Source organism: Ursus arctos, unplaced genomic scaffold (genome assembly GCF_023065955.2).
Source record: "Ursus arctos isolate Adak ecotype North America unplaced genomic scaffold, UrsArc2.0 scaffold_27, whole genome shotgun sequence".
Classification (NCBI taxonomy): Eukaryota; Metazoa; Chordata; class Mammalia; order Carnivora; family Ursidae; genus Ursus; species Ursus arctos.
In genome coordinates this window covers 11,157,161-11,219,230 of record NW_026622952.1, presented here as the reverse complement: position 1 = coordinate 11,219,230, position 62,070 = coordinate 11,157,161, and the positions used below count along the sequence as shown (strand labels likewise).

Below are 62,070 nucleotides of genomic sequence, written 5' to 3'. Positions count from 1 at the left end.
AGGTGGGGGCTAAAAAATATAAAAATTACTGGAGAGGCTGTGACTACCAATGAAGACGCCGCTGCTACATTTTTGGCAGAGTTGAAGAAGTTGATTAAAGAGAAAGGATACTTGGGGCGCATGGATGGCTCAGTCAGTTAAGCATCCAACTCTTGATTTTGGCTTAGGTCATGATCTCAGGATCATGAGATTGATCCACATCAGGCTCCACACTGGGTGTGGAACCTGCTTAAGATTCTCCCTCTCTTTCTCCGTCTGCCCCTCCCCCCCCCCAAAAAAAGAGAAAGGACGCGGCCCAAAGCAAGTCTTCAACTGCAATGAAATTAGGCTCTTCTGGAAGAAGACACCCAATAGAACATACCTTCGTAAAAGTGCAAGAGGGGTACCAGGGCATAAAACATAGAAGGAGAAGTCAACTCTGTACTATGTAGCAACACTTATGCAAGGCATATGATACACCCAGGCAGAGGGTACAGAGCAAAGAACCCATGCACTCTCAAAAACGAAAACAAAAATTATCTGCCCATGTTCTGGCAACATAATCAGAAAGCATGGGTGAGAGCCATCTTTTTTCTGGAATGGTTCCACCAGTGCTTCATCCTGAAAGAGAAAAAAAAGACTTGGAAGAGGAAGGGTTGGAATTTAAAGTCCTATTAATAACAGTGCCAGTACCTGGCCATCCTGAATCTGCTTGCTATGAAAATGAAAATGTTGAAGTTGCATTTTAACCTCCAAATACTGTGGCCAGGACATCACTTGCTTTGTGGAAGCCACATACACCCGCCTCGTATTTGATTGCATTCGACCATCAATTGGTGCAGACCCTAATCTGGACATAATGCAGGGCTGGAAATCGCTCATTACTGCTGATGCAGTAACTTTCATCAAAGCTGCAATGGATGAATTAAAACCAGAAACTGTATATGCCGTGTAAACTTATCAAGTGAAGCCGTGGATAATTTTAAAGGCTTCCCAGGGATTGATGGAGAAGTTAGGAGAATCATTCACACAGCAAGACACGCTGTTGGAGAGGAAGTGCCAACATTCTTGATGAAGTAGGAGAACATATTGTAGGCCACGGAGAAGTGTTAGCAAATGAGGACTTAGAAGAACTTCTGGAATCATGTATAGAAGAGGAAGATGAAAAAGAAACTTAAGCAGAACCATCAATGTAGACATTGCCAAAATTTGCTGGCATATATCGAATTGCACAAACATTGAAGGACAAAATTATGGAATACAATCCTCAGATGGAACGCAACATTAAAGTCACCCATATGATCACCAAAGGATTACAACTTCTACAGCAATACTTTGATGAGTTACAAAGACAACCATTTCTGATTATAATGTTCTTCTAAAAGATTTCAGCAAAAAAAACCCTTCAACTGTGGAGGATCCCCAACCATCAACATGGTCTGCTCCTGCCATCCAACCACTGACACTGTCATGGCTCAACGATTCAGGATCACCCAAATCAGATGATCCTCCTTCTGACATACTGTTGGAAAGCCAACAGTGGCTTAACACTACCGTCACAGTGCTTACGTCATTCGCCTCACTTCATCTCACCATGCAGGCATTTTATCATCTCACATCATCACAAGAAGAAACTTGAGTACAGTACAATATTTTGAGAGAGACCACATTCACATAACTTTTATTATAGTATATTGTTGTAATCGTTCTACGTCATTATGAGTGATTGTTGTTAATCTCTTACTGTGTCTAACTTACAAATTAAACATCATATGTAAGTGTGCATAAGAAAGAATATAGTATATATAGGGTTTGGTACTATCTGTGGTTTCAGGTATTCAGTGGAGGTATCCCCAGTGGACAAAGGGGAGACTACCACACAATGAATAAAATGAAAAATTCAATAGAGAACTTCAACAGCAGACTCAAATAAGGCAGAAGAAAAAAACATGAGAACCTGAAGACAGATCTCTTGATACCATCCAGAGGATAAGAAAAAATAGAGTAAAAAAAGAGAGAGGACAGCACAGACTCAGCCCAGTGGAGGGATGGTAGCAGAATCTATGGGCTGGGTGGCAGGCTCACCCACAGGGAGGAAGGTAGCAAGGACCATCACTGCTGGGGAGAGAAGATGCTTGGAGTTCATGGTTTAGGCAACCTACACCTCCTCCTGCAGTGAAGATGGCACTGCCCACGGGGGACTGGCCGTCTTAGGGACCCTGCACCCGGGTGGGTAGCCCAGAGCACAGTGCTCTGACACTTCTCAGACCACCATGAGCCAGATATTCTCCCTTCTAGGCCCCCGAGCTCAGGACAAGGGCCTGCTGGTCTGGGCTGCAGAGTGGTGTGTGCACTGTGCTGGGTGGGGACAAGGACAAGGTGCAGAAAGCTGACTCATTGGGGATTCTCTCCTTTGGGTCTCACTGTCCCACCCCCAGCTCCTTTGCTAGAGCTGAGCACCAAGGGCTTTGGAGGGCTGGGACCCTCTTCTCACCTTCAATCTCACTGTGTGCAGGTCGCCCTTCTCTTTGCAGTCCACACCCAGCAACCACTGGATACGCCTGCTCTGGGCCCACAGGACTGAAGGACTGGAACTTTTATGTTCTTACAGGCCCTAAGACTTGGAAAAGAGGACCCAGATTTGAATCCTAGCAAACAGTAGAATGTCTGGTTCAGCCACTGAATGTGGCTTCACAATTCAGCAAGTAGGATTCTTGACGCCTGTCTCACTAGGTTTAAGTGGTACACCTCACACACACCTTTTAAAAATATCATTCATAGGGGTACCTGGGTGGCTCAGGCAGTAAGTGGCTGACTCTTGATTTCAGCTCAGGTCATGATCCCAGGGTCCTTAGGATCAAGCCCTGAGTTGGGCTCCACACTCAGTGGGGAGTCTGCTTGAGATTCTCTCTCTCCCTCTGTTCCTCCCCCCACTCACACTCACTCTCTTAAATAAATAAATCCTTTAAAAGAACTGTCATTCATATAAATATATATATTTTAAAAAGAGTAAAGAAAGCTTACTTGAACTATGGGACATCAACTGAAACAACATTTGCTTTATGGGAGTCCCAGAAGGAGGGAAAAAAGAGAGAGATAGAAAATTTATTTAAAGAAATAATGGCTGAAAATTTCCCAAATCTGGGGAGATATGGTCATCCAGGTACATGAAACTCAAAGATCCCAAATAGATTCAACCCAAAGAAATCTTTACTGAGATACATAATAAAAAAATCTCAAAAATCAAAGAAAAAAAGAATTTTGAAAGCAGCAGAAGAAAAAAGTCTGATACCAGCAGATTTCTCAACAGAAACTTTGCAGGCCAGGAGAGTGCAGGATGATACATTCTAAATGCTCAAACAAAAAACTGTCAACTGTCAACCAAGAATAGTTTACTTAGCAAAGCTGTCCTTCAGAAATGAAGGAGAGCTAGACTTTCCGAGACAAAACAAAAACAAAAACAAAAACCACCGAGGGAATTTATCACCACTAGACCTGCCTTACAAGAAATGCTAAAGGAATGCTTAATTTTTGAGTTCAGTTGCTGTCAGCTTGCTTACACAAGATTGTTGTAACTATGAGATATACTTTGAAAGCTTCATGGTAATCACAAAGCCAAAGCCTATAATAGATACACAAATGATAAAAAGAAAGCATACCACTACAAAAAACCATCAACTCACAAAGACAGACAGAAAGGAAAAAAGGAACTACAAAACAATCAGAAAGCAATTAACAAAATGGAGATACTAAGTCCCTATCTACAAATAATTACTCTAAGGGTAAATGGTTTAAATTCTTTAATTAAAAGACACAGAGTGGCTAAATAGATACAAAAACAAAACCTAACTATATGCTGCCATTAAGAGACTCACTTAAGTTTTCAGGGCACTCATAAGATAAAAGTGAAGGGATAGAAAAAGATATTCCATACAAATGGAAAACAAAAGAGAACAGAAGTAGCTATACTTACGCTGGACAAAATAGACTTTAACTCAAAAGCTGTAACAAGAGACAAAGAAGGTTATTATATAACAATAATGAGGGCCAACTCATCAAAAGGATATAACAATTATTTATGTACCCAATGCTGAGCACCTAAGCATATTAATTATTAACAGATCCCCCAAAAAACAAAAATAGACAGCAAAATAATGGTAGAGGATTTCAATACCCCACTTTTAACAATGGACAGATCATCCAGACAGAAAATCAATAAGGAAATAAGAGACTTGTGTGATACTTTAGACAAAATGGACCTAACAGACATATACAGTATATTTCAACCAATAGCAGCAGAATACACGTTCTTCTCAAGCACACACAGAATACTCTCCAGGAGAGACCATATGTTAGGTCACAAAATAAGTCTCAAAAAATTCAAGACGACTGAAGTCACATCAACTATCTTTCTGACCACAATGGTATGAAACTACAAATCAATGACAGGAGGAAAGCTGGAAAAGTTCACAAATACGTGGAAATTAAACAAAACACTTCTGAGGAACCAATGGATCAAAGAAGAAATCAAGAGAACTCAAAAAATATCTTGATACAAACAGTACATACACAGTGGATTATTATTCAGCCATAAAGAAAAAGGAAATACTGTCATTTGCAATAGTGTGAATGAACCTGGAAAGCTAAGTGGAATAAGGCTGATGGACAAGAACAAATACGGCATGGTATCACTTATATGTACAATCTTTAAAAAAAAAAAAGGCTAATATCATAGAAATATAACAGAATGGTGGTCGCCAAGGGCTGGGGATGGAAGAGATGGGGTAATATAGGTCAAAGGATACAAATTTTCAGTCATAAGAAGAGTTAAGTTCTGAGGACATAATGTACAGCAGTACTGACTACGGTTAATAACATGGTATCTTATACTTGAAAGTTGCTGAGAGTGGACCTTAAGCGTTCTCTCTCTCTCTCTCTCTCTCTCTCACACACACACACACACACACACACACACACACACAAAGCTAACTATATGAAGTGATGTGATCTTGGTAATTGTTTCACAATGTACATCAAATCATCACATTTACACTTTAAATATATACACTTACATTTGTCAGTTACTTCTCAATAGTTTTTAAAAAATGAGAGTAAAACATCACCAAATAAAATATCTGACTGAGTCAAAAGGATATTGACAGCTTGTAATGCTGAAGGTCTTAAAAAGAAATACAACAGGAGTTTGTCAGTACTTGGGTTATTTTGCAAAAAGAAAAAAATCGGCCCAGAAATTAGAAGTCTGACTTAAGAACAAACAAACAAGAGGCAGTATTTCCTTGCCATCCTCAGACTTCCCCACTGCAATTTCAGCTGCTGATGAGCAACTGTAGAAGCTGGCAACAGATAATTACGGTTTTGCTGTGACATGAATTTGAATTCTAAGGTTAAGGTGGCTATGTGGGAAAAAAGCACCTAAAAAGCGTGCCAGTGGACCTCCCGGCACCCACATCTCAAGAGTGATTTGTTGTTCTCCCCTGCTCTGCCCTGGCCCCATAACTCAGTAAGGATTTGAAGGTAATTCTTTGACACTTGCAACCATACTTTATGTATATTATATGGTGCTTTTTAGGATTCACAAAAATCTCAGCATACATCCATTTCACCCCCAAAGTTTACTGCATAAATGTAAAACATTTCGATTTCCTTGTTTTGCTATAATCCGTATCAGTTTGTCTAAGGGCATCGCAATCCCTTGTGCCTTCTGTTATCCACTTGTTAGGTCTATATTCTTATTCTACAACTACCGCTCAAAGGCAAAATTCATTCTTTCTACAGCATTGTGGAGAGAATTCTCAGACCAAGAAAAATGTCTTCTTTTTTCCTAGGCACCAGGGTTAGAAGCCTCTATAAAATTTATTTAATTCATTAAAATAAAGTAGCATCACAACTGCTAATAGAAAGTAAAAGAAGCAAATTGTTCATGAAAAGCTATAGGGGGAAATTCAATTCAGAAAATATTTTCAGCTTCTAGGTAGGTAAGAGTTTTGCTTTTTCAACTCCATAAACCCACTTTTGTTTTTAGAATTAGTTAAGAATTAACTATTTAACACTTAGTGGTCACTCACTATGTAAAATCAACTTGTAATAAAAACATAAGATATGTTAAAAAGCATTATTTGACTTTATTAACCTTACTCATCATGTTGAATATAAATGCAAAATTAAGTGGTGACCCTTATTTTTAGTCTATTTCAAAGCATGGTCTCTTAGATTTAAGAATTAGGGCAGATAAATGTCACAAGAGGGAGGAGAATCAAAAAATGAAGTCCAAAAAACCCCACTGAAATGTTTATGTGTGAAAAAGCTTGAGCTACAGCCCTTATATTCCTCTAAATGGTATTTTCTTCTGACTTTCCATTAACCTCACCAGTAACTGAATTCTTAACAAGACCCTATAATCTACCACAAGTCTTCCAACTACAAACTGAAAAGAAACGTAGGCAGATATGTGTACCAGGTACTTTATGAAATTCACCATGCACAGCTGAACTTCACACATAGAATTCAAAAATCAAAAGGACTGTGTGATATTCTTAAAACCCAAAGGCTACATAAGGCCTTCCAATCTTTCCTGCACTGTAAGAAATGACTTGATCTAATGTTAATGTAGAAATACATTACACATTTTAACATCAATAAGATATGACATTCAAGGGGAGCGCCAATAAGCCCTTGCGTTTTAAAACCAAGAGGGACACATCTTGGACATCTTAAATTATAAAAGTCAATTCTAAGCAGGAACTGTTACTGTGTAACAAATACTGCTCATATCAAAAGTGCTGGTGACAAAAAATTCAATATGCCCTCCCCACACAATCTGTTCACACATATTTATATATAACTTTAACTGCAGTAAGATTGTAAATGTTTAAGGTGCTTAAATTTTGCACCACAGGACTAATTCAATAAGTATTCATCTGCTACCTCTTTGTAGCAACTCCAGTTAGAGTGAATGATCCATGGGCAAAGGGCAAAAATGCTGTTATTTTCTAGAATGTGGCATTTGTGGAGCTGGAGTGCCCTCTATTGGTAATGAAGAAGACACACTCATAAGCTGTCCTGCGTGCATTTTCTCATTAATTCGGAGTTCACATCCATCTTGAAGCATTCGAACTGCTATTCGGGCAATGTTCTTAGAGTCGTCAAGACCACTGTGAGGCCGCCCATCATAATCCATTCCTAGCTTTTCAAGCATTATTGTCAATTTGGTTTGGCTTCTAGGAACCTGGAAAATAAACAGCTTAGTAAATAATTCTTTAGTAGTCTGTAAGTCACTATGAAAAATAAGGAAAATTAACCATAATAACTAAAGTTAGGCAAAGGGCGAATACTCTTAGTCAAATGAAGCAAATAAATAACTCAAATCTTCAGAGCTTTAAAAAAATTATCTTAAGTTAAAAATGAAAATACATATAAACAGGTAGAATACTCAAGACATCCAAACAGTTTGCAGTTTTATAATTTGACAAATCATTTATGAAAGGAAATGTATTGTTCTGGACATCTAAGTTGAAGCTCTACCATTTTTTTTTAAGTAGGCTTCCCACCCAGCATGGAGCCTAACATGGGGCTTGAACTCACAACCCTGAGATCAAGACCTGAGCCGAGATCAAGAGTCGGACACGTAACTTAAGCCACCCAGGCACCCCAAAGCTCTACCATTTTAACCCAAACATTCTTTTCCACGGCATTTTACTATGATGTATTATTTTGACAGACTCCTTAGACAGATAGACCAAAAAAAAACTAGCCTTTCTATGACTAACGATAATGAAGATCCAGCATGAGAGAAATTATCATGAGGTATTTTTCAACCTATTTAAATACTTGCTCCAATTTGATAAGTGTAAAAATCTCACTGCCCAAATTCCAATATGCCCCTCCACTTTTGAGAACCACTATTCTATCTTCTGTATATGTCAAGTTTTATATTCTGTAGTTTGTATAGCTATGATATCTTGGGGCCTCAGTCTCTTCATCTGAAAAATAAGACTAATAGTTATACTCCTTACTCACTAGGTTATCGGGAAAAATCACAAAGCAAATGATATAAAAGCACCATGATAAACATCATTATCCTAAACTGTAATACCGCAATGCATTCTGTTCCTTTCATTTAATATCACCTAGAAAAATGTGCTTACAAAAGTAACTTTTCCAACATGTTGAACTTAGGTGAAATGAACTATTCCTAGACACACACAACCTACCAAGACTGAATCATGAAGAAAACGGAAAATCTGAACAGACCTACAATAAGTAAAGAGGAATGAATTATTAATCAAAACTCTCCCAACAAAGAGACCAGGACCTGAGGGCTTTGATGGTGAATTCTACAAAACATTTAAATAAGTCTTAACACCAATCCTTCTCAAACTCTTGGAAAACACTGAAGAGGAAAGAACACTTCATAAATTATTTGATGAGGTTAGCATTATCCTGATATCAAGCCCAAAGACACTAGAAGAAAACTAGAGCATTATCCCTCATAAATATCGATACAAAAATCCTCAACAAGCGTGCCTGGGTGGCTCGGTTGTTAAGCGTCTGCCTTCGGCTCAGGGTGTGATCCCAGAGTCCTGGGATCGAGCCCCACATCAGGCTCCTCTGCTGGGAGCCTGCATCTTCCTCTCCCACTCCCCCTGCTTGTGTTCCCTCTCTCGCTGGCTATCTCTCTGTCAAATAAATAAATAAAATATTTTAAAAAAAATCCTCAACAGTACTAGCAAACCAAATTTAGGATATTAAATGGATTATACACCATGACTAAGTGAGATTTATTCTTGGAAAGCAAGGATAGTTTAACATATGAAAGTAATCAATATAACAAACCACATTAACAAAATGAAGGGAAAAACCACATGATGACCTCAATTGATGCAGAAAAGGCATCTGACAAAATTAAATACCCTTTCATGAGAAAAATACTCAACAAACTAGGAACAGAAGAAAACTACCTCAAAATAATAAAGGCCATATATAAAAAATTTAGAGTGAACATCATATTCAATGGTGAGAAGGCTGAAAGCTTTTCCTCTAAGATCAGGAACAAGATAGGGATGCTCACTTTCACCAGTTCCATTCAAAATAACATCAGAAATTCCAACCAGAACAAGTAGGCATGAAAAAAAATAAAGGGGATCTGAATTGGAAAGGAAGAAGTAAAGCAATCTTTGTTTGTAGGTGTCATGATCTTATATGCAGAAAGTCCTAATGATTCCACTAAAAAACTGTCAGAATTAATAAGAAAAGACAGCAAAGTCACAGGATACGAAATCAACACACAAAAATCAGGTGCATTTCTATGCACAAACAATGAAGAATTCAAAAAGGAAATTAAGAAAACAATTTTATTTCACTAGCAAAAAAAAAAAAGAAATTTTTTTAACCAAAGAGGTGAAGCTTGTACATCAAAAACTACAAAATATTGCTGAAAGAAATTAAAGACAACATAAATAAATGGGAAGACATCTGTGTTCATAAATTGAAAAATTTAATATTATCCAGCTATCAATAATACCCAACATGATCTATAAATTCAAAGCAATCACTAATAAAACATTAACTCAAAATGGATCAAAGACCTAAACCTAAGACTCAAAACTATAAAATTCTTAGAAGAAAACCTAGAGGAGAAGTTTCATGACACTGGATTTGGCAATGGTTTCTTGGATACAACACCAAAAGCAGAGGCAACAAAAGAAAAACTAGATAAACTGAACTTCATAAAAGTTTAAAACTTTTGTATATCAACGGGTACACTATCAACAGAGAAAAGCAGCCCATGGAATGGAAGAAAATATTTGGAAATCATAGATCTGAAAAAGGATTAGTATCCAGAATATTTATAAAGAATTCCTGAGTGCCTGAATAGCTCAGTCGGTTAAGCATCTTCCTTTGGTTCAGGTCATGATCCTAGGTCCCTGGGATTGAGTCCTGCATTGGGCTCCCTGCTCAGCAGGGAGTCGGCTTCTCCCTCTCCCTCTACGCCTCCCTCCTGCTCTCTCTAATAAATAAAATCTTAAAAAAAAAAAAGAATTCCTAAAACTCAACAATAAAAAAAAAACTACTTGATTTCAAAATGGGCAAAGGACTTGAACAGACATATCTCCAAATACATACAGCTGACCAATAAGCACACAAAAAGCTGCTCAACATTACTAATCATTCTGGAAGTACAAATCAATACCACAATGAGATACCACTTCATACCCACTATTTTTAAAAAAGGCAAGAAAATGGAAAATAAGCTTTGGCAAGGATAGAGAACTGGAACCCTTGTGCATTACTGGTGAGAACGTAAAATGGTGCCACTGCTATAATGTGAAAATCCTCCAAAAATTAAACGCAGAATTACTGTATGATCCAATTCCACTTCTGGGTATATACCGAAAGAACTGAAAGCAGGGACTCAGTTATTTGTACATCCACATTCACTGGAGCATCATTCACAACAGCCAAAGGGTGGAAGCAACCCAAGTGTCTACCAACAGATGAATGGATAAACAAAATGTGATATAAATATAATGAAGTATTTTTTCACGTTCAAAAGTAAGGAACTTCTCAAACAATGGAATTATTTAGCTTTACAAAGGAAGGAAATTCTGACACATGCTATAACATGTATGAATCTTGAAGACATTATGCTAAGTGAAATATGCCAGTAACAAAAGGACAAATACTGTATGACTCCAGTTATATGAGATACCTAGAGTGGTACAATTCACAGAGACAGAAAGCAGAATGGTGGTTACTAGGGGCCGAAGAAAGGGGAAATAATAGAGAGCCACTCTTTAAAAGGTATAGTTTCAATTTTGGAAGATGAAAATGTTCTGGAACTGAATGGTGGCAATGGTTCCATGACAGTATGAATATTCTTGTTGACACTAAACTGTGCACTTAATGGTTAAAATGGTAAATTTTGTTATGCATGTTTTACTATATGAGAGAGAGAGATAATATGAAAAGTCCTGGATAGTGCCAGAAAAATGATTAACTCTATTAAACAAAGGCCAATTCACTCAATCATGTCTAAAATTTAATAGCTGTGTGAAAACCTGGATGAAGAACGCATAAACCTCATGCTTCCTCTGGCCTGGCAAGGAAAAGTTCTCAGCAAGATGACTGACTTGAAAAGCAAATGGTAGGAAAAGAGTAGGCCAAAATTTGCTGAGTGGTTTGAAGAAGAGCTACAAAAACTAGCCTAGACATTTTCATTACATAAACCAATTCAGAAATCTCTGTAAGACCCTGGAGAAAACATTTAGCTTCCAGTGACAAGATTCTTGGATTTTGAAGAAAACTGAGTCTTTGGAAAAATCATATTGCAAAAAAAAAATCTTAAATGTTCACACTTTTGCTTGGGCTTGACAGTGAGAAAAGCTATTTGCAAGTCTCAAGACCTACTGACAGCCATTTGGAAAAATTGTAGAGAATTAGACAGTATTTTTCTTCCCTTCGAACACCAGAGTACGAGTAGGTATAAAAAACCCTTTCTCAAGACTCTCCTGCTCAGCCACATAACCTGACTCTGAAAAGAGCTTTGTAATGTACAATCTGATCATACTCTAGAGATGAGATTTACTGATATGCCTTTAGAATAGTTGTGGATTTCTGCAAAAGAAGACGGTCCAGTCATTCATAGAAAAGCAATGAACATTTTGCTGCAGCTTTCAACCTTTTCATATGTGCGAGTAAGCCTCTTCTTATTTAACAAGATGAAGAGCAAGGGCAGAAGTTGTCTAATTTCAGTGGAAAACGAAATCCATGAAAACTTATCTCAAATCCAACCCAGAACTGAGTATTTGTACAGGAAAAAAAAAAAAAAAGACAAAAACAAAAGAACAAAAACAAACATAGCTTTCGCCTTTCCAAAGTATATTTCATTCTACCTTTACTTCAAAAGTGACATTTTTTTTTTTAAGATTTGTATTTATTTATTTGACACAGAGAGAGCCAACCAGCGAGAGAGGGAACATAAGCAGGGGGAGTGGGCCCAGAACACCGGGATCATGCCCTGAGCTGAAGGCAGATGCTTAACGACTGAGCCACCCAGGGCCCCCCCCCCCCAATGACATTTTAATGCATACACAGAACTACTGAAGAAACAAACATGTTTGTATAATTTTGTAAATTCTGAAACTACATTTGAGTATGATCATGCCACACATAAATAAGTTCATTTTCTAAAATCTAGTATAAAATTGTCTGTAATCTGTATTTTTATTCATATTGTTTCAGCCTACTTACAGAAAAATCCAAGCCACTTTAAGCCAGCTATTTAACAGAAAAGTATTATGCTTGCCCTCTAAGTTTCTTAAACGTATGAGAAGGAAAGAGATACTTTCAAATTTAATGATTTATTTCCACTCCTAAGAAAGGTTGGGTAAAAAGTCATTTTTAGTTTTAAAAAGGAGGAAAGAATACTTTGTACATGCCAAAGACTATACATTGCTAGTATTAGAAAAAAAGAAAAGAGCCCCCTAATAAATTGGTCAACATAAACAGATCCACAAAAAATACTACTCTCTACTCAAAAGAGCACTGGCAATGTTATTGCCTTACTATCTCTACAACTTTCTGAACACTCTCATGTATTGTGAGCTGTGGATGTTTTTATACAGACTTGAAAATTATTTTATGGCTTGACTAATTATTAATAATTATCCTTAGACTAAACAGAGTTAAAGGTTTGAGAAAGACACACTAACATAAGAATGCATTGTTGCCTGGGAGGTATACCAAAAAAAAAAAAAAAAAAAAAAAGCAAACCTAAAGATGACTGAGCCCCTACAAATTTATATGAAACACAGAGGATAGAGGTACATTTGAATTAATATCACAGGACACAATTAGCAAAATCCAGACAGTGGAAAAATGGCTCCAGGTCTTTCTTTTTTTTTTTTCTTAAGATCTTAATTATTTGTCAAAGAGAGAGAGAGAGAGCACAAGCAGGGGGAGTAGCAGGAAGAGGGAGAAGCGGGCTCCCCGCTGAGCAAGGAGCCTGATGTGATGCGGGACTTGATCCCAGGACCTTGGGATCACAACCCCAGCAGAAGGCAGACGCCTAACCAACTGAGCCACCCAGGTGTCCCAAAACGGCTCCATTTCTTTAAAAAATAATAATAATAAATCATTAGAGAAAAAAAGGAGGTGGAAAAGGAATTTAGAGATCAAAAACTTGAGAGACACGTCAACTAACTGTAAATGTGTGGATCTTATTCTGATCCTGATTCAAAACGCAAAAGGTAAAAGGAAAAAAAAAAGAGGTGAAGGGGATTAAGAGGTATAAACTCCCAGTTATAAAAAAGTCATGGGGATGAAATGTACAGCACAAGGATACAGTCAATAATACTGTAATAACGGTGTATGCTAGCAGATGGTAACACATATGATGGTGAGCACGGCATAATGTACAGAACTGTCCAATCACTATGTTGTATGCCTGAAACTAATAAATGTCAACTATACTTCAATTTTAAAAATTAACCAAAAATTTAAAAAGAAAGAACCGAGATGCCCTTCAACAGATGAATGGATTAAGAAGTTGTGGTCCATATATACAATGGAATATTACTCAGCTATCAGAAAGAACGAATTCTCAACATTTGCTGCAACATGGACGGCACTGGAGGAGATAATGCTAAGTGAAATAAGTCAAGCAGAGAAAGACAATTCTCATATGATTTCTCTCATCTATGGAACATAGAACTAGGAAGATCGGTAGGGGAAGAAAGGGATAAAGAAAGCGGGGGTAATCAGAAGGGGGAATGAAGCATGAGAGACTATGGACTCAGAAACAAACTGAGGGCTTCAGAGGGGAGGGGGGTGGGGGAATGGGATGGACTGGTGATGGGTAGTGAGGAGGGCATGTATTGCATGGTGCGCTGGGTGTTATACGCAACTAATGAAGCATCGAGCTGTACATCAGAAACCAGGGATGTACTGTATGGCGACTAACACATATAATAAAAAAACATTAAAATAAAAAAATAATTAAAAAAATTAAAAAAAAGAAAACTATGACATTTGATGATATTAAAGAATTACTGTTGATTTTTTTCTAAGTGTGACAATGGTATGATGGTTATGTTTTTTAAAACAGTTCCTTATTTTTTGGAGCAATGAAATGTTTATAAATCAAAGGAAATAACATTTGAGATCTGCTTCAAAAGAGTAAGGAAAGGGGAAAGTGGGTGGAGATACAGAGGAAACAAGGTTGGCTATGAGCTTATACCTGTTAAAACTGGGTCATGAGGGTTCATCACACCTGTCAACTTTTGTACATATTTGTAATTTTCCATAACAGAATTTTTTTTTTTTAAATCACAAAATGAGTGAAAAGATACATTCACAAAAAAGGAAAAAAAATATTTACCAAATGTAATCAAAAGACTAGTATCCAAGATAAATATCTATAAACAATCACAAATTGTAATCTACAATTACAAAAGGACAGATCACCCCATTTTTTAAAATGGGAAGATTTAAACAGGGACTTCACAAAATAAATTCGAATTGCTAATAACCATAGAAAAACAAGCTCAAGCTCCACCTCATGAGTAATTAGGCAAATGCAAATCAGAATCTTAATGAGATGGCATCCCACGTCCACCAGATTTATAAACATTTAAAGTGTCTGGCAATACCAGATGCTGGCAAAGACGTGGAGCAATTATAAATTCACCCACTCTTCTGGGGAGAGTGCAAATTGGTACACCCCCTTCGGAAAACTATTTTTGCATCACCTAACGTCAATGATGCACATATCCTATAAGCCAGTAATTCTACTTGTAGGTTTATACCCTGGAGAAATGAGTGCACGAGGGCACCAGAAGACACGTGCAAGAATGTTTATAGCACCACTGTTCCTAAAAGCTTCCAAAATGGCCAAAGTAGGACAGATAAACAAACTCCTATATATTCACACAATGAAATTTTCCACAGCAATAAAATAAACTACAGCTACATACATAACATCAATGAATCTCAAACACAATCCTGAGGAAAAAAGCAAAATGAACAATTCAGCCAGTATGATGCTATAATTACACCATGTTCAAAAAGAGGGAAAAGTAAACTATATGGTACAAGGATATACACATAAATATTAAAGCTATAAAGAAAAACAAAAAAATGATTTCCATGGAAGTATGAACTATTTGGGGGGGCCCTCTGGGAGAAAAGAAAGCAGTTGAGTGGAAGGTACAAGGGATTTCACTTTAAAACAATTAAACTCCACTCTTCTTTATGTACATTTCTCAGCTTTAAAAAACGTTAAAACTACAAAAAGAGTTAAGGGAAAGAACTTTTTCTCACAAAACTACTTTAGGATTTGCTTCACCAAAATGAGGTTGTAAAGGAAGAAAGAAAATGACAAAAAGTCTAACACATGATAGAGAAGCAAGAAAAGAATCTCCTAGGATGATTTTAGAAGAAGCCTGCAGAACAAATAGTTCAGACTAGAACAGGATTAAAGGCTGCAGGAAGATAGTCTTCAAGGAAAAAAGGAAAGGAAAGGAAAGGAGAAAGGCAACGAAAGAAAGGAAGAAAGGAAGAGAACTCACCACCGGGTGTTCTGAATCCTGAGAATGATTTACAGTTTGAATGGAAAGTAAAGGATAAGAAAACAACCGAAGGCACTTGTAAAATCTGGGGAGAAGTTGTGAACACCCTCCGCTGCTACAGGTACATAAGCACTGAATAATGATTTGATTATAAAGATAATGTAACTGATTCAGAAGACACGCAGAGGGGAAGGACATGCAGGTATGGTGGCTTTTTCATAGAGCCAAATCTTCATCTTCCATGGCAGGAACTCCATACGTATCTCAAACTGAAAATTCAAGAAACAGGATAAGCATATCATTTAGAACCATGAAGGTAAATAAACTATGAAGGTAAGAAATGTCTACAAACAGCTGGAAGTGTTTGCCTCAGGAGAATAAGAAGAGTAAGGAGAAAAATAACCAGTACTGGTGAGGGCCGTAGTGGATGAAGGCCACTTTTCATAAGCCTTGTAGTACTACTTTAAAACTGTACACTACACATACGTATTAACTTTGATAAAATTAAAATTCAGTGGGGAGCATTTGTTCCACAAACGATTCACATACTGAACACCCACACAGTTTCAAACCGCTCCCTGAAGATCATGTATTTACAGCTAACCTATTCAAATAATGGTAACAGATTGAAAAAAAAAAAAAAACAGCTCAACTTTCTAAACTCATATGATCATCCTCATGTTTGGATTATAAAAACTTAAAACTAAAGTAGAGAGCCTTTTCCTGTGAAAAGCACCTATTAAATCACAACTTAACACACATGCAAAACGTAATAAATTTATCATTAAGAGCATTATAATCAATAAAACAGAGAAATTTTACCTTGTAAAAGTTTCCATACGACTTTCGAATATTGATCCACTTTTTAGCAAAAGGAGGATATTTGAGCCTGCTTAGCCGGCACTGAATGTTCAGGAACTTACTCATATCCCACGAACTTGTAAAATCAAAAACAGGGGTGGAAAAATGATAAAATAAATGCTATACTATTTTTACTAGTATTTTAAGTCATTCTATTTGTTTTTTATTTACATGTCACCTTTTTTTCTGATATTCACACATATCATCAAGCTTGGAAAATTAACATACCTCCAAAATACTATTTCAAAAATAAACAACAAAGAAAAGTAGAAATCAGGTATATCAAATTTTTTTCATAAAAAAATCTTACTGGGCTAATCATGATCACGTTCATGGTTCCGATTACTTGGGCGGACCTCTATCTTGTTAATTATTTTTTCATAATCCCAAAATAACTCTGCTAAGCTTACTTTTAAGGCCAGGTTTATTGTATTAGGAAGTTCTTTGAGGGTGTACTTTGAAACAAAATAAAACGAAAAAGCAAATGAACAAAATATTTGAAAGACGAAAGTAGTTGTTATTAAGTGGTGAGAACACAATTTGTTCTGTTACAGCATGTTTCTACAACACTAATCAACTTACGTAGTTAAGTAGGAACATACTGATTGTGTAATATGGAAATCATGTTGTTTCATACATGGTTTTTCCTAGGGAAAGGGAGGTGATACAACAGCCGTACAAATTATAACCTTTAGCAAGAAAGAAAAAAAGCTCTCAATTCAGCTGTTGTACTGCCAACAGGAGTACTTTCAAGTATATTTTTAAAAAAATTAAAAACGAGTGCTTGTCCCCAGGATCCTACTGTTTCCGTGCATTTATAATATCCTCTGGGGCAACTTCCACTAACTCGGAGCTGCCTGCCTGAGCTGCCCAAATTATTTCTGGAGGTATGAGCGATGTCTCAGAACGTGAGGCTTTTACAGAATCACACATACTGTGTTATGACAGAAACACCTACATACTTTAGCAGGAACACTGCTCATTCATGTTTAAAATTGATAGGCTTCTAAAGAGGTCAACCAACATTTTCCAAAATTTCTATTTTTAAACACAATTATAATGTGACTACACTCAACGCTTTTTTCCTATGTAAGGGTCACTAAAAAACCCTTTAGGTAAGTGACATCTCAGTTTTAGTGTACAATCTGTCCATAGTTTGAAAGAGAGGTTGATTAGGACTTCCTTCTTCAATCTTAATAGCATTATGGTATAGGAGCTGCCTTGGCACAATGCCTGTAATCCTTGTTTCAATCCTTCTGATCTTCCCTCTAAGCTTTCCATCTAACGAACACTTTTGAGCACACATTCTGAGTTCAGACTATAGGAAGCATTATGGAAGACTATCAAGTACCAGAAGTTCTTATTCAGAAAGGATTTTTAATCTCCCTGCAAATAAGTCTTACATAAAGTTTAGATATCAGAATACTCAGTCGGATGGCAGCACAAATGGTACATATATAAAAGACTATAAGACATTTTTTTTTTCTAAAAAAAAATCAGTGTGAGTTGTAGTATGTGGAGTAAAACAAAAGGGCTTTGAATAATAATGAAGCAGTAAAGGAAGAAAGCCTTCCAGTAGAGAGGAAAGCATAAATAGGTGCACAGAGAAAGGACACACCATGTGATTCATGGCCAGCATGCACACAGTGGGCCAGAATGGCAGGTGGATCAGGCTACACAGGTGGGGTAAGGTTAGATAAGAGAAACTTGAAAGCCAGACTAAGAGTCTGAACTTCTTCGAGCAAGGAAGTATCACGATAAAAACTGACTTTAGTAAAGTCATTTTAGTTTTACATATTATCTTTCTCTAGTTCTCTAGCCCTGGATTAAACTATTATCATTCTTTCCCTCCTCTTTTTTTGGTCCTTAGGATGCAAAGTTTAAGTAACAAAACAAAGTTTAGGTAGAAATAAGAATGTGATGAACACTACATCAAAAACTAATGATACAGTGGTCAGCTGAACATAATAAAAAAATAAATAACAACGTGAAAGGAAAAATGTGGTCTCCCGTGGGAGACCCCAGAACTATCAGAAAATATTTTTTTGTGGTTATTCTAAAAGTTAAATGGATATGAACATCTTTCATCCTAAAAAAGCTAGATAAAAAGTAATTTTCCTAAATACTCACCCATCTGTCAATATGCAATATTTATACTTTGTTCCTAATTCCTTCAATTTCATCCAGTCAATTACTTTTTTAAGTACCTGAGGGAAGGCATCAGCTCTGTCTACCTGATCCTGAGGATATAAAAGTAACATTTATAAAAATAAGAGTAGCTACGTGTAGTCCTGCAAATACTCAGACACAAATGTCGAAAGGAAGCGAACAGTAAGAGAAAGTCTCACCTATGATATTTTAAACTCTACATGATTTCCTTAGCTGAGATCCACCTAACATTTCGTTTTTAAGATAATTAAAAATTGTTCACAGCCAGGCATTAGGAACGTTTTCAACTGAAGTATAAAATCCTCCCAAAATTAAGATTTAAGGTCATCCATGGTCTTTCTTTTCTTTTCTTTTCTTTTTTCTTTTTCTTTCTTTCTTTCTTTCTTTCTTTCTTTCTTTCTTTCTTTCTTTCTTTCTTTCTTTCTTTCTTTCTTTTCTTTCTCTCTCTCTCTCTCTCTCTCTCTCTCTTTCTTTCTTTGACCTCAACCCAGTGGCTTACTAATTCTCCAGAGTGGAGAAGAGGGACATCTCCTCCCAGCTGAAAGCCATGGCCCTCTAACATGGTCTCCCTATCTCAAAGCTCAGATCTTTCCACAAAAGATGACACACCACTGCCAGACTGATCTTCCTAAATTGGTCCATCACATCACTTCCATACTTAAAATCCTCCAAACATTCTCCAAGCTTTTCAGGATAAGACACACAGACTCTTCTTCATGATGTGGCTCCCTCTGCCTACCACTTTAGCTTTATTTTCAACCACTTTCTTCCCAGCCCACACACGCTTGAACCATCCCGAACTACTTACGGTTCTGCCCTGCACACCTGAAATGCCCATTCTTTCCTGCCTATTGACCTATCATGATTCAGCCCAAGTTCACTAACTTGAAGAAGTACGACACTGGTCAGCTCTCCGTTCCCTCTATCATAAAATGCCCATAATATCCAGATAAAACACTGACTTGTCAGTCTTCTAACCATACTGTCACCACTGGTTTAGTCTGTCTGTCCTCCTGATTATAAATAGCTGAGTAAGCTGAGGAGATTGACTTGACCATATCTGTATCCCCAGTACCCTGGCAAATACTGTAGAAGGCACTCAAATATTTGTTGAGTGAATGAGTAAATGAATAAAGGAACCAAATTAATGAACAAAGAGCAATTAGAATACAACAAAAAATCAGAGACCTATAAAATTATTAAGCTATGTATCAAGTCAGGTTATAAACAGATACCTTTCAAAACTTCCTCTCCAAGTCCACCATCGTAACACTTACTTTACTAATGATGTAAACAAATTAAACCTTTAGTTTCATCATTACGAGTCCTTAAGAGGAAAGGCTAAGAAAGATTTTATAAGGTATAAAATTTGCTTTTCTACTTTTTAATATTATAATATGAAAAATATTTACCAAGTAAAGAAAGTACCACATTAATTTGTTTACAATAATTTTTTAAACTATGAAATAAAAACTAATTTCAGAATCTCTTTCAAACTCTAGAGAAAGGAACACAGAATCAGAACCTGAGTAATTCCAGTTAGGTTGATGCAGAAATCAGAAAGTTGTGTGTTAATCTCTGGTCTCACATACTGCTGGAATGTATCTTCCTACAAGGGAAGGAGAGCAAGTTAAAGTATTTTCTATGACTTCAGATATAGGACACAAAATACATGAAACATTAAGTCACAGAAGACTATAATTTTATAGGTGCTCATGGTATAGCCCTGTCTAGAATTTTAAAAATTTAAGGATAGTTCTCCACTCCCAAAGCACTCTAATTTTAATTATGTTTCATTGTCTAAAAATTTGAAGAGTGGTGCCTGGCTGGCTCAGCCGGTTAAGCGATCAACTCTTGGTTTCCGCTCAGGTCGTGATCTCACGTCACGGGTCATGAGATCCAGCCCCAAGTGGGGCTCCCTGCTCAGCTTCGAGTTTGCTTGAGATTCTCTCCCTCTGCCCTTCCCCCCACTCATGCTCTCTAATAAATATATCTTCAAAAAAATTTTTTTAAGACAGGGTGCCTGGGTGGCTCAGTTGTTAAGTGATGACTCGTGATTTCGGCTCAGGTCATGAATCTCATGGGTCGTGGGATTGAGCCCCACATCGGGCTCTGTGCTGCGCATGGAGCCTGCTGGAGATTCTCTCCCTCTGCCCCTCCCCCACTTGCGTGTGCACACAGGTGCACTCTCTATAAAATAAATAAATCTCAAAAAAAATTTTTTTAAGATGAAGCAAGTATCTGAAAGCAAGTCTTCAAGTCAAAGCTCAAATATTTTCTTGAGGAGCAAAACATTGATAATGTTGTTTCTAATATTTGAAACCATAAAGCTTAATAATGCAACCTCAACTTCAAGTTACTAACAGCTTTTTAAATAATAATAAACTCTTTGAAGAAATGCCAATCATTGGTTATAATAAATTAGCTCTAGATTATTACTCTCTCATCTACTCCTGACTAATCCTTATTTTTCTACTGATTCCAGTAAACTGAATTCTGAATAGTCAAAATTGAACTACATGAGATGTAGTAGTTTAAAGGGTGACAGTATTATATTTTGTAGCACTTTTAACCTCTTCAAGCTTTCACACTCGTCTTCTCATCTTATAATCACAACTCTATGAACTCATAAGGCCAGTACTGTTAACATCAAGCTCAGATCTCAAAGTGCTTTTTTCTCTATTTTAATACTGCCTCCCTAAACATGCTAAGTCACTTGTTAAAACTTAAGGACAATTTCAAAGCCTAAGGGCAGCAATCATTAATACCAGGTAGATACAGAGAAAAAGACAAAGAGTATTTTTTGTGACAGAAGATTCAAAAATTAAGAAAAGTAAATGTTTTATTTTCTAAGAATAAATTCTTTCTTCACACTAGGGTATTAAGTCAATGAGTTATAAAGGTTATTACTGTAAAAGAGCAAAATTAAAGAACAGCAAAAAATGTTTGCACTTCAAAAGTTAGATGCTCTTTACTTACCAGACACACTGCAGAAGGAAAAATTCCACTTAATTGAATTTCAGATAAATGAAGACTTTATCCTTTTAAACATCAATATTTTTATAATTTTCAATGAAAATCTTTCAAAAATATGCTGCAACTTCCCTTACAGGCAGGTAATATAAAACATACTATTAATAAAACTTTATTCGCTACTTAACACTTTTATCAGAATGATGCTATAGAGAACTATGCACTTGTTGACCAAATATTTAGCTATCACTTAAGTAATACATAGTAAGTTAACAGGTGATAACGGTTATTAAACAGTAAAGCAGGGGCGCCTGGGTGGCGCAGTCGTTAAGCGTCTGCCTTCGGCCCAGGGCGTGATCCCAGCGTTCTGGGATCGAGCCCCACATCAGGCTCCTCTGCTAGGAGCCTGCTTCTTCCTCTCCCACTCCCCCTGCTTGTGTTCCCTCTCTCGCTGGCTGTCTCTGTCAAATAAATAAATAAATAAAATCTTAAAAAAAAAAAAAAGTAAAGCAGACCAGGTAAATGGGATCAGAAAAAAAGGGGGGTCCAGCTACACTATTAAATAGGTCATCCATCACCTTTATGCAGAAGGTGGCAACTAAGGAAGGGAGGGAGGGAGGAATTAGCAGCAAGACATCTGGAGGAAAGGAATTAGAACTAAAGCCCTGGAAGGTGAAGGGGTAGAACATGCCTGGCATTTTGGAAAAATAGCAAGCAGGTCAATATGGCATAATCAGAGGTAATAAGAGGCCAGCTCATGTTAAGGAAAATGGCTTTTACTGAGTTAAATAGAGAACCACTAAAGGGTTTTAAGCAGAGAAGGGAAATGATTTGACTTATATTTTATAAGGATCACTCTGGCCACTATGTTGAGAATTGGCTGTAAGAGACAAGGAAGGAAACAGAGACCGCTTTGCTAGTGAATGCAGTAAATCCAGACAAGAAATTATGGGGGCTCAGACTAGAGTCATAGCAGTGCAGTTATGTGGCTGGGTTCTGGATGTATCCTGAAGGCAAAGCAAATGGGAGTTGCTGTTGGTCTGGATGTGCGGTGGGAGAGAAACAGGAGTCAAGGATGACGCCAAGGTTTTGAACTGAGTAATTAAAGGACAGAGTTGCCACCACTCAAGCTAGGGAAGGCTGAACATACAATGGGTTGAGAGTAATTTGAGTTTGGGACATGTGAAGAGGTCTGTTTAAATATCGAAGTAGATTGGATTTGGGATAGAGGTCCGGGTTGGAAATATAGATCTGTAAGTCTTTAGCATATAGTTTCTTTTTTTTTTTTTTTTTAAAGATTTTATTTATTTATTTGACAGAGATAGAGACAGCCAGCGAGAGAGGGAACACAAGCAGGGGAAGTGGGAGAGGAAGAAGCAGGCTCATAGCAGAAGAGCCTGATGTGGGGCTCGATCCCAGATCGCCGGGATCACGCCCTGAGCCGAAGGCAGACGCTTAACCGCTGTGCCACCCAGGCGCCCCTTTAGCATATAGTTTCTAAAAGCTATGGAAGTAGATGAAATTAAGGAAGAGGATCTACATAGAGAAGAGGACCTAGGACTGAATCCTGGGGTATTCAGTATTAGGAGCTGTGAAGAAAAGAAGGAACCAGCAAAGGAAATTATAAAGGGGAACCCAATGAGGCTGGAGACAAATCAAGAGAATGAGGTGTACTGAAAGTCACTTGCAGAAAACATTTTAAGGACAAAGTGGCCTATCATACCAGGATTCAGGTAAAGGTCCAAGATGACACTAATGAGAGATTGTAGTGGAGTGATGGGATTGAAGACAGTGTGAATTTAAGAGAGCATGTGAGGAAACAGCAGTATGTACCTTTTTCAAAGAACAAACAAATAAGGTAGCTGGCAGGGAAATGGGATAGAGTGAAAGCTTTTTATGGTGTGAAAAGTAAAACATCTGTATGAATGGGAACATTACAGTAGAAAGCAATAAATCTACTGTCTAAATGAGGGCAAAGACTTGCTAGAACAATGTCCCTGAGTAAGAAAGAGAAGTGGAATCCAGTGAGTAATGCAATATTATTACCTTCATGGTTGTCATTTTTTCCTTTTAATTTATTGACTTTAATCTTCTTTGGACAAGGAAATTATATAAATAGTCTGATTATAACTAAAAGACTGTGAACAACACTAAGAAAAAAACCTACGCATTTTAATACACAAGGCTTTTTATACTTGCTCCCAACGTGTTGGTGGCAACTGGGGATAGAAAGACATAACTTCTGGATGGCCAAGATGTTGATATATCCTTGCTCAGATTTTACAAGGCAAAGAGTAGTATCTGGAGAATTCCTGCTGACTTCCTGAACTAATAATGCAGTGATAATAAGTATCTAAAGCATGTATGTTATAGGTCTTGAAGCCAAGGTTAGAAGTGTCATTTCCCCACTAAAATTTTCACCAGAAAGATGGCCAGTTCTAAGTTGAAAAGTGATTTCTGTAATTTGCCATTTTTAGAGATCACAGCATACAGTAGTCCATAGCAGTGGTTCTCACCCCGACCGCATGTCAACTGAGAAGCTTTAAAAACATGCTGATGTCCGGGACTTCACCACAGAACAACTAAATCAGAATCTCTGGGATGTGGGCCAGACATTTGTTTCCCCTCCCTAGGAGATTCTTATGTCCAGCCAGATATGTGTTCCAAGCAAACAGAAAAAAACACTATAATTTTAGCTATTGGAAAAGGAGAGAAGTATCCTTTGCAATTCTTTCATTACAGCTTTTCTATTAATCAAGCTGATACAAAGTACACAAGAGCAAACAGCCCACTTCAGAATTCCCATTCAGCTTTAAAACAGGAAATGAGTTTGCTGCTCTACCTGAGAACACCAGAATAGTTGCTGCTAAGAATAAAATTGAAATACAACAATTCACTTACTATTTCTAAGGTATGGGTATTCAGTAAAACCACAGGAAATTCAATTATTTCATGTATAAATTCAGGTGGGTTACCCTCTTCACAAGTGGCTTCAAAATCAATGATACAAATGTAGTCGTAGTAACTGTCAGCACAACTGCCCTCTTTCAGCATGAGCTTCTGCTTCTTGTAATAGTTTTTCAGCCTTTTCTTTAGCACATCCTTTACCCCTCTGAGGAAAGAAGAAGAAAATGAACTGAGGTGAATTTTACAATCAAGAATCTGAAGCCTTACCTGCTGACATTGGGTTGACCACTGGCAGTCGCAGCATAATTTAGCAAATATTAGCTAAAATAAATGTAAAGAAAGCAAAACTTAAAGCTAAATTAGCAAAGAATCAAAATCAAATATAACAGCATCAACATTTTCCTTCCCGAGTAACTTTTTGTTTTTTGTAGTACATAAGAGCACTTCTCCTACACTAGTATTTCAAACCATAAGCCTTGTTAGCATACACCACCTACAAAGCCATATTGCCTTATATACTAAGATGATTGATGTATTACAAAAACTGAAATTGATGTTGAACTATTCTACAGGCCAAGCACAAATTTCAGAGTAAGAAAATTCAGGTAAATGGAACATTTATGATGTCTCTTTCCTTCCTTTTTTTTTTTTTTTTTTTTTTTTAGGTTAAACAACTAAAATATCTATATGAAATGAAAGCACTAGGAGCCTAGCATGTAAAGTTGAATGTCTATTAGCTACTTAACTAGGAAAACTCATTTAGAAGATACCCTAGTGTAAACCATGTCTAGAAGAACACTGTCATACTCAATAGGTTCTTAACTGGAAGTAGGTTTTTTCATTTACCATGGGTAGAATTTAATTTAGGAGACCACAGTATTTTCAAAATATATGTTCTACAAATGGTGGGTGGAGAAAGGGATGTTCTAAATAGATAACAATGGTTGGTAATGGTAGTCATGTTCTTCAAACTGCATGTATTCCAAAAATTAAAAGTCATGACCAGTGCTGACTTTCTTCAGTGTTACTTGTTTGACTCCTACTAACAGTTTATAAATACAAAATGGTAGTAAAAAGTAAGAGGATCTAAATTGTAATTAGTGTGTAGTGACAACTCAGGCATTTTGGTCACATCACCGATTAGTGACTATTAAAAAAAAATTTAACCTTTTATTTTCCTTTCTAAACTACCAATGAAAAGGAATCCTATTCATGAGAACATTGACAATTAACCAGTTGTTTTAAGACAAAATGTTTTAATATGTGGGGTGCCTGGGTGGCTCAGTTGGTTAAGCAGCTGCCTTCAGCTCAGGTCTTGATCCCAGGGCTCTGGGATCAAGCCCCACGTCGGGCTCCCTGCTCGACGGGGAGCCTGCTTCTCCCTCACCCTCTGCCTGCTGCCCCCACCCCGCTTGTGCTCTGTCAGATAAATAAAATATTTTTTAAAAATGTTTTAATATATTTATTTGCTTGAGATTTTCTAAATCACCAAAATCTAGTAAGGAAATCCCTTAACCTCCTTCATATTAAGGTATTGTGAGTGATCTCTGTGTTATGTAACAGCTCTGGATTCCTTTGTCTTAATTTCTCTCTCTTTCGGGGGTCGGGGTTAAGATGGCGGAGTAGGGAACCCCTTTTTCAGCTGGTCCCCTGAGTCGAGTTGGATAGGTACCAGACCAGCCTGAACATCCACAGAATCAGCCTGAGACACAGGAAGATACATCTGGATCTCTACAAATGAACATCTCCAGCGCTGAGTACTGAGGTGCAAAGTGGGAGCCGTGAAACCGCGCACAGATATCGGAAGATAAACGGAAGGGGGTGGGAGCCGCAGCGTTAGGTCGCCAGGAAGCGGTAGCCACCTGCACGGGGGAGCGGGCGGACTCGTGGATCGGCACCCGTGAGAGAGCAGACTGGGACCGTGAGCCGGGGAACCGCGCCACCAGACTGAAACGGAGCTCCGGTGTGCTCACTGGAACCAGACTGAGACCGGGAGCTCCGGAGCGCGCTGGGGCGGCTGGCGGTGTTAGAAACACAAAGGACAGAGACCCGCTGGCCCTGGAAGTGAGGCGCACTTCCCGGGACGCTACAGGGTTGAGCAGCACCAACAGAAACAGAGTTAACGTGGCCAGAACATCAGTGGAGAACGGGCCGCAATCCCTCTGTTCTGAGACAGAGGCTGAAATTCGGCCGCTGCTGCTCTGACTCTCAGAAGAGGCACAGCAAACCGCCAGGGAAAGCCGCCAGAGAACAAAAGCCTGGAAATACCGGCTCACAGGGTGACCATCCCCATCCCCCTCACAGGGGACACGGAGACTCTACCCAAACAGGGTAGCCTGAGTATCAAGCAGGCCCCTCGCCCAGAAGGCAGGCTGAAAAGTCAAGAAGTCCACATCCCTAAGATCCCTATAAAACAAGGGCACATGGCCTCGGTCCCGTTCAATAATTTGGGCTCTGGACAACCCCGCAACCTTTCCTCATCAGAAAGTCGAGAAGGAGAAATACCCCCCAGCAAAGAAAAGACAATGAGTCTGTGGCCTCTGCCACAGAACTAATGGATATGGATATAACCAAATTATCAGAAATGGAATTCAGAGTAACAGTGGTCAGGATGATGTGTAGACTTGAAAAAAGTATTAACGAAAATGTTAATGAGAATATAGAATCTCTAAGGGCGGAAATGAGAGCGAATCTGGCAGAAATTAGAAATTCTATGAGCCAAATGCAATCAAAACTAGAGGCTCTGACGGCCAGGGTGAATGAGGCAGAAGAATGTATCAGCAAATTGGAGGACGGGTTAGTAGAAGAAAAAGCTAAAACAGAATCAGGACTTAAAAAAATCCATGCCCAAGAATGTAGGTTACAGGAGATTACTGACTCAATGAAATGTTCCAATGTCAGAATCATCAGCATCCCCGAGGGGGTGGAGAAAAACAGAAGTCTAGAAGAGATATTTGAACAAATTGTAGCTGAAGACTTCCTTAATCTAACAAGGGAAACAAACATTCATGTCCAAGAGGCAGAGAGGACCCCTCCCAAGCTGAACCACGACAAACATCCACTATTATTCAACATAGTACTAGAAGTCCTTGCAACAGCAATCAGACAACAGAAAGGGATAAGATAAAATGTATCTAAATCGGCAAAGAAGAAGTCAAACTGTATCTCTTCGCAGATGACGTGATACTCTATATGGAAAACCCAAAGGAATCCACTCCCAAACTATTAGAACTTATAGAGCAATTCAGTAATGTGGCGGGATACAAAATCAATGCTCAGAAATCAGTTGCATTTCTATACACGAATAATGAGACTGACGAAAGAGAAATTAGGGAATCCATCCCATTTACAATAGCACCAAAAACCATACGTTACCTTGGAATTAACTTAACCAGAGACGTAAAGGACCTATATTCTAGAAACTATAAATCACTCTTGAAAGACATTGAGGAAGACATAAAAAGATGGAAAGATATTCCATGCTCATGGATCGGAAGAATTAACATAGTTAAAATGTTCATGCTACCCAGAGCAATCTACACTTTCAATGCTATCCCGATCAAAATACCGATGACATTTTTCAAGGAACTGGAACAAATAGTTCTTAAATTTGTATGGAAACAGAAAAGGCCCTGAATCGCCAGGGAACTGTTGAAAAGGAAAAACAAAGCTGGAGGCACCACAATGCCGGATTTCGAGCTGTACTACAAAGCTGTGATCACAAAGACAGCATGGTACTGGCACAAAAACAGACACATAGACCAATGGAACAGAATAGAGAACCCAGAAATGGACCCTCGGCTCTTTGGGCAACTAAACTTTGATAAAGCAGGAAAAAACATCCGGTGGAAAAAAGACAGTCTCTTCAATAAATGGTGCTGGGAAAATTGGACAGCTACATGCAAAAGAATGAAACTTGACCACTCTCTCACACCACACACAAAGATAAACTCCAAATGTTTGAAAGACCTCGATGTGAGACAGGAATCCATCAAAATCCTAGAGGAGAACATAGGCAGCAACCTCTACGACATCGGCCAAAGCAACCTTTTTCATGACACATCTCCAAAGGCAAGAGAAACAAAATGAACTTGTGGGACTTCATCAAGATAAAAAGCTTCTGCACAGCCAAGGAAACAGTCAAAAAAACTAAGAGGCAGCCCACGGAATGGGAGAAAATATTTGCAAATGATGCTACAGATAAAAGACTGGTATCCAAGATCTACAAAGAACTTCTCAAACTCAATACACAAGAAACAAATAAACAAATCATAAAATGGGCAGAAGATATGAACAGACACTTTTCCAATGATGACATACAAATGGCTAACAGACACATGAAAAAATGTTCAAAATCATTAGCCATCAGGGAAATTCAAATCAAAACCACACTGAGATACCACCTTACGCCAGTGAGAATGGCAAAAATTAACAACACAGGAAACAGCAATTGCTGGAGAGGATGTGGAGAAAGGGGATCCCTCCTACATTGTTGGTGGGAATGCAGGTTGGTGCAGCCACTCTGGAAAACAGTGTGGAGGTCCCTTAAAAAGTTAAAAATTGAGCTACCCTATGACCCAGCCATTGCAATACTGGGTATTTACCCCAAAGATACAGACGTAGTGAAGAGAAGGGCCATATGCACTCCAATGTTCATAGCAGCATTGTCCACAATAGCTAAATCGTGGAAGGAACCGAGATGCCCTTCAACAGATGACTGGATTAAGAAGCTGTGGTCCATATATACAATGGAATATTACTCAGCTATTAGAAAGAACGAGTTCTCAACATTTGCTGCAACATGGATGGCACTGGAGGAGATAATGCTAAGTGAAATAAGTCAAGCAGAGAAAGACAATTATCTTATGATTTCTCTCATCTATGGAACATAAGAACTAGGAAGATGGGGAGGGAAAGAAAGGGATAAAGAAAGGGGGGGTAATCAGAAGGGGGACTGAAGCATGACAGACTATGGACTCTGAGAAACAAACTGAGGGCTTCGGGGGTGGGGGTGGGGGAATGGGATAGACTGGTGATGGGTAGTAAGGAGGGCACATATTGCATGATGCACTGGGTGTTATACGCAACTAATGAATCATCGAACTTTACATCAAAAACCAGGGATGTACTGTATGGTGACTAACATAATATAATAAAAAAACATTAAAAGAAAAAAAAATAATTTCTCTCTCTCTCTTTCTTGGAGAAGCTGTGCTTACTCGAAGGGGTGCCTGCAAACCTAGTGGCAACACAAAAAATAATCAAGTGCTCCAGAGAGAAACTTGTCATCTTTAATATCTCCTTTGTCATCCACATCCAAATAATCACCACTTTTGCCAATTCTAACTCAGAAAAAGATTCAGAATCTGGTTCTCCTGAATTGTCTCTAGTATGGTCCCCATGAGCTCCTTGGACTCTGGCAAATGCCTCTAATGCCACAACCCTCCTTTTCATTCTTTACCCCACTTGAGAACTACCCACTAAAGCCAATTTCTTGCTAAAATATCTGCAGTGACTCCCGTGCTTATACATTAAACGGACTTCTGCATATAGTTCCTTCACAACTTAGCTACGACCTATCATTTCAGTATCCTCTTCAGATGCTCCCACTCCCCATGGTACATCGAACACTGCAGACAAAACATTGTATAAGCCACTGCCTAATATGTGGTATGCTTTCTTGTTTTGTAACTTGGGTTGCACAATAGCTGACTATTTAGCAGAAAACATATCTACAGAAATTAGTTTTGAGTTCTTTCTGCCTCAATTACCCTCCATTGCTTTTCTGTTTGGCCTATCAATTCGATCATCACTCCTGAATTCCTAAGACAGACTCTCTTCTTTATTTGCATGCTGTACTGGGCCAGACCTCCAACACAGCACTGGTCACACTGTAGTGATTGTCTGTGTATATTCCCAAAAGACTGTCTGCTTTCCAAAGTCGGGAATATACATATCTATTTCACTTTTGTAACTTTAGTGCCCAGTGTAGTGTTTAGAAATCAGTAAGTGCTTGTGAATAAATGTACGAACGTAAAATTAGATCTCTGTCATGCAAGTCACAAGTAAGCAACTGATTTTCATCCCTAGGAAGGACAAAAATTTTGCTCAGAAAAATCTTCACAGGCTGTATCTTCATAACAAGAGTCAGGGGGAAATGAGGTAAAATTTTTACTCACAAGTTATCATGTAGACAATCTAAAAGGTAAAAAAGTACATGTGTGCTCTTTTGAAAAGCAGTGAAGATCTATTTTAAAGCAAAGAGGAGGAATATTGCCAAAAAGAGAAAAAGGATACAGGAAGACCCACAAACAATAACAGTTTTCACCTATTGCATACAGTCAATTTTTTCTTAATGCCTGGCAACTGAATTGTCTATCAAAAATATGCATGCTTTTCTGGATTCCAAAGGTCATTCTTACCCCATGCCCAAGTCGAAATAAAGTGATTTGTTTTACAAAAAATTACAAAAACTGAGTATGTATACATCTCACTGAAGACACACACACACACACACACACAGAGTTGGTTAAGCTGCACTGTTTTCTAATTCAATATACAGTTAAACATAATACATACTATCATTCTGCATACTTTTAGTAACTAAAACAGGAAAAAATATTTCCCGGTAAGTGATTTTTTTAAAATTATCAGGTTTCAAAGAAACCCTCTTTATAAAAATAACAGACAAAATTTTATATATATATATATAGATATATAGATATATAGATATCTATATATCTATATATCTATATATCTATATATATATATATCATATATCCAATCTCATTAATAAGATATAATTAACAATTAACCAAATGAGCAACTAAAAAAATTTGAAACATATTTAGTGTAAGATAGCTACACCTATACATTGTGGGTAGACTGTCAAAATACTCAGACTTCAACTCAGCAGTCTCAGTCTATCGCCTAAGAGACTGTCAGAAATAATCAGAGTTGCACATAAATATTCACTTTAAGAATGTAAATTATAGCTGTTATCTGAATTGTTAATAATGGTTATCTCTTTATGGTAGGATTACAGACAACTCTTAATTTTACAATGTTTTCAGGATTTTCTAGGATGAACATGTACGACCTTTAAATTTTTAAAAAGTTATTCCTAATTACCTGGTTTCAAGCTTGAATTCCGAAAGTTTAGCTCTGAGTTCTTCCTTACTCATTCTGTTAATGCAGCCATTTGTAATAGCAATCTCTTTGTAAACTGGGTCACTGAAATCACTTGCGTTGGAGGTAATGAACTTAGATCCTTTCGTTTCTTGGCCATCGAATCTACATCGTTGCTTTTTCTACCAAAAAAAGATACAGCTTATAATTAATACAAAGATCTTAAAGGTTCAAATCCTCAGGCCTATTCATGCTACATGTCAATGAAAAGTACCTAGAAAGAAGAAAGATGTGTTTCCAATATAATTTACCCTGCTGTTCTGAATCATGAGATTTCTTAAAGGAAATGAAGCTAAATAAAAATAGCACTGGTGTTGGGAGCACTTCAAACAGAGCCCCAGCTGACCATTTACTAGCAGCATGACCTTGGATGGTTACTTATTAGCCTCTGATCTTCAGTTTCCTTCCCTATAAAATAAAGAATAATAATAACTGTTCCAAGTGGCATTTGGTATTTGGTAATGGTAAACAGTATTTAAACAATGTTATTATAGGGGTGCCCGGGTGGCTCAGTTGGCTAAGCATCTGACTTCAGCTCAGGTCATGATCTTGGGGTCCTAGGATGGAGCCCCTGCTTATTGGGGAGTCTGCTTGTCCTTCTCCCTCTGCTCCCCACCTCTGCTCATGCTCTCTCTCTCTCCAATAAATAAATAAAATCTTTGAAAAAAAAATTTTTTTAAACAAGGTTGTTATAAGGATTAAATGAGATTATGTATATCAGGCTCCTGACACCATACCCACTATGGCAACTAATGGGAACTTTATTACCATCATAGATTATAGAACAGACCTTTTCACAAATGACATTCTAAAATTTACAAACTAATGTTTAAGTGAACTTTTACAAGATCATGCATGTATAAGTCAGTGACTTCCTGAGAATTTTTTTTAAAAGATTTTATTTATTTGAGAGAGGGAGAGAATGCGAATGTGTATGAATGGGGTAAGGGCAGAGGGAGAGCAAGAATCTCAAGCAAAGTTCCCGCTGAACACAGAGCCTGATGTGGAGCTTGATCCCACAACCCTGAGATCATGACCTGAGCCAAAATCAAGAGTCAGACGCTTAACCAACTGAACCACACAGGTGTCCCCCAAGAAGTTTTTAACCTGACTTCATTTCACTAAGTTAACAGAAATTGCCCAACATAAAAACAAAATGGACTACATAGAAACCTAGTTCAAAACTTCCTAGAACCCAAAGCAAAGGAGGAAATGTATGCGGTTTCAAAACACACAATTTCTAAAACTCACATGTGTACCAATTATTCAGAAGAACTACCGTTACTATATTACAAATCTTTCTACTTTCCTTAAATCAAAATCTGTGTTGAGAAAAAAAACATGACTCAACTGTAATCACTCCACAGGTAGTCCAACATTATTAATATGCTAAGTATCAGAGTTCCATTTATAAGTTAATTATTTTCCAAAAGCAATGTCACAAATATTAGCTATGTTTCAGAATTTTCAAAAAGACTTTGGAACTTACCATTAATCCATATTAAAATTTGTTAACTTAGTCATAATTTACCACATTATCCCCATGTGAACTTTAATGACAGATTAAGAAGGGATAACTACGGACAGGCCAAAGACCCTGACTTAGCACTAATCCTAGTGGTTCAGAACTATTTCTCACTCAAAGCTCTCAATTTAAAACAAAACACATTTATTAGAAATGTAATGCTAGGTATTGTGCTAGAGTACACAAGAATTACTCCTATCTCCTCAGAGGAAGAGATGAGCAATCCCAATGTGTGAACTGTCCATAAACTGAAGAGTAACTATATTGAAGTTCCTTGCTGACAAATGTTTAAAAAACTTTATTACACTGATCTCTAAGTAAAGCTAAGGAAATACTAGCTTTTAATAATATGTTAAATTTATAATACCTAGCTACTTTATCACTAGAATTTAATCAAGATCATTTATCTTGTGTCTTTAAACTTACATTGAATTTTAAACTTCATCTTCAGTCAGGTGAAAATTTAGGTCAACAATGAGTAACAGTTTGTCTACCAAAACAGAAGGCTCAGTCAATTCAAGCAAAATTTACTCTTTGGCTAAGTCCTCTAATTCACTTGCTTAATTCTTATCTAAAATTGTAGCTACAAAAATTACCCACAAATAACACTAAGGCCTCTTCTAAATCTGCTATAAATCATGATTTCTTTAAAGGAAGATCTGCTTCCTCTCCCAGATCCAACTCTAGCTCTTTCAGTGAAGCTCAGGGAAGTCAAGGTCCAGTTCTTTAGTGATCAGTGTTTTCCTCCAAATTTAAGGTCTACACTAATGGTTTCCGAAGGTTGCTCAAGTCAATCCACTACGCAGCAGAAAGAAAACGTTAAAAACCTAACATGTACTATTAATCTACTAAAATGTGTAATTAGTTTACTAAATAATACATAGACTGACGGTGGCATCCTCCCCAATGTCTATGTCCACCTGTCACACCTCACATAAAGTACCGGACATATAATGTGGAAAGGGTGGACAGATTCCATAGTATGGGGAAGAATATTCACTTTCACAGTATTGTGACATTCTGCAATTTTCCTGTGTTCAAGTAAATAACTGTATGACTTATATTATCCCCAATAAGAAGACATTTAATTATGGGAAGTGATCATAAAAATCTTTTATACCAAAAAGAGGCTTACTCTCTTGCCTTAAGTACTTAAAAATATTTTTGAACTTCAAGTTACATATTTTCATTTACAAGACAGGTGTTCCAAAATTGCTGTCATTTTCTGTGATGAGAAAGGGATTAATAACTTGAAATTTAGGTTTCTTTTATTTTAACAAACACAACTTGTTATTTCAACGTGAAAGTAAATACGTTTTAACAATAAGATAAAAAGGTAACTGTTTATCAAAAGAAACTTTTCTCTGTGGCAAGAACATTTTAAAAAGTTAATTTTGAAATGTTTTCATTATTTTATTGCCAAAAAACTGCATTACCTATAAACAAAAAACCTCTGCAACTACATGCAAAAAAAAACCCCAAAAATAAAACAAAAAAACCCCTTAGAAGTATAATTTAGCTGGATTAAAATTCTTCCAAAAGAAGAGTTCCGATGAAATTGGAACCCACTTGCTTAAAAATATAAAAATGCAACACCTGTTAGTTTACAAAAACAATGACATTAGGGATAATGAAAATGTACTTAGCTGAGGTCCAACAAAATACTTTGCTTAATTGACGTTGAAAAAAAAAACTGTATCACCATTTATTAACGGTATCCAACAATAAGTTTTTAACAAATATGAGTCACTAAAACCAATTTGGAACATTGACCTAAGTCTTAAGTAGCTATATCTCAAAGTTTCAAGACTTTCAAATATAATGAAGTATATTCAATTATTTTTAAACTAACACGATGATCTCAGACTGAAGAAGAAAGTGTTTCTTTAGAGGGAAGGGGCATGGAAGGCCTCTTTGAAAGTAGTATATTAAAGGGAATGTAATAACTATGCAAAGAGCCAAAAGAAGAGCATGCAGGGCAAAGGAAGCATACAAAGATCCTTAATAAGAAAGACCATCCACCATAAAACAACAACAACGAAGCCAGGGACTCTGAGAGCAAAAGGTAAGAATTGTGAGATGAATTCAGCAAAGGAGGCAGGAGCCAGGTCCTGCCGGGCAGCAAACTGAAGACTAGGAAGGGGAGAAACCCAGTCAGATATATGTTATTAAGATTATTCTAGCTGCTCTGTGGAGACCTAACTGTAGATGCAAGAGTAAGAAAGCCTCGTGCACGTACCCATTCTATGAAGTGCTCCGCATACGTTACTGAAATGAAATGACCATTTTTAGTATTAGATTATTTACAATCTGCAGCGCTAGTCAACAATAATTTATACTTGTCAAATAAGATAAGTAAGTTTTAAGACCGTCTTCACAATTTTGCTAACTAGGATCTACCAATAAGTTGTCAAAATCATTACGGAAAATAAGTCCTATGAAAGGTCTATATGAAATAGTAGCAAATGGGCAAAAAGCTCCAACTAATAGGCACAACCACCTTCAGTTAAGGCTGGGAGGTAATGGGCTTCAGGTCTTAAGAAATGACATACCTAGAGCATAGGGTGCGCTTTTTATAACGTAACCTACCAATTACCTATAAGGGCTAGACGGAATGACTACAGCAACAGTGTGCACAGGATATTTGGAGCAGAATTCCCACCAGAACTTGTAAAACCACAATTCACACACTTCTCTTCTTGACTATTTCCTCACATCCAGAGGGTAATTCGGGCGAGAGGGGGCTCAGTGACAGCCAAGACACCGGAGCTGGGGACAGGGGAAGCGGCCAGGGCTGGGGTCGAACGGCGTTCAGACTGAGGTTTCTGCGGAACACCCCAGAAGACAGGGACGCGGGCGTCTGGGAAGGGCCGCGCACCGACCGCCGGGCGCGGGTGGACTCACCTCGGGATTCGGATGCTGCGGCTCCTCCCCACACTCCGACCTGGGCGACTCCAGCCGCGCGGTAGCCACGGCCTCGCTGCCAGGTTGTTTGCTCCGCTCATGCTCCATGCCGGCTGTCACGTAAGAGGAAAGCTGCTGGAGCCCGATACTTGCTCACTCTCACTCGGCCAAGACCGAATGCCTCGCTTTTCTCCGTTGAAAAATTACCGGGCTCGCGTTCCCGCGGCGGCGGCCACACAAACTCGAGCGGACACCTCCCACTTCCGGGAGCGTGTGGCGTCCACACGCCGCGCAGGCGCAATGAGCGGGCGCGCGCCGAACGCTAGCGCAATCAGCAGACGGGGGAGGGAGGAAGAAGGTGAGGGAGGCGCGCGCGGGAGTATATGGATGTTGGTGTCACAGTGGGGGCGAGCGCGTGTTGTGTTGTGTTACAATTACTCAAGAGTCTAGACTACTCACTAGAAGATACCACCAGAGTGCACGATCTCATCACCCTGTTTCCTAAGGAGAAAAACGAGGCGTACCGTGAAGAGAGGTGAATCTGTAAAACAATTTACATTTTCCGTGAGGAGTTTAAGTCGTCCACTTCTGGGCAAGAGAAAATGGGCCTGGACTTAATAAAAACTGAGCAAAATATATGAAAACAGCTGTTTTCAGATATTGGGCGATAGGCAGTTCTGGACTGTTGTACCTGAGAGAAAAGAAGCAAACAAGATGAGCCTTATATGGCTTTCTGCCCAGACACTTTAGGGTTTGAGGTGCAGGGAAGGGGAACTCAGAAGCAGACCTAGGATTTCACTAGGAAGACAGAGGTCTGACTGAGTTAAAAGACAAAGATTGGAGTTTAGGAAATTTGGAGAGGCCAAACTGGTTGGAATCTAGGAGGCGGAGTTCGTGGAAAAAGAGCTTCAGAATCTACATAGGAATATCCTTAAATCTTCAGCTGCATAAAAATCCACGGACGGGTCATGTGAAATTCCGCAAGGCCCAGAAAGAGCAATTATGAGGAGCAGTAAGCCAAACAATTCTCAGAGCTCGCACAGGCCTGGGACTCATTTGAGTTCCCCACAGCCAGAGTGGAGAAACTGTGGAATATGTGGAACGTGCTGTAGAGACCCCAGAAGTGTCATGCTTTAGTTGTGAGGTAAACCAGCCCTAGATTCTGGGCTCTAGAGTAAAAGCTGTTGTAGACTCTTCAGGACCTTAAAGCTCGGAAAGGATCAAACTGCTCAGTGACTCACCTGACTGCCTACCAGAACAAAGGTTGATTCTAAGAGACTACAACAAAACTCAGGATGCAACAGCATTAAGTTGAAAATATCAGGCATCCACCAGTTAAAAATCAATAGACATGCCAAGTAAGTAGGAAAACAAATCAAAATATATCAGACAGGCAATAGAAACATAGCCAGAAATGACACTAGTGGTGGCATTAACAGGCAAAGACTTTAAGCATCTATTGTAAATGCACTCAATGTGCATTGATTTAAAGGGGAAAATGATTGGAGAGGAACAAGATTTTTTTTTTCTTAAAGCAAATAGAATTTCTGGAGATGAAAATTATAATATGTGAAATTTTTAAAAAAATCTCTGAAGGGAATGGATAGCACATTTAGCACTGTAAGAAAAAGAAGAAGAAATAATGAAGACCTAGCAGTAGAAGCAATCCAAAATGACCTGCAGAGAAAATAGATGGAAAAAAATTAGCAGAGCCTCTGTGACCTATGGGACAATAAAAAAAAAAAATTAAAATTTTTGGAAGAGGACTTCAACTGCCTCCATTTTGACCTCAAACTTTCTAAATAAGTTCTTCTTGCCAGCTTGCCTCCTAACTCAGGCAGAAAACCCTGAGGGCAAAGTATACCCTGATGGGAACTGAAACTACCTCCTCAAGTGATAAGGACTGCCTTGAGCTAGCAAGACCCCACCCATGATTGACCCCAAGAAAATTGTTGACTAGACCTTCACTGCCCACCTGTATGTACTCACCCACCTTTGTCCCACATTTTCCCTATATAAACCTAGAAGTATTTTCAGCACTTTGAAGACATCTTTGAGATACTAGTCCATTGTGTTCCCAGTGTTGGTCTCAAAGAAATAAATGTCTTTCTTGTTTTACCACCACTAGTTCTTCTGCCTTTGGATTTTGTCAGTGGTGAGTAGCCTAACCTGGTCTGTTTGGGACCACCCTCTAGAGCCAGGTGCTGATAAATATAAAAAATACACCAGACAGGCCACATCATAATCACACTGGTAAAAACAGTGATAAAGAGAAAAATCATGAAAGCAGCTAGAGAAAAAAAGGCATAGAGCGCAATAAGAATTTTTATAGATTTCTCATTAGAAACTGCAAACCAAAAGTAATGAAATGGTAACTTCAAAGTGCAAAAACAAAAAAAAACTGTCACCTTGGAATTCTACACTCAGCAGGGTGAAACAAAGACTTTTTCCAACAAACAAGCCCAGGAAAGCCACATTTTGAAGTAGAGTCATCCCAGCTGATTTACAGACCTGTGAGGGAGAAAAATAAATGTTTTTTATAAGCCACTGGAATGGTTTGTTATTCAGCATCATTATAAAAATAATTAAAGTACAGGATCATTTCAAGTCACATGGTCTCAAGTGAAGACAAAATTCCCTAAGAGAAAGGGACACAATTGGAAGTCTACTGCAAATGCTTTACTTCTGATATCACCTGCTTCCTCCTTAGTGGACGGTATGTTTTCCCTCGTAACTACAGATTTATCTTTGTCTTTACAAGCTAAGATTTAGAGACTCAGATGTTATGAAGATTTCTAAGATACAACTGAACCAATACTCTTTCAGCCAGATTTATTCATTTTCTCTTTAGATTATGACTTTGAGTCCTGACACACAACTGTAGAGAAGTTGATGAAAATTACTAATCTCATCTCTCTGTCACGTAGAAAATGCTTTTTCTCTCAAAGGAGAAGAAAATGACCCAGTAAACACTGTCAGGATCCACATTACGTTAACATTCATAAGCACTAGTTAAAACTGTTCCACTTGAACTTTTTGGTGTATGCATGTCAACCGTTAAGTAAAGAAGACTCACCATAGGGTGCCTGGGTGGCTCAGTCCGTTAAGTGTCTGCCTTTGGCTCAGGTCATGATCCCAGGGTCCTGGGATCTAGTCCTGCATTGGGCTCCCTGCTCATCGGGGAGCCTGCTTCTCCTTCTGCCCCTTCCCCCACTTGTGGGCGCTCTCTCTCTCTCATAAATAAATAAGTAAAGTCTTTAAAAAAAAAAAAAAGATTCACCATTAAGGAGAAATAATTTATCTACATTGCAAATGAGGTGCTTATACCTTAATACAGTTGCCTGTATGTATGGGAATAATATACAATAACCATTCATTCATTCAACAATTATTTATTGAGCACCTTTTATGTGTCAGGAATGCTCATTGAGCAAAATAACAAAAACTCTTTGCCCTAGTGGAGTTTACATTCAAGAAGTGAAAGTAGACAATAAACAAAAGAAATGAGTACAATGTTTACACTATGAAGAAAAATTAAGCCAGTAAGGAGCATGGGGGGTGTCTGTGGGGAGGGGGAGTGGTTGCAATTTTAAATAGAGTGGTTATGGGAGGTCTGTCTGATGATGTGCTATTTGAGCAAAGACCTGAAGGAGGTGAGGAGTGAACTGTGACAATATCGGGTAAGAGAATTTCAGGCAGAGCAAGTAACAAGGAAAAAGGCCTGAAAATGTGCCTGGAATGTTCAAGAAATACCACACTGTCCCATACTTTCCTTTTGATTGTATGATATCTGCACATAGAAGACACAGTTGTTTTTAAATGTTGACTTTGCTGTTACTTTCCAAATAACACTGAGGGAGAAGTGTCAATGGTCTTAGTGTCTTCTGCCTGAGAAAATACGTGTCCTAGTTGGATAGCCAAGGAAGAAAGCCTCCCTGAATGTTTGAGGCATGGCACAAGCCTAAAAGAGAGGTTTTAAAGTTGGTTATTCTCTTATTAACCCTAGTAAAAAAAATGTACCTGTTCCTGGATTAACTCACTGTCAGTGACAGATCTGTGTATAGGTACTGTTAGATAGTGGAGTTTGTAAATTGTTCTAGGCTGAGCTAAGTACGTGACCTTTGCAGAGTTAAATTTGTTCCTAAGCCATTTGCCCATTGCTGCCTGGTACAAGTTGTGTTTTTTGTTCTATGTTTAGGTTTGTATCTGAGCACCCTTCTCTGTTCTATTGGTCTGTGGTGTCTGCTCTTATACCTTCCCTATGCTGTTTTTATTGCTTGGCTCTGCAATGTCTTAATATCTTCTTTAAAAAGTTCCTCCTCTTTACTCTTCTTTTTCAAGACTGATTTATCTATTTATGGATTTTTGATGTTTCACATACATCTTAGGACAAGTTTATTGTTCCTCAAAAATTCAACAAAATTTTTTTTATTAAAATTGAATTCACTAGATTAATTTGAGAACTGGCATATTAATATTAAGTCATCCTATTCAAAAGTATAACTATTCAGATAATTTTATAAGTCTTTAAAATTGTATGATTTTGTCCATAAAAGTCTTATACATTCTTGGTTAAATTAATTCCTAGAAACATTATGATTTTTGTTGCTATTATGAATGGTATATTTTTTTTTAGTTTAGGTTGGTTATTTGGTGAAAAAAAATACTACTGATTTTTTATAATTCCTAAACTTTCTTATGAATTTTAACAGTTTTTTAAAAATTCTGTTGGTTTTTCTCTAAGTTGGATGACTATTTCTGCAAATAATGTTTTAGCTTTACTTTCCTACACTTTGGACCACTTTTATCTTTTTCTTTCTTATGGCATTGGCCAGGAGCCTTGATAATTTGTTAACAGTAATAGTACTGGTGTTGATCTCATAGGAATTGCATAATCTTCTCTATTTAGTATAATGTTTTCTGCAGGTTCCAAGGTCTTTTCCTTCAACATTTTAAATATAATACTTTATTTTCTTCTTGCATCTAATGTTGCTTTGAAAATCTGATATCAAGATGATTCTTGCTCTTTTTTAAATGACTTATTCTTTCTCTCTGGAAACTTCACATATTTTATTTTTGTCATTGAAGTTCTTAAATTTTACCACAATGGGGGGCACTTGGGTGGCTCAGTCAGTTAGTGTCCAGACTCCTGATTTCAGCTCAGGTCTTGAGATTGAGCCCCCATTGGGCTCCATGCTGGGTGTAGAGCCTGCTTAAGTTTCTCTCTCTCCAGCTTCCTCTACCCCTCTGCCACCCACCACTCACTGGAGCTCTCAAAAAAAAAAAAAATCCCACAATGAATCTAGGTAAGGATTTTCTTTTTTCGTCTGTTTCATTTTCTGTGATTTCTTTCAATCGGAGGTCTTTCATTTTTCTTTTTTTTTTTTTAAAGATTTTATTTATTTATTCGACAGAGAGAGAGACAGCCAGCAAGAGAGGGAACACAAGCAGGGGAAGTGGGAGAGGAAGAAACAGGCTCATAGCGGAGGAGCCTGATGTGGGGCTCGATCCCATAACGCCGGGATCACGCCCTGAGCCGAAGGCAGATGCTTAACCGCTGTGCCACCCAGGCGCCCCCTTTCATTTTTCTTTAATTTAGGAAAATTAGCCTCCATTATTTCTTTAAATGTATCTTCTTATCCAATTTTTTTCTCCTATCTGGGACTCATAATATCTGGATATTGGCATTCTGCTTCTATCTTCCATGCCCTCCATATCTCTTATCTTTTACATTTTCTTTTTTAAAAATATTTTATTTATTTATTTGACACAGAGAGAGAGAGAGCACAAGCAGAGGGAGAGGGAGAAGCAGGCTCCCCACTGAGCAGAGAGCCCGATGCGGGGCTTGATCCCAGGACCCTGAGATCGTCACCTGAGCCAAAGGCAGACACTTAACCGACTGAGCCACCCAGGTACCCCTTTCCTTTTACATTTTCTCTATCTGTGTTTTTGTTCTGCCTCTGGGAAAGCTCCTCAATCTGATTTTACAAATCTCTAACTTATTTTCCAGCTGCATCTACCCTGCCTTTTTTCCTGTTTTTGTTTTTTCCCTCCTACTATTTTATTTAGTCAAAGATTAACACAGGGACCTTCAGTTAATTTGCTTCAGGAATTTAGTTACATGAGGAAGGCAGTCATTAGACTATTGTTAAGAAACAAAGACAAAAACCTAACTTAAAAGATTGGAGAGAGGGAAAAGGCCACAGACATTCTGGAAACAGTGATTGGTATACACGTGTTGGGGTATATGGTTACCCAGCAGCTTGAATAAGACAATGGGGGGGAATCAAAGAGAACAATTTTAGTGGCTTTTGAATTTTTAGAAAACCTTGAAAATTTAAATAGGGAGCCTGTGTACCAAGCTGTCTGTCATGCCTGCCAGTGTCTTCACGGCAGCACCTCCACCTTGTAGAGGCCAGATCTACACCAACTCCCTCTTTAGAATTTCTCCTTTTTTATAACTCATATTTCCACCTCTAAATGATTTCTTATTCTTGTTTATATTGCTAACATCTTCTTTTACCTTCTTAATGCCTCCTCTATTATGCATATTTTAAATTTTTGGTTCATCTGTTCTAATAATTCTGATTCAGTTGGTATGTGTGATTCAATTTGTTATCTTCATTTCATGGTCTCTTTCTTCCTCCACAGTTGCCAGGTTATTTTGGTTTGTGAGCTCATGTGCCCATGGGAACTTCTGGTAATGTGAATTGGGGAAGAGGCACGTGTGACCCTCCAGGTGAATTTAAGAAGGAAGGCACTGAGTTCCAATCACCACAAAATTAGTGCTAATCACCCCGACTTATTGCTCCTCCACCAGGCAACTACTCTGAGAGTTTTACCTTGAATATGGGAAGAAATATCTTTGAGAGACCAACTCCCCAGTTCATAATCCATCAACTCTGGGACTTGGGGTGCAAGAAAAGGGTGAAGAAGTAAATGTCTCAAGTGAGCTGAACGGTGCGTGTTGTTTTCATCAAGTCTTCTCCCCTGCCAGGTGTCCTAATGCTTCTACCCTCGTGTAAGACATGGACAGGCTTAGGACATTGCTGCTGGTATCCTCCAAGTTTTCCATGGCTGCTCCCAGTTGCCCGCTACCCCGGGCTGAGCCTATCCCACCCCCCCCAAATAAACACATGTACCTCCCACACCATTTCAAAACTGCCTTCCCAAGGAGTTTCTCCTTTTGTTGTAGTTGTGATTGTTCATTTCTCAGATCCATTCATTTTTCTTAATTCTAGAATTTTTCTAGGGTTCATGGGAAAGGAAGGAAGCTAATGAGTTATGAAACTACTTCATTCTTTCTATAATATTAAGATATATGGTTTATTAGTTTCCTAGGGCTACCAAAGCAAAGTATCCCAGACTGGGTGGCTTAAACAACAGCAATTTATTTTCTTATAATCTGAAGGCTAGAAGTCCGAGATCAAGGTATGTGCCAAGGTTGGTTTCTTCTGAGACCTCTCTCTTTGGCTTGTCGATGCCATCTTCTCCCTATGTTTTCACATGGTCTTTCCTCTGTAACTGTCTATGTCCACATTTCCTTTTCTTATAAGCATACCAAATATATTAGATTAGGGCCCACCCTAATGACCTTCTTTTAACTTAATTACCTCTTTAAAGACCCCTGTCTTCTATCTAATACAGTTACATTTTGAAATAGGCAGTTAGGACTTTAGTATATGAATTTTGGGGATACACAATTCAGCCCATAACATGTGGCATTTACATTCTCTTTTGGAGCTATATTTTCGCATTTGATTTAGCTTATTTCTCATGTTTTGACTTTCTCCCTCACCACCTAAAGTTCTATGGTCCATTATAATTAAATCTCTTTGCAATATCTTAAATTTATTTCCCTAACAAAATCCCCATGATGATAAATCTGTCTAACTCAGAGCATACTTGCTCTGAGTTCTGAGAGATACCTTAGAGATCACACAACAGGTAGATCAGTGCTATGGTACATTAAGGATCACCACGGCATCTGCGTGCTATTACTCCCTGGTAATCCTAGCATGTTCCTCACCTCATCTCACCTTTCCTCTTCACAACTCCTACTGTAAACCTCTGTTCTCACCTCCAACCTCCAGTCAACTTTCTGCTTATGCTCACCTCCTGCTTCACAAAGAAAGTAGAAACCTGAAGAAAAGCATTTTAGCTTTCCATCTCCAAATCTTCACCTACCTATATCTGAGCTTGTCTTTATTTAAAATTTTGATATTTTGTTCATCATAGATTTTTTGCATTAATTTTTATTTATTAACTAAGATAATGTTTATCTTAATTACTGAGTTTTTGGTGCTTCCTTAAATTTTGTGAGTGAGTGTCTCATTTGCTTTACCCTAGTCCCTGCCCTGATCCATCCATCCATTCTTCCCTTCTTCAATTTCGGAGTGAATACCACCACATGTTCTCTGAATTCCCCTCGTCTCCTACCTTCTCAGGAAACTTGAATTTTGTATAATCCATTCTCTCTTCTATATTTTCCATCTTTTCCTTGCAAGTGGACCTTTCCCTTCTGTATTTAAGTGGGCTCAACTCAAAATTTTCCAGCTTAAAAAGACAAACCAGGGGCGCCTGGGTGGCACAGCGGTTAAGCGCCTGCCTTCGGCTCAGGGCGTGATCCTGGCGTTCTGGGATCGAGCCCCACATCAGGCTCCTCTGCTATGAGCCTGCTTCTTCCTCTCCCACTCCCCCTGCTTGTGTTCCCTCTCTCGCTGGCTGTCTCTATCTCTGTCAAATAAATAAATAAAATCTTTAAAAAAAAATAAAAATAAAAAAAAATAAAAAAACAAACCAAACACTTTCCTCAACCTCAGAAGCCCTACAGCTGCTGCTCTCTTTTCCACTTTGGAGCTAAACCTCTTGAAAGAAGTGTCTCTCTTTCCACACCATCCACTCACTATACAATCTTCCAGAGTTTGGATTCCACCCTTATAGTCCAGGGCCTTTACTTCTCCACTGAGGTCACCAGTTATCTCCCTGTGGTTAAATTAAACCCAGTAGACTCTTCAGAGCTCATCCCACATGAGCTTTCAACAGCATCCAACACTGTTGGCCATTATTTATTTACTGAAACACTTTCTTTCTTTGTCTCCATGACAACACACTTGCCTGGCTTCCTTCCTTTCTCTCTGTCCATTCCTTCCCAATCTCCCTGATCAGTCCTCCCTCCTGTATTCAGTTATTTAAAGCAGGAATTCTGGGGCACCTGAGTGGTTCAGTTGGTTAAGTGTCTGCCTTCAGCTCAGTTCATGATCCCAGAGTCCCAGGATCGAGCCCCACGTTGGGGCGCTGAACATGTGCTCAGCAGGGAGTCTGCTTCTCTCTCCCACTGCCCCTTACCACCCCCCACCCCCGCTCATGCTCTCTGTCTTGCTCTCGCTCTCTCTCTGTCAAATAAATAAATAAAATCTGAAGAAGGAGGAGAGAGAGAAAAGGAGGAGGAGGAGGAGGAGGAGGAGGAGGAGGAGAAGGAGAAGAAGAAGAAGAAGAGAAAGAAAGAAAGAAAGAAAGAAAGAAAGAAAGAAAGAAAGAAAGAAAAAGAAAGAAAGAAAGAAAGGAGAAAAAGTAGTAGTAGTAGTAGTAGTAGTAGTAGTAGTAGTAGTAGTTCAGGCTTGGCCCTGTAATGCAAAGACGTTGAGGGCCCAGAGTCCTTCTATCTTGTTACTCCATCATTCATAGTATGTTAACCTCATCCCCATGTTCCAGGCAGCTCGGCATTGTGTGCGCATTCCAGCCAGTGGAAAAGGAGAAATTTAAAGGGAGAATAAGAAATAGGAAGGGAGGGCACATATTGCATAGTGCACTGGGTGTTATACGCAAATAATGAATCATGGAACATTGCATCAAAAACTGGGGATGTACTGTATGGTGACTAATATAACAAAATAATAATTATTTTTAAAAAGTAAAAAATAAAAAAATAAAGGGAGAATGTGCATTTTCTTTTAAAGTCACACCCAGAAGTCATACATATTGTTTATGCTTAGGTCCCATCTGTTGAAACTTAGTCATATAACCGCACAGTAGTCAGAGAAGAGGCTCGCAAAAATATTATCTTGGTTCTGTGAACAGTTAACTACAAATAGTTGAAAGTCTATTGTTGAAAAAGGGGAGATCAAATATTTGGTCAATTGATAATCTCTGCCACAATCCTGGTGAACACACATATCCATGCACACCCTTTTTTGCATATAAAGCACACTCATCTTTTCTTCAGTGGAGACAACCCCCAGATCCTATTCAGCTAGTGTATCCGGCTCAATGCTTACAATCTCTGGGTAATGTGCAGTCCTTTCCATCAGGCTCAGATGCGGCTCTTCTTGGTTCAACCACTTAAAAACCAAAACATAAGTTCTCTGTTCTGACCATACCCAATATAAAACAGTAAGAGCACCAGGATAACTGGAATAAGAATGCTTATTTGGAAAAATTAGAAGAATGGAAAACACAGTCACTGGTCCATAAAAATGACCAATTCTAAGATGGAACTGGAAAGACTGGGCCAGATTGATTAAACTCATGGCAAATGCTGTTTCTGTTCTTAGAGGGACTGGTGAGGGGCATTGTCTCTCTCATCTTTATTTTCTGTGACTCCCATCTGATAATATCCATTTTCTTTATATTTGCTTGACAGAACTCCTTTGCTATGTAGAACATTTAAAAGTTTAAATAATTTTATTCAGTTTAGGTATATATGTATGCATATATATATATTATATATAAAGTAAATTACATTTTACCTACAAATTATATGTAATATATATTATTGCATATAGTTATAATTTGTTAGACAAATAATTATTTTTTAAGATTTTATTTTTACATCATTAATCTCTACACCCAACATGGGGCTTGAACTCACAAACCTTAGATTAAGAGTTTCATGCTCTACCAACTGAGCTAGCCGGGTGCCCCAAATTATAATTACTTTATATGTTATATAAACTACATATAATTTTATACATACATATACTTTATGTTTATATATATGTATGCACATATATATGTATATAATTTGTAGGTTAATTCCTTGTTCTAATTCCTTGTTCCTTTTTCTTCTTTCATAGTATCATGTAATTGCTTAGAAACCTTTGTGTGACCTGGTATACATCATGTCCTGTCTCATCTTGAAGACAAAACAAATAAGGTCTTCTTCTCTACTCACAGCATGGGGATGTTTAGGCTTGCTGACAAGCACTGACCTGCATGACAACTCAGTGACAGGGGAGGTAAGTACAAATTTTGCCATTTTTGTTAAATAGATCATCTAAGAAAGTTTATTTTGCACATATTATATGTCTTTATTTTAAGATTTTATTTATTTGAGAGAGAGAGAGAGAGCATGGGGAGGGGCAGAGGGAGAGGGAAAGGGAATCTCCAGCAAACTCTGTGCTGAGTACAGAGCCCAGTGTGGGGCTCGATTGAAGACCCTGAGACCACAACCGGACCCAAAGTTGGACGCTCAACTGACTGAGCCACCCAGGTGCCCCTATATATTTTTGTTTAAATAAACATACGTAAGCATGCATATTAAAGATTTCAGATTTATTTTGAAATTGAGCAGAGGAAATCAATTAGGGTGTTTGGTATACAAAATAAAATAGATTTTCTATTAGAAAGAAATTCAGATATTTATTTACCATTTGAATTATAAATAATTCATTTGAGGGTTATCACAATTCATCTGCGTCAGATTAAGAAGAAAAATATAGTAAACATTAGAAATAAATTATATTCTAAAAACACATATAGTTTATATTTATACTTTTGTTAACTTCCTAATATCCTAATACTATATCAGAAACTCACCAAATTATTTTGAAAATTATAGCTTTTCTCTGATTACAAGTCATGTATGTTCAGTTGGGAAAATTAAGAAAATAGAGTCATGCATTCCATTGAGATGTTAATAGCAATAAGACCAAAAATCCTCCCTCTTTCTTGATGATGACTCACAGGCTGTACAAGAACTCTGAAAAACAAACTGAGGGCTTCAGAGGGGAGGGGGATGAGGGAATGGGATAGGCTGGTGATGGGTAGTAAGGAGGGCACGTATTGCATGGTGCACTGGGTGTTATATGCAACTAATGAATCATCGAACTTTACATCAAAAACCAGGGATGTACTGTATGGTGAATAACATAATTAAAATATTATGAAAAGAAAGTAGTTTCTTGAAATGCCACCAGAGGGTGATCAGTCCAAAAGTTACTCTGTCATGTATAAACAGGCTTCTATGCTGTGGAGATGCTAATGGGTTTCAGTTTTATTTTGGGAAGACATAAAAAAAAAAAAAAAGAGGACTTGAAATGTGTTTGGTAGAAAATATATCTGAGTGTTTAAGTTTTTAAAAATTTCATCACTACACATTCTAGAATCTAATTATACATTTCTGAATATAGCAAACATTTTTTGAGTTCTTAACTGTTGTGATAGGTGCAGTTGATAAAACTGGGTCCTAACATTTTACAATTTATACTTTCTCTGGGGAAAGAGGCATATATAAACAAATGGATTAGGATCGAATTTGTTTTGTACCACACAAAACATTTAAATGCAGTGAAGGACAGGATTAATTCTGCTAAAGACAAGTAAGTGAGAAGAATGTTTCACAGAAGAACTGAACCTTAGAAAATGAGTAGGCACGTTGAATTTCCAGGTTAAAGTAGTGGATTGAACATGCGCATTTAATTTTCTTCCCTCTTGAGCAAACTTAAAAATAGGAAGTGTTTTGCTTTAAGACCTAAACCCACAAGGATTAAGCAAGCAGGAGAGGAAACAATAGCAACAAATTTTGGAAGCTGAAGAATTCATGGATCATTGGTAAGTGATTCAACAGACCTGAGAAAACAAAATCCCAAGCTGTCAATGGGAAAGCTGAGAAACCAACTATATTTACACAGCAAAATTTTCAAAGGGCACAATTGCTAGGTCCATTAAGTTAGGATAGCAAGTCTAGGACTGGAGATAAAAGGGTGAGAAGACCTAATATCAGGAGGACCAAGGTAAAAGCTGTTTGAGAAGAAATTCGAGCCCTAGAACCTCCTTCACCCTGGCAGAAGTCTGGATGTTTATTTTCATTGATGTGGATTAAGAGATCTCTTCCCCAACTTGGTCCCCAGAAGGCAGCAGTCAGACCTTTACCCTGTAGGTGGGAGATTAGTAGATTCCTTCCTGGAGGAATCTGGCCATCCAAAAAGAAAATATTTAAGGATACTGACATCAAGATTTCCTCAGTAGCCTCCCCACCAACATCTCCCTATAGTGAAACTCACAAGCTCACTCTCACTTTTGACTAGACCACTGAGGATTACCAGACATCTGATGAAAGTCTGTTATATAAAAAATAGACACCAAAACAAATAAGCTCAAGCAGAAGAAGCAACTTGAAGGAAACTAATTATTCAAGACTTAAAAGCAACAGTTATAATAAAATCCTCAGAGAGATAAGAAGGGATATTGCATCCATTGAACAAGAACCAAGGCTATGGAATAGACAATTTAGGAAAACAAAAAACTAAAAAGAGCTCTTGGAAATTAAAAATGTGATAGCAGAAGACAAATACTGGTGCTCTCCAATGTGGTAACTATTAGCCACTAGAGCCAAATTCAAATTACTTTAATAAAATTAAAAATTCAACTCCTCATTTACAATAGTTGCATTTCAGATACTCAAAAGCCATATGTGGCTAGTTGCTAAATATTGGACATCTCCAATATAGAACATTTCCCATGAGGGCAGAAAGTTCTATTGATAGCACTTGAGAAAGTAAGTTTGAGGACTTCTCTCAAAAAGTGGAAGAAGATGACAGAGAAAAGATGAAAAAAAGTCACAGGACTATCCAGGAGATCAAAAAATTGAATAATAGCAGTACTGGAAGGAAAGAAGAAATAAACTCGAGGGAAGAAAATAATCAAAGAAAAATTTCAAGAAAATTTGTTGGGACTGAATGATATAAATTGCCAGATTAAAAGAGCCCAATAAGTGTTTAGCTCAATAGATAATACTCTGAGGCATATATTCTTGTGAAATATTAGAATACTAGGGGTAAAAAGAAGAGATTACACATTTCCAGACAGGAAAAATTAGTAGCATACCTAGTATTAGGAAACAGAAGAGCTTCTGATTTCCCAAGACCAACAGTGGAAGCAAGAAAACATTGTAATAGCTTTCAAAATCTGAAAAAAATTGTTTCCAATTTAGAATTCTATGCTTAATCAACTATAGAGCATGAGAGTAGAACAAAGCTGTATTCAAACATATAAGGTCTCAAAATCTTCTGTGCATCCTTTCTCTACTGAGGATATGCCCCGCAAAAGGTGGAGGTAAGCCAAGAAAGAAGAAGACAGAGGATTCAGAAAACTGGAGATCCAACACAGGACTAGGCAAAGGGAATCCCCAGGATGACAGAGAAAGAAGATCCCAGGATGGCTGTATGAGTAAAAGTGAAGAGGATTGATGGTATCTGGCATGTACACACCAGATTTATAGTCAGAGATGCAGTGAAAGGAAATTATCCTATACTGAAAAATTATTAGCATTATAGCATATTAGCATTATACATTTTTTATAGTACAACAGGCAAGACCAATGGCACATCTTGGCAAATTTTAATTAAAATAATAAAAGATTATAGAAACATCCAGGCAGAAAAATACTAGAGCTCCAAAAACAGAACAAAAATTAGGCCATCCTGAGATTTCTTTGAAATATTAAATTCCAGAAGTTGACAATATCTATAGCGTTTTGAAGGAAAAGTTTATGCCGCGAGAATTTTTCACTCAATCAAGTTTCCTGTCATGTGTGATGTAAAGAGAAATTCTCAGGTGTGCAAGGGCCCATAAAAAAATACTTGAATAAGTATTCCAAATAATTGAAAAATAATTAGATTTAAAATGGACAGTTCATGATATAATTTTGTTTGTCTTGAAGGCATTTCTTTAGTTACCATAAAAATTACTAAACTCAACACCATGGAAACCATGTAACAAGAGCTCTTAAACCTTAGTGTGTGTAAGATCACCCAAGGAGCTTGGGAATAATGTAGATTTCTGGTCCTTATTTCAATTTTTTGACTTCATCAATCTGGGCAGCCTCAGAATCTTCATTTTTACCTAACACTTCAAAGATGGTGAGTAGGTATTAACACTGACCATACGTTGTAGTGGAAATAAGATAAACTACTCAGTTTCAGACTTGGTTACAAAACAACTCATATTAAGATAAGGAAAAGAAATTTAAATTATATTTAAACTCTGTAATCAGAGGAGTACTGTGGTTCTAGAGCACTGCTGAGAGATTAGATAGATGTTAAAATTAATTTATTTTTAAATAATTCCAAATATATAGAAAAGTTGCAAAAACAGTTTAAAGAGTTCCCATATCCACTTGACTTAGATTCCCCAGTTTCTCCTCCTTTTCTCTCACTTTCTTCACCCCGCCTTTATTTTTTTTAAGATTTTATTTACTTTTAAGAGAGAGAGAGAGAGAGTGCGAGTGCACAATCAGGGAGAGGGGCAAAAGGAGAGAGAGAAGTAGACTCCCTGCTGAGCAGGGAGTCCAACTAGGGGCTCAATCCAGGACCGCAGGATCATGATCTGAGTCAAAGGCAGGCGCTTAACCAACTGAGCCACCCAGGCACCCCACCCCCCTTTAATCTTTAGTCTGTTTGAGCCAGTGAATGCAAGCTTCAGATGAGATGCCCCAGCACTTCTACATGCATAAATGTCTACCCAAACAAGGACACGCTCAGATATCTCCTTAAAATAGTGATTTCATTTCATTTGGATATATACCCAAGAGTGAGATTGCTTAGTGATATGGTAATCCTATTTTTAATTTTTTGAGGAACACCTATACCCTGTTACCATTTTCCATGACTGTACCAAACCAGTGGATTTGTTTGTTTACATCAGTGTGAACTCATGGCTTCCTATTTTATGCAAGGGCTTGTAATCCATTCCTATCAATTTTTTAATGTCCAAATTGACCCACATTTGCCCAAAGGATTGATTCCATTTAAGCTAGTTCTATGTCCTTTTTGGCATGTTTCCATTGTTTTTAAAGTATTTCCCACCTTTCTGTGCAAAAAAAATGTTTCAAGTGCTCCATGTATTTACCTGCCCTGGCCCTGGAATCAGCCAGTTCTCTAAGGAGTCCTGGTTCCTTTTTTGAAGAATAATATTTGGGAACCATGTACTCATTTCTACTAGGATGCCATTGTATATGAGCCCTGTCATAAACAGAGCTAGAAGATATACATATAATCTATATAACTATTTCTGTATTTACCTATCTTTATCTGTATAAACTATGAGTTCACATCAATACCACCGGTTTCAACCCAGCACCTCAGAGTTCACCTCCCCCTCTCATATATGTAATCTCTTCTCCCACAGTAAAAAGCCAGTTCCCATTATTCTCAGTATAGTTGTTTGCTTATTCCTGTATCCCTACCATGCTGTCTCAATTTCCATGAGCCCTACTGTCTCCTCACTCAACTATCTTATTTAAGTGTATATCTATGCAAGATCTACCACTTGTATATATTGAGAAGAAACAAGCTTCTCAAAATAATCCATGGGATACTTAACTTTTAAAAACTTAGCTCTCATTCAATCTCCTGCAAATGTGATTTTCAGTCACAAAGTAAGTGATGACCACATTGTTATAAAAACATTGAATGAATTTTTTGTTCTATAGATTATATTGATTGAAGAAACTGGAATTTGCTTACTTAGGTAAATGAACTCACCAGGCATTTGTTAACTGATTATATTCTTATGCCAGTTCTTCTATTGGTTAGAAAACTCCAGGCTCTCTGGGGCTTTGCTTTCTGTTTCAGCCTATTCAATATAAAATATATCTTCAGCAGATCTCAGTCCAAACACAACAAGAAAACTGGTTCCTTTGATGTACTTATGAAATACTTTCATTAACAGTGAAATAGTACTGTTGGTGTTTTTATTGCCAACCAAATCCTTTAAAACAGCTCTGTGAGTTAGGGAAGGTCTGTGGCATCTCACTTGATGGAGTAGGAAAGTAAGTGCCAAGATTCAGAGAGCACTCATCTCAGGCTCTCATAGCTGGGAGTTGACTGGTCCAGTTAGAACTACATCCCCTACACCAAATCCAGTAAACTTGGAGAAGAAAATAGAAAAAAGAAACAGCAGTTATATAACAACAACAACAACAAAATCATGTCTTTCCCAATCTATGAAAATATTTCCGTTTTAAAAAGCAGTAAACCTTTTTCCCTAGAAAAGTCAACCATGAGGGAGTCATTACAAGAGTGTGGACAGCACCATCCAATTTCCTTCCTACATTTGCTGAAGTGAGAATCACTGTATTCGCCAAAGGAGTTAGATGCCAGTCTTTCCACCATCTTCACTGCATGACATACCATAGCCCTGTACACGTCCTGGACACAGTTTCTGCCACACACACCTTTGCTTCATGTGGCTCAGTTTCAAAGCATCACAGACTAGAAGTAAGAGGTCACAAGTCCATTGTTCTGCTTAAGTTGAACTGTAGTTAATTCATTCCAGATAGACGAAAATTTCTTCTAGTCTGAAAATAAACTGGAAAAGATACTCCACAACATCAAATTGATTATCCAAAGAGAAAGACAATATGATTAATTCTTTTGTTTTGGTGCTACTTACTTATTTTAAACTACCCAAATGTCTTGTTTTCCATCCAGGATAGTCGTAATAGCTAATATTTATTAAGCACGGTTATAAATGTTCTTCATGTACACAAAAGGATATAAAAATGTGTTTCTTCCTTTCCCAGTTTTGGCTAAGGCATAAAGACCATAGATATTAAATATCAAAGTGAATTGTAAGGCAGACCACCCCCAGAGAGCTTTCAAAACAGGATTCAGTTGAAAACTAGTTATACAACTCTTGACTACTTTAGCCAAGTCAAATATATAAGAGTTGAAATTCAGAGAAAAATTTTGAAGACAACGTACGTGGAGAAAGGTACTTTCTGGATCCTTTCCCATATGCACCAAAGGAGTATGGTGGGGATGCTTCCTTCTTCATCTCAAGTCAAGAAAGGTTTCTCCTAGGAACGTCCAGAGCTCCAGATGTGTTCCGTGCAATGAGGAAGCACAATGGATGGTTGTCTGGTATCTGGAGCATCTAGAGGGTAAGAGAGAAGGGTGGATTAGAAGCATGATTAACACAATAGAGTTGCTGCTGTATTAAAATCAGCTTGTACTCCCAGAATGTCAGGACAAAGAGTCCATGTGTGGACCAGGGGGGAGGGAAGGCTGGCTTAGAGTCTTCTTGAATTCTAACTAAGCGAGTGCCTGGAAGAATATTGTGGGTATCCAGCAGAGATTCTGTGTGGAGTGAGCAACTGAAAACGCACACACACAGACAACACACACATACACACACACACACACGTGCATGGCTGAGTGGGGGAGCAGGCAGGAGAAAATACATTTCCCCCAACATAAGTGCAGTGGAATTGTCATGGTGGGGCACTCTGAAACACCAGGGAAAAGGGTCACCTTTAACATTTTCCAAGTCCAGAAAGTGGAAAATCATCTTCCAAAAAAACCAGTGAAGTAAGAACTTTTCTTCCCACCCCCTTACCTTTCCTCCCACTTCACCTGATAAGAAACCCTGGTTATCAAATTGGGAGAGCAGGATAGGAGTAAGGTGAAAATATAGAGGAGACTTGTGCCATGTATGTGATTTCTCAGTAGACCACCCCAGCTAGGCGGAACTTGAAGGAAACCAGAAGCCTTTATTATTATCTGGAATATAACTTCCTAAGCATCAAAACACAATTATGTTTTGGAACTTAATGGGGTTGTAGGATTTCCTTTATCCAAGGAGAGTAAGAAACGTAAGGGAACTGCCTAATGTTTTCATTCAAAAAAGACATCCCACTGAATAAATTTTAAGTAGGGCTGGGAGGGCTAATGAGCCTAATTAGAAGCACCTGGTGCAGCAAGGGCCGGGTCACGTGTCAGGGGTCACGTGGGCAGGGGGCGGGTCACGTGACCGTACCCGGAAGTGCGTGCCGGGCTCCATATTGGGTCGATGGCCTAATGAGCCTCAATGCCAGCACCTGGGTCGACTGGGGTCGTACCACGTGGGCGGCAGGGGCGGGTCACGTGCATCACCACACCGAACCCCACAGCCCCGTACCTCACATCCCCCCAGCGGGTCACGTGACCGCTGAACCAGAAGTCCTGTGGCTGGCGCCAAATTGGGTCGGGGCATAATGAACCTAATTGGCAGCATCTGGGGCGGCGGAAGCCGGGTGATCTGGGTGGCGGGAGAGGGTCACGTGCCTCCTACGGGGCGGGTCACGTGACCGCCGACCCAGAAGTGCCACGGCAGTTGCCACCTTGGTTCGCGGCAGTTGCCATCTTGGTTCGCGGCCGGCACCATCTTGGGTCGGGAGCGTAATGAGCCTAATTGGCAGCACCTGGGATGGCCGCGGGGGGCGGGGCAGGTCACGCAATGCTTCCTGTTCAGCGGGCACATGACCTGCCCTGGGGGAGGCACATGACCCACCCTCAGCTGCCACAGGTGCTGACAATTAGGCTCGTTAGACCCCGAACAGAGATGGCACCAGCCACGGCACTTCCGGTTTGACAGTCACGTGGCCCGCCCCGTGGGGGCACGTGACCTGCCCCAGCCACCCACGTAACCTGCCCCCGGCCGCACCAGGTGCAGCCAATTAGACTCATTACTCCCTGAACCAAGATGGCGCCGGCTGCGGCACTTCTGGTTCGGCGGTCACATGACCCACCCGCGGCTGCCCATGTGCTGACAATTAGGCTCGTTAGGCCCCCAAATCAAGATGGCTCCGGCAGTGGCACTTCCGGTTTGGCAGTCACATGACCTGCCCCGTGGGGGCACGTGACCCACCTCCACCCGCCCCAGGTGCTGCCAATTAGACTCATTAGGCCCCAAACCAAGAAGGCGCTGGCTCCAAACCAAGATGCCGCTAGCCGCGGCTCTTCCGGTTTGGCAGACACGTGACCCACCCCGGGGGGACACACATACACATGACCCACGGGGGGGGGGAGGGGGAGGCACGTGACCCACCCGTGGCTGCCCAGGTGCTAACAATTAGGCTCGTTAGGCCCTCAATCACGACGGCGCTGGTCCCGAACCAAGATGGTGCCGGCCGCGCCACTTCTGGTTCTGTGGTCACGTGACCCACCCCGTGGGGGCACGTGAACCTCCCCAGCCGCCCCAGCCGCTGCCAATTAGACTCATTAGGCCCCAAACCAAGATGGCGCCAGCCATGCACTTCCGGCTTGGTGGTCACATGACCCGCCCCAGGGGAGGCACGTGACCCACCCGCGGCTGCCCAGGTGCTGACAATTAGGCTCGTTTGGACCCCGAATCAAGATGGCGCTGGGCGTGGCACTTCCGGTTCAGTGGTCATGTAACCCGCCCCGTGGGAGCACCTGACCCGCCCACGTGACACGCTCCCTCCGCCCCAGGTCCTGTCAAATAGGCTTGTTTTGCTTCCCACCCATTCACACGATCATGGAATGCTGCGTAAAAAACTAAGAATGTACTGTATGGTGACTAACATGACATAATAAAACATTTAAAGAAAAAAGAAAAAGGAAAGTGTACCACCTATGACTCCAGAAGGTGTCAGGAGCTGGAGAAATTTGTATGTCCAACTGAGGAATCCCAGCAAATTCCCACATTCATGGGACACTTGGACCAAAACCCTGCAACCCACACTCACCCCAACCCCTTCTCTCCACTTAGCCTCAGACTGCCCACAGAATGGTCTATCAGAATTTCCATTCTCCTAGGCACGGACACTAACCATAGTTTGGGTTTCAGAGGTCCACACCCCAGGCCTGGACCCAAAGACATAGGGATTGGGGAACCCTGAGCCATAGCTGATCCCTCGGCATGCCACAGAATGACACCGGGCTGTTTGGGACTCCAGAAACTATTCGGAGCAGGAGAAATCTGCATGTCCCACTGAGTCGATCCCAGACAACTCCCACATTCAGGGGACCCTTGGACAAAAATCCTGAGCTGACATTCACCACAACCCACCAACTCAAATCAGGCCCCCGGGATGTTCAGCACAAAGCCGGTAGATCGGACCTCCCATTCTCCTAGGCCCTAACCCAAATGGTAGGTGGGGTTCTCAGAGGTCATTCCCAGTGGCTTATCTCCAAGACAGAGCGCTTGGGGAAACCTGAGCCATACCTGGGAATCAGCATGACACAAGAAGGAAACCGTGCCATTTGGGAGCTGTAGACAGAATCCGGAGCGTGAGAAATCGGAATGCCCGCCTGAGCCGATCCCGGCAAACCCCCACTTTAGCCACACTACTTGCCGATGCTCACCCCCAAACCATGCCCTCGATTCAGGCATCCAGGTTCGTGTGTATCCAGCTGGCATATCACATCACCCATGGGCCTTGGCCCTACCCTTACCCCAAGTTGGGTTCCAAGGGTTCCATTGCCAGATGCCTGGCCATAAAATCCAGAGACTGGGCATCCATTAGCAATACCAAAGGACTCAGGCTGACAGAGAAGAAAACCGTTTCATTTGGGACTCCAGAACGGATGCAGAGGAGGAGGAATCTGAATGTCTACCTGCGTCAATCCCCATGATCCCCACATTCACTGGTCCCCAGGCCACAAACCCAATGCTTGACACTCACCCCAATCCATGCCATCAACACCCCCCCTCGGGGAATTAGCCACACAGCCAGCCTATCTGAACTCCCATTCTCTTAGGCCTAAAGCCTAACCCTAGTTTTGGTTCTTAGAGGTCCATTCTGAGAAGGCTGGAAAGGGAGACGTGGCTCCTGATGGGGACGCGCAGCCCCCCTCCGGGGCAGGGCATTGTCCTCGCCTCACAGGGGATCTGTGGAAGTGTTCCATCAGGTGACTGACAGGGCTGCCTCTCGAGAAGGCTACCCTGGCATTGGGTTGCACAGGACAGAAGAGGAGAGCTAGATGGGAGGGAAGACAATACCCTGGAGTTCATGGTTGCTGGTTGCTGACCTGGGGTCATGCCATGAGGCCACATGGCACCTTTCTTTTAGAGAAGACTACTCCTGCGCCTCCTACAAAATATTTCTAATGAAGTACAAGTCCATTGGGACTATGCTGTGAATGGTGGTATGTGGCCAACATGGTAGGAGTCAGGGTGTCTAACAAGGGCTGACCCCCCATCTCACAAAACCTTCTTCTGTCCCCATGCAACTCATGGTCTACCCTCAGAAAAAACCCTAGGAAACAAACCTTTAATCTGAATGCTCCCTTCACCTTCTGCTTCAAATCTCGTCCAACCACAATGATATGAAACTAGAAATCCATCTCAAGAAGAAAATGGGACAGTCGACAATAGGTGGCGATTTCACAACATGCTACCAACCAACCAACAGAGAAGAAATCAAAACACATTTTACAAGTACCTTGACACAAATGAAAAAGAAAACCCACAAAAACTTACCGGAGGCAGCAAAAGTGGCTCTGAGGTGGACGTTCTCAGAAATTCAGGTCTTCCTCAATTCACAAGAAAGCTCTCCATAGACAACCTAATTTTAAATGGTAAAGAAGTAGGGGGAAAAAAGCAAAGCCCCCAATTAGTAGACATAAGGAAATAACAAAAAGGAATATGGAAATAAATCCAATGGAGACTAAAAGGACCAAAAAAAAATCAATGAAAATAAGAGCTTCCTTTTTTTGAAAGATAAACAAAAACATAGCTAGACTCCCCGAGAAAGAGAGAAGGCTCCAAAACGATCCAGAATGAAAGAGAATGGATTCCTGTCTCCCATCCAAATCAAAAGAACACAGGCAGCAACCTCTTCCACCTTGGACACAGCAACTTCTTTCAAGACACGTCTCTAAAGGCAAGGGAAACAAAAGCAAAAATGAACTCCTGGGACTTCATCAAGATAAAAAGTTTCCGCCCAGCAAAGGAAACGATCGACAATACTAAAAGGTGACCTACAGAATCAAAGAAGATGTTTGCAAATGACATTACAAAGAAATGGCTGGTATCCAAGATCTATAAAGAACTTCTCAAATTCAACACCCAAAACGCAAATAATCCAGTCGACAAATGGGCAGAAGACACGAACAGACACTTCTCCCAAGAAGACATACAAATGGCCAACAGACACGTGAAAACATGCTCCACATCACTTGCCATCAGGGAAATACAAATCAAAACTGCATTGAGACACCACCTGACACCAGTCAGAATGGCTAAAAAGGAGGGCACATATTGCTTGGTGCACTGGGTGTTATACACAAGTAATGAATCATGGAACTTTACATTGAACACTTGGGATGTACTGTATGGTGACTAACATAACGTAATAAAAAATTATTATAAAAAACAAACAAACAATATATCCCACAGATTGCTTTATAATAAAACAGAATATATTGGGGGGAAAAATAAAAGGAAAAAAAAGAATGGCTAAAATGAACAAGGCAGGGAACCACAAATGTTGGTGAGGATGTGGAGGAAGGGAAACCCCCTTGCACTGTTGGTGAGAATGCAACTATGGAAAACAATATGGAGGTTCCTCAAAATGTTAAACACAGAGTGACTCTACGACCCAGCAATTGCACTACTTGGTACTTACCCCATGGACCCAGAGGTACTGAAAAAAGGGGCACCTGTATCCCCATGTTCACAGCAGTGATGTCCACAAAAGCCAAACTCAGAAGGAGGCAAGATGTCCTTCAACGGAGGAGTGGATAAAGAAGATGTGGTTCATATGCACAATGGAATATTACTCAGACATTGGAAAGGATGAATACCCACCATTTTCCTGGACATGGATGGGCCAGGAGGGGATTATGCTAAGTGACATAAATCAAGCAGAGAAAGACAATGATCATATGGTTTCACTCCTATGTGGAACGGAAGGAATAGCATGGAGGACATGAGGAGAAAGAAGGGGAAAAGGAAGGAGGGGAATCAGAGGGGCAGATGAACCATGAGAGACTATGGACTCCAGGAAACAAATGGACGGTTGCAGAAAGGGAGGGGGTAGGGAGATGGGTTATCCCAGTGATGGGTATTAAGCAGGGCATGTGTTGGGATGAGCACTGGGTGTTCTAGGTGAAGGATGAGTCATGGAACACTACATCAAAAACTAATGAAGTACTGCAGGGTGACTATCATCACATCATTGAAAAAAAAGGAGAAAGATAGGAACTCCATACCGGAAAACTGTCACTATTTGCAAATGACATGATGCTACATATAGAAATCCCTCAGGATTCCACCAAAAAACTGTTGGAATAAACAAATTCAGTAAAGCTACAGGATAGAAAGTCAACATACAGAGACCTGTTGCATTTATTTATGTATGTATTTTAGATTTTATTGATTTATTGGACAGAGAGAAAGAACAGGAGCAGGGGGAGTGGCAGGCAGAGGGAGAAGCAGACTACCCGCTAAGCAGGGAGCCCAGTGCGGGGCTCAATCCCAGCACTCTGGGACCATGACCTGAGCTGAAGGCAGACGCTTCACCGATGGAGCCACCCAGGTGCTCCAACTTGTGGCATTTCTAGATACTGATGACACACTTTCACAAAGATAAATTAAGAAAGCGATGCCATATACAACCGCATCGAGAAAAAAAATCTAGGCGTAAAAGGAACCAAGAATGAAAAAGACCTGGTACACTCAACACATGGCGGAAAAGAAAGGAAAAACATGTGTGGGTGGGGGATGTATGGGTCAAAGATTTGGAAGGTGACAGAAATAAATGGAAGTGTACGCCATGCTCATTAACTGGAAGAGTTAATTATGTGAACATGTCCATCGTACCCAAAGCAATCAATGGACAGATGTGATGAAATCCCTACCTGAATTCCAATGGCATTATTCAAAGACACAGAAGACAGCCTAAAGTTCCTATGGAATCACAAAAGACCCCAAATACCCAGAATCAACTGGAGAAAATAAGCTGCAGTCACCGCACTCCCGAATTTCAAGCTAGATTACAAAGCCATAGTCATCAAAGCAGTATGGTACTGGCATACACACGCATACACACACACACACACACACACACACACAGGTCAGTGGAACAGAATAGTAACGCTCAGAAACTAACCCACACCTAGATGATCCCAACTTATGAAACAGCAGCAGAAGACATGCCATGGGGAAAGGACCATCTCTTCAGGGAACGGTAACAGGAACACTGGACACTAAATGCAGAAGAATGGAATGGGATCACTTTCTGACACCACACACACAAATTGTTAATGGATGAGTGACTTGAACATAGGATATGAATCCATAAACCTCCAAGAAGACACAGGTACTAAATTTCTCGACTTTGGTCTTGACAAAGGGTCTTTGGATTGGACACCAAATGCAAATGCAACAGATTCAAAAATAAACAACTGGTACGACATCAAACGGAAGTCTTCTGCACAGCCAAAGAAACCATCAAAAACTTAAAAAGGCAGAGGACTCAATGAGAAAAAATATCTGCAAATCCTATGTGTGAGAAGAGGCTAATATCCAAAATACACAAGACACTCATACAAATCAAAACACACACACACACACACACACACACACACACACACACACACACTGTATAAAAAATGGGGAGAGGGGAGCCTGGGTGGCTCAGTCGTTAAGCATCTGCCTTCGGCTCAGGGCGTGATCCTGGCATTCTAGGATCGAGCCCCACATCAGGCTCCTCCGCTGGGAGCCTGCTTCTTCCTCTCCCACTCCCCCTGCTTGTGTTCTCTCTCTCGCTGGCTGTCTCTATCTCTGTCAAATGAATAAATAAAATATTTTAAAAAACGGGGAGATCATGTGCATAGATACTTTCCAAAGATGGTATACAGGTGGCCAATAGAGACAGAAAAAGTTGTTCAACATCACTAATCATCATTGAGGAGACATAAGTCAAAACCACAATCGGCTATCACCTCATGTGTGTTGCAATGGAAATCG

At 39.3% G+C, this 62,070-nt stretch overlaps 1 protein-coding gene across 1 annotated transcript; it reads right to left on the bottom strand.

Annotated features, from left to right (window-relative positions):
* Nucleotides 1–1,631: 1,631 nt before the first annotated feature.
* On the bottom strand, nucleotides 1,632–36,368 carry ERI1 (exoribonuclease 1). The gene is made up of 7 exons (XM_026508359.4): nucleotides 36,094–36,368; nucleotides 31,608–31,786; nucleotides 24,471–24,681; nucleotides 20,122–20,205; nucleotides 18,558–18,667; nucleotides 16,389–16,503; nucleotides 1,632–7,225 (listed from the first exon to the last, which is right to left on the bottom strand). The coding sequence occupies exons 1-7, from the start codon at nucleotides 36,199–36,201 to the stop codon at nucleotides 6,983–6,985; spliced, it is 1,050 nt and encodes a 349-aa protein (XP_026364144.1). The 5' UTR covers nucleotides 36,202–36,368; the 3' UTR covers nucleotides 1,632–6,982.
* Nucleotides 36,369–62,070: the final 25,702 nt, after the last annotated feature.

What these genes read in the sequence shown, in the direction of transcription:
- ERI1 (XM_026508359.4), bottom strand. Translation starts at nt 36,201, where the DNA reads ATGGAGCATGAGCGGAGCAAACAACCTGGCAGCGAGGCCGTGGCTACC. An exon ending in CGCAGCATCCGAATCCCGAG is followed by an intron (nt 31,787 to 36,093) that starts GTGAGTCCACCC and finishes TTTTTTTGGTAG; the next exon opens with AAAAAGCAACGATGTAGATT. An exon ending in ATACCCATACCTTAGAAATA is followed by an intron (nt 20,206 to 24,470) that starts GTAAGTGAATTG and finishes CTTCCCTTGTAG; the next exon opens with GAAGATACATTCCAGCAGTA.